Consider the following 72,089-nt stretch of genomic DNA (forward strand, 5'->3'; position numbering starts at 1 on the left):
CTACAGGCTGTAAAAGGTGCGTGCGGCTTTATTTCCTGATTGCCAGATGCTCGTTCATACTAATAGCATTTTCAGCAATCTATTTCCAAGCGCAAAAAAATATAGATGAGATACAGTCTTAGAGGAAAGGTTAAACCTCACACACACACACACACACACACACACACACACACACACACACACACACACACACACACACACACACTCACACACACACAATATGTATATACATACTTGCATGTTTTCTTTCCCGACTTTACAGTATCCTACTTTGGCAGTGCACGAGTACAAGTTAATGCATGCAACTGCACTTCAGAAATCTGTAAAATGAGTTGTGTTACCTGTTTTTTTGCATATACTAAACTTAATGAAAAAGCAATATGAAAGTGATTTCTAAATTTGCAAGCAAGATCACTTTGTTTATTTAAAGGTGGGTCTCCATACTATTCAGCTGTAAACTGAGTCTAAATAAGTAGAACTGAATAAAATAATGAATTCTCAATAAATGTATAACTGTAAATGATATCACTCATGGATTATCTCTTTATTGATAAGCTACCTATGAAAATCTGAGCATTTTTTTATCAGTGTACATTTAATAGGAATGGCTAAGGTCTGCCATTTTTCACATCATTAGCACTGATTTCAGCTTTAGCACTTTGACAAACCCCTTTCTTAAGAAAATAAGCAGATTAGAAGCCGGTCCGTATTAACATAAGCTTTTTGCATTTCAACTTTGTTCCTAATTAAAACCATTCGGCTGTGGCGACCTCATTTTCTTCCCCTTCCTTTTGGGCTGTGCTTCAGATAGCTTCTTGTCATTCTCTTTCTTTGCTTGAGTGTTTCAGAGCTTGAGGCCGCCACTGTAACTGAATGGTCCTACAGTGGTGTGTCCTTAATTCAATTACCTCTCACCTTTTTGTTTTAAAGTTATTTTATCCCCTTCACAGACAATATGGCGTTCTACTGACTTGATGCCGTCCCTTGGTGGCACCCCGTTCCACTCCCTCCTGTCAGATATGTGTGCTGCTTCAGTGTGCAAGCCAAGAATTGAGTAAGCTAACTTCATACTGCAGGGCTTATGAAAATGAAGTGTGAGCATTCAGTAATATTAAAAATGTCAGAGGAAATTATGAATGCCATTTCGGTTATTAAGGTAGAGTTTATACACTTGTCCTTAATTCCTACCCCTATGGCTTGATTTTTTAAGCTGCCTCAGAAGCAGTGCTTAGCAGTTCCAGAAAGCAGAGAATATCTGCATGCATTCTTTTTTCAGGAAATGAAAACTTCACTCAGTGCTGCTATTATAAGACTCTACCTTTATCTCCACAACATCAGAAACAGTGCATAGCTTCACATTCAAAGGAAAGAAATCCTGTGGATCAATGTCAGCCTTGATTTAAGCCTAGTACAGAATATAAGGTTTAAAGCAGTTCACGAAACAACCATTTTGTGCCTATTCAATGCAGTTCACGTCTACAGTGTAACAGTCATCAGACTGATTTTCAGAGCTGTGTCTTAATCCTACTCAGACAGGGATGTTACCATATTTGTAAATGGTGTACAGTCAATTTTCTTTTTTTCCCTATGGTAAAACAGATTCAGGTAAAGAAGATGTTGACAAGAGTGACAGACAGCATCTCACAATCTGTATATCACTTCCCTTAAAATACTATTTCTCATCTTAATTCTTCCTTTCATACATTGCCCCTTTATATTAGCTTTGTCCTTGCCAATACATTAATACATTTCACTCTGCCATCATGTCCTGTATCAAAGAAAACATGTCCCTGTCTAATTTTTTCTTCTCTTGTTCTGTTTCTCTTCATGTACCTTCTGGCTTTGTATATGGCACTATTTTTAGTTTTAGACATAAGCATAACATAATTTTACTAGGCCCTTAACAACATTTTGATGGGATTTTCAAAGCCAATTCTCAGCTCTGTCCCACTTCTAAACTCATGATCAAATGCCAAGATGTGTTCCAATCTCATATCCATATCTTGGACTCCTTCTCCAAGCCAGCAGAATCCTGGTCCTCACCTTTTATTGCTTAGAAAATCTGGTATAATTGCTTATGTTACCCGGCCCACCCCCATACTATACTCTATGATGTGGGACAGGGTTAATGAATGAGACAGATGGAGACCAAGAGAAGAGCTAAATGTGTACAGTAATTGGAGGAGGGACTTAGTTAATGTTGTACAAACGCGGTTGGTGATTTCAGCTTATTTATGCAAATATATCAATAGGCAATGCCGACCACAGCCATGGATAACTATTTTGTTAGTTCCAGTGTACTGGATAGTTTAAAAAATTATTAAACAACCAAGAGAGATTATTTATTGATGATACCGATATAGATAATATAAAGATGGATTAGAATGTAAATCCAGATGGCATAGACATTTGTGTATATATTTATCTTTAGTCTATAGGAGCATGTAATACATGCTTGCAGATAAGATTGATCAAATGTAAAAGCACCAAAGAACCACATCAGTGAAAACATTCATCAGCAGTAAAAATAATCTATAAGCAAGTGATCACAAATGTAAATAAATGCAAATAAGCTATGTCTACGATCACTAAAAAAATAACACATAGCATGCAGTGTGCTTTTACATGGGTGGTGGGGGGTTGCCCCACCAGACCTCCACCTACTGAAGTGGGATTAAAAATGAAAACTCCTGAATTATGTTATGGTCAATTTACTCAAGTTTGAATCTAACATAATTTGATAAACTAAACCAGAGACAGATCGAGCCACAATTGCAGCATTTGATAAATGCATGCAATGAAACAATATATAAGACTAATATATACAGCTAAATAGATAGAGATAAAGATCTATAGATGGAGACTCACAAAAGTTAAGGTACAGCAGCATAGGTCTTGCGCTATTTACTTCAGGTTACTAGTATTTCGGCTACATACCTGAGGTAAAGCCTATTTGTAGTTATTTGCCGATTCAAGCACGAGTTATTGAATCTCAAATTCCTTAACATGTTCAGGATTAAAAGTGAGTTCATTGCAGCAAACACTGGACATAAGGTAAGGAACTGGTCATTGACGAGAAACTCGCCCATCCTAGGATGCACACACATAACTGATGTGGCACACACTTACTGATGCAGCACACACACACACACACACACACACACACACACACACACACACACACACACACACACACACACACACACACACACACACACACACACACACACACACACACACACTCTGTCCTATGCAGAATAAAAAAAGTTTACCTTCCAGTATGTCTTTGGAATGTGGGTGAAAACTGAGTCCCCAGTGAAAACTCACTGAGATACAGTGAAGATTTTTTGAGTCCACACAGAAAGTATTGATCTGGGAAATCAAATTGAAGAACAGAGTGCTTGCGGCAGCAACACTAATTGCTATACCATGGTGCCAGCCTTGATGCAGCCAATATTGAATAAAAAGTAAAATACACACTCACAAGATTTTAGTTGATTTGTCAAAAGATCAGTCAGAAAGAGAGGGTGATGCTGGAGAACTCTGGACCTTGCCAGTGTGTCAGTATTGCCCTTCGAATACTAGGGCATGTAGTGTCTTTGCTTAGAATGCTAGGGCGTGTAGTGTCTTTTCTTAGAATACTGGGGCATGTAGTGTCTTTGCTTAGAATAATAGGGCGGATAGTGTCTTTGCTTAGTAAACAAGGGCATGTAGTGTCTTTGCTTAGAATACTGGGGCATGTAGTGTCTTTGCTTAGAATAATAAGGCATGTAGTGTCTTTGCTTAGTAAACTAGGGCGTGTAGTGTTAGAATATTAGGGCAGGTAGTGTCTTTGGTTAGAATACTAGGGCAGGTAGTATCTTTTCTTAGAATACTAGAGCCTGTAGTGTCTTTCATTAGAATACTAGGGCACTTAATGTCTTTGCTTAGAATACTAGGGCTTGTAGTGTCTTTGCTTAGCGTACTAGGATGTGTAGCGTCTTTGCTTAGAATACTAGTGTGTGTAGTGTCTTTGTTTAGAATACTAGTGTGTGTAGTGTCTTTGTTTAGAATACTAGGCCAGGTAGTATCTTTGCTTAGAATACTGGGGAGTGTAGTGTCTTTGCTTAGAATGCTAGGGCTTATAGTGTCTTTGCTTAGAAAACTAGCGCATGTAGTGTTTTTGCTTAGAAAACTAGGGCAGGTAGTATATTTGCTTAGAATACTAGGGTGGGTAGTGTCTTTGCTTAGAATACTAGGGCATGTAGTGTCTTTGTTTCAAATACTGGGGTGGTATTGTCTTTGACAGCAGCAGCTGCTGTAATGTTTTGACTGCTGACACCTGTTTGGCTAACCGGTAAAAGAGATTCATTTCAAATAATTCACTAGCAGCACTAATAAGAAAAATGTTATTAAAAATTCTTTATAACGTCAAGTTGCAGCACAAGTGCTCTTATTCCTAGGCAAAGAAATCCCTCAGCAACATTCCCATTACCATAGAGCAACTGTGGGATGCACACATAGACTGCAGAAGACATGCCCCTGTATCTTCAAGACAGTCCACAATTAATGTCTGTGGACACATCCAGAACTACTTCTCTATTGAGGATAATGTTCACTGAATGTCTTGGTGTTAGCATAGAAAACAAGAAAAAGAGTATTTATGGTGTGCTTATTAAATTTTTTATTAAAAATTATGATATATACATATATATATATATATATATATATGCATATATATTTAGATTTAGATTTGTGTTGGAGGTGTATCATGGTGCTGTAGGCAATACATCTTGTGCTGTAATAGTTAAACGTGAAACTACTTGGGAACAACTTAAAATATTATCCACCTCTATTTTACCTGATATGTGCTCTAGCTGTTGTCACATAAAACACCAGGTATAGTAAGCCGCCTTATTAAACATTGCACTCTAGAATGTCAGACTCCATGGAAGTATAATATGCTGGCAGGATTAGAGCTGTCATTCCCTCCTGGCCAGAGAAGGAATGCTGTTAGCTGAAATCAGGGATGGAACTAGAAAGCTACAAAATATGGGGCTATATAAAGCCAGCTAAATCAATTTTCTGTTGCTCAGGGAAGATTCAGCACTCAAAGCATTAAGCCTTGAAGCTTAAAAGGGGTGGATACATGTTCCTGTACTTGGGAGATGAGAATAAATTGGGTAGGAGAGGGTGATTTCATGTGTTGTTCTATACTCCTGTGAGTACTGTTTGTGTAGTTAGCTTTTTATCATGCTTGCTTGATCATTGTTCATCAAACTCCAGTGAACATGCATTGCACAGGACCATGATGTACTGTAATAAGTATTTTCGCTTTTCTCCACTGCTGTTCAATTCATATTTTCTTATGACTTCATCAGTACAGCATAAGTGGACTGCTTGGCTAACCTTTAGAAACACAGGGTTCATAGGTTCATAGGCTGGTACTAGGCTATCGGCCCTAAGGCCTATGCAAGCCTAGCCATAACAATTCCCTGGAAATTTTTCCCACAATATTTACTTCTCTGGGCCCCTGTCTAGCAGGGCAACTGACATGATCTCCCGGGTGAATTTCCTATCTCCCATCCAATCATCAAGGTTCCTTTTGAAGAGGGCCAATGAGGTGCTCTGCTTGACATGTATGGGCAGTCTATTCCAGAGTATGGGGAGTCTCTGGGTCAGGAACCTATCCCTCCAGCATGTTTTGTTCATTGTGATGATAAGGTTTAGATCTCTGGAGCGTGTGGCACTGAGGGATTGGGATTTCTTTAAGTGGAGCATGTCCAACAGCTCAGGGTTTAACATGGCCTTGTATGTTAAGCAGAGATCGCCTCTGAGTAGACGATATGCCACAGAGTATAGCTGGAGTTTTTTTTAGATGGTCAGCATATTTCATCTGCTTTAGGCCTGTGATTTTTTTAGTGAGGTATTTCTGTGGCCTTTCCAGCTGTTGGAGATGTCTTGTGAGGTACATACCAACTGGGGCATTATACTCTATAATGGGTTTAATGAGGGATGAGTACAGTGGGACAATGACCTCCTTTTTTCTGGATGAAAATCCCTTAGTGATGAGGTGTGCCACATAGAAGGATTTCCTGACTGTTGTGGTGATGTGGTTATCGAAAGTGAGACCACTGTCCACTTGTGTCCCTAAGTCTCTCATCACACTTTCAATGTTTAGTGTCCTGCCACCTATGTGGTAGTTCATGGGTACATGTTTTTTTTCAAAGGGGATGACTATACATTTCTTGGCATTAAGCTTGAGCCCATGGCTCTGGCACCAGGCATCTGTTTCTGTAAGGCCCTTTTGTAGAATATCCACATCATTTGGGGATTCAATAATGGTTCCCAGTTTGCAGTCATCTGCAAACTTTGTTAGCCAGAGTCCCTTAGTGTTGACCTGTACTTCAGAGAAGTAGATGCCAAACTAGAGTGGTGCCAGGACTGAACCCTGAGGTACTCCACTTGTCACTTGTCTGGAGCTGGATTTGGAGTCAGCTACTTTTACAGTCTGGGTTCTGTCAGTAAGCCAGTTGGCAACCCATCGAGTGACATAGGGATTTATGCCCAGCTTAGTAAGTTTATCTATGATTCCAGAGTGGGGGATGGTGTCGAAGGCCTTGGTGAGGTCCAGGTAGGCTGTGTGGACCTCCTTACCCTTGTCCACAGCTCTGGAGACTGACTCGAAGAAGTCAATCAGATTCAGGAGACAAGATTGGCCCTTCACAAACCCAAACTGAGTGGGGTCCAGTGTCTGGAGGTTGCCAATGTCTTTATTTATAAGTTCCATGTTAATGCATTCCATGCCCTTGCAGATCAGACTTGTCAGACTGATGGGACGGTAGTTCCTGGGATCCAAGGTGGATCCTCCCTTGTGGAGTGGGATAACTGTAGCTGTGCGCCACTCAGTGGGCATGAAGCCTGAGGTGAGGCTATGATTAAACATGACACTTAGGTGGGGTGCCAGTTCATTTTGTAGTTCCTGTAGTACACAGCCTGGGATGTCATCTGGTCCCATGGATGCTGTATTCTTAGCTTTGGAGAGTGCTGTTTCTACCTGTGTGGCTGTGATTATCGGAATTTGGCAATCTTTTGGTATTGAGATGGGCCCTTTAGGGGGTGAGAGGGGAGTGAAGTTTGCACTAAATCGATCTGCCAGGATATTGGCAATATCCTTGGGATCAGTATATTTAATGCCATTCTGTTGTAGTTCAGAGCAGATCTGAGCATTGCCATTTAGATTCTTGATATAACTATAGAATGCCTTGTGGTTGTCTTTGGAATCTTTGGCAATTTTATTTTCGCAACTAGCTTTTGAGGATTTTATGAGGCATCTCAGCTTCTTACTGAGGCTGGTGAGGGAGTTTTTTGCATCCTGGGATTTTCCTCTTTTCTGCAACAGTTTCTTCCTTCTGTTGTATAGTTTGTTTATAGCAGGGGACCACCAGATTGGCTTCCTTTTTTTGGAGAAGAGCATCTTGGTTTTATTTGGGATGGCACGATTCATGCACGAGTGAATTTGCTCGTACAGTGCCTTAGTGTAGGATTCTGCAGTTGAACTTTCAGATCCCGTCTGTGTGGGTGTTGTGAAGTTTGTCACTTCTGACTTCAGTAGCATGAAGTTGGCTTTGGAGAAGTTTTTTAAGGAAGTTTCCTTACTGGGGGGGGATGTGGATGTCAAGGGTGATTTGTTTATGGTCAGACCTGACCAATGAGGGGGTGACCACTGGTGTGCAGCATCTATCTCCCATGTTGGTAATGACCAGGTCTGGGATATTGGAGTCCCTGGTGGGACAAAGGATTAGTTGATCCAGGGCATTGGAATTTATGAATTCCAAGAACCGTTGGGAAAAGGAGTTGGTACCCGAGTAGTTTTCCCAATTAATGGCAGGGTAGTTGAAATCACCTAGTATTAGGATGTTTGCTTGTATCTTAATATTTTCCAGTATGTTTAGGAAGGTGTAGTGAGAATCTTGGGGTATGGTGGGGGATCTGTAGCAAGCTACAATTTGGATTGCAGTCTTACCTAGTGTTAGTTGCACCTGGAGAATTTCATTTATCGTACTCATTAAGGTGTCTTCAAAATTTCCCATCTAACAACTAAATAAGAGAGTGAACAGGACATACAGCCATACCAGTTAGTAAAAAAATACAAGAAAATCCTAGCCAAGCTAGAGTTTTTACTGTATGATTCCTTAAAACCTCTTGTAAAATAGAATAACAGGATATATGCAAATGACTCCTTAAGGACATCAGGTTGTTTGTCTTTTGGCTTTTCCCAGTTAGGGGTCACCACAGCGGAACTCCGTTCCACTAATGATTGGCAGTAGATTTTCACGAACGCCGAGGTGCCAGCTCGATGTTCAACCTTCAACGAAGGCACGCTCATTTACGCATGTCTTTCGAATGCCACCCAATCATGGGGAGGACATGTAGACTCCACACAGAAGGCACTCCCCATACTCCAACCGAGAATCAAACGAGAGAACCTCTTGCTGTGAGGCAGCAACGCTACCGCTGCACCATGATTCAGCTATATAGCAAATTGCTTAGGACTTTTTTTCTCCTTTTTAAGTCAGTTAATCAACAAATTCAGGCCTGTAAAGCCAAACCCAACTAGATGTGGACATACATGTTTCATTCTTTTTATGACCTTATCAGCATAGCATAAGTGGACTCTTAGGCTAAGCTTTAGAATCACATGGTTGTCGTACCCAGCTGATGTCCATAACCATTAAGGTGTTTGGAAAATATCAAATCTAGCAACTAAATAAGTGAGGGAATAGGACACACAGCTAAACTAATTAGTAAAAAAATTACAAGAAAATCCTAGCCAAGCTAGAGTTTTCACAGTGTGATTCCCTAAAACCTCTTGTAAAAGAGGATATGGGATATATACAAATGACCTATTAAGGACATTAGCTATATGGCTGTACAGGATAATTTGCATATATCCCATTATCCTCTTTTACAAGAGGTTTTAAGGGATCACACAGTGAAAACTCTAGCTTGGCTAGGATTTTCTTGTAGTGTTCCATATAATGGAACAATGAGCTTCACACCTCTCAACTTCAGCGTCATTCTGGCGTTTAGTTGACCCTTGTCACTATCACTTCACACTGCAATGAACGATTCAGCATAGACATGATTATAACAATGAATCTGATACTTATTCAGTACTGCTTTCCTTTTGCTTAAACCCTCCAGATGTGTCACTCTTCTGCCATTCACCAAAAAAACTACACCATACTGCATTTCTGTAGACTACATTACAGCTGACATGCAACCATGCCCCCTGTGTGGAGTACCACGTGTCATTAATAACAACTCCCTGCATTACTGACAACTGTTCCAGTCTTGGTATAATTAGAAAATAGAGTTATCTTGTTGCCCCCCCCCCCACCTCTTGTTATTATTTACGGCACAATTGCACTAAAAATATTTTCCAAGCATTAAACCTTGAGGTACTCTACTGGTTATGTTTTTTTCTCCAGCGAGAATACTACATGTATTACTCTGTGTTTCATTCCCTCACTTACAACTCAACATCTCCACAATATTTCCCCTAGATATGTTTTATTTTATCCTTGTTGGTTTTCAGTTAATTAGTGAAGATGAATCCAACTCCCAATTTTTTAGCATATATGCTCAAAGTTATTTCCCTTGTCTGTGTTTCCACAATGGTTATTGTACAATTTGTGTATAATTCTTAAAATTGTTATATTGCTTACTTGTGCCACTCTGAGGTACTGTTGGAAAACACAGCACACTGTAAACAGTGATAGATGTCCATGTGATCAGGCCTTAAAAGAACAAGTCACTATCCATAATGACAATAAAGAATGTTTTGATGCCAATTAGCAGAAGTCTGGGTGCTGGAGTTTGATGAATTTGTTGTTTGTGTCAACAGAGACTGTCTTTTAAAAGTACTATGCATTCTTATCTGTAGTGAATCTATGCTTTGCACATCTTGTGTATATTTTGTGTGTGTGTGTGTGTGTGTGCATGTGTGCGTGTGTGCGTGCGTGTGTGTGTGTGTGTGTGTGTGTGTGTGTGTGTGTGTGTGTGTGTGTGTGTGTGTGTGTGTGTGTGTGTGTGTGTGTGTTTGTGTGTTTGTGGGCACGCGCATAACAATACCTCTCAGAAATTCACAGTTATAAAACAGCATTGTAGATATATACAAGCTAATGTTTAAGTTCCTTCTTTTATTTTCGGTCTTGAGTCAGGTACAAATATATTGCTTGAGTTGGTTCATGTTGACTATAGGACTGCATAACAATGGAAGAATCTGATAGCATGTATGTGAACAGCTAGTTAAATTGCTGTGACTTTCAAAAGGCAGTGTACTTACATACATGTTGAGTTTCTCGCTGCCTTTTTCCCTCTTGCTAAGGAAGAACTGGAATAGATTAAAACTGACATTTTTGCAGTAAAGCTTTATGTGCTTAATTTTCTTAACTCAGACAGGCAATTTCTTGTTTATTTTTCTCAGAGTCTAATGGGTTTTTTATTGATTGATTGAAATTGTGAATTAATATCTCTGAACAGAAGCTCTTTAAATGGGTTTCATGTCAGAAGATTACACAGCCAGAGTAACAATTACAACTGACAGGTTACATTGCAAATGTTTCCAGTGTAGCCATTACATTTTTTCAGATACGGTTAAGTCTTACAAAGAAATAATTAGCATGCAGCATGCAGAAGAGCTGGCACGCAGTGTAGCTGGGAGCACGCAATAACCTCAAAGGGTAAAGAAAGACAATTTAGAAACAATCAAAAAGGTGTTTACTCCATACATTACTATAGACTAAGTGGAGATTGGAAGATTATTGAAGAGGAAGGGAACAATCCAAAAGCTAAGTCAATAGGAGAGAAGACAAGCCATGTAAACAGAATGGGTGCACATGAAAACTAGAACAGAAAGGGAAGAAAATTATTCTAAGTAGGGGAAACTAAGTGAAATAATAATAACTGATAGAGTGGGTAGTATTGTGGAGTACTAAATTCCATCAGAGTTCTGAGACCTAACATCAGAATCTTAAGGTCTATTACCTGTATATGGTTAGGTAGTAGTAAGTACAGCCTAGCCAGGAGGGCACTATTCTACTTAGAAAATAGGCTTTATAGGCAGTTATTGTGAAATTTTATTATTAAAATATTTTCTATAGTATTTCAAACTCCTCCTCCACTATAAATACTATCATGTATTGTGATTAAACACTAAGGGAAATGAGAGACTGAGAGAAAGAGAGAGAGAGAGTGTATGTGTATAACTATGTGTATTTGTGTGTGTGTCTGTGTAACTGTGTGTGTCTGTGTGTCTATTTTTATGAGGATTAGCAAAACACGCTGATCTAACACAGCTTCCATTTGAATGTGTTTGTTGTTGAGATGCTGATAGGTGAATAGATATTGGTATAGTTAAAGGTACAGATATAGATATTGGGGAGTACAGTAAAGCCTGGACCACAAGCTTACACTAAGCTACAGTCACACATCTTGTTTATAAAATACAGTATGTTTGTCTGTAACAAAGTTTTTGTTAAGCAGAATTCCAAACATCTTACTATGAGCTGAAAGATGTTACTGAGCTAGGCTTCTTTAGCATTGTACTCAATTCTTTGCAGTGCTTTCTTGCCATAGGACTCATGATAAGTAAGGGACTTACAGTTGCTTCCCTGTCTTGCATGTGATTAAGTGAACATGGTATCCCTATTAAACATAATTCCATTGATGGCATAGTTTACAGCCTTCCTTCTGGAGCCTGTTTATCGTGGACCTATAAATTTATGGTTGTCTTAGGAGAGCCATAGCCTCCTGTCACAATAGTAATCTAGAAAAAGAGGTTCACTCTAATACTGTCTGTCCACTAGCACTCAGACATACAACACAACACTGTTTCCCAGTGTAAAGTAGATTTTATTTATTTATTTGCAGTTCTTGAAAATGGAGCTGGCAAACTTAGTAAAACGTGGGGTCTACTGTGTCGTTTGTTCTGTGGATTAGCATTGTATTGTAACACTAGATATAGTGCATGCATATTAAATACAGCCAGAGTATAACTTATTAGAAGGTGAGCTAGAATAAGTAGGCATTAGGAGAGTTATTAATTTTTGACATATGTGCATTTGTTTTTTAGTTGGTGAATAAAAAATGGTAGCATTTTGAATTACTTTTTTTCCTGTTCACCCAATGGTCATGGGTCATAAGTTGGCACTTTTATTTTTATTATTTTTTTTTAAATCTGGCGCACTCTTTGAATTAATAGACTCATTTATAATCTTCAGTGTCCAGCATGGTTAAAAACCTCTGTGACGATTCTGGACTATGGAGGCATCCTATGAAGGCTGATTTTTTTTTGATCAGGTAGTACGTTTCCCTGCTTCTGATGGAAGCCATTAAATAAATATGATTTGCTTAATCATGATAGATAAGAACAAAGTAAGCATGAAACGGAAAAGCGGATAAACATAGAAGCCAAATGTTAACGATATAGGATGTAATGTTCAGGAGTGAAATGTAAAGGCATTGCATTATGGATAGAGTGCCGGATCCACTAAATGATAACAGATGATCATAGACTATGCAGTAGCTAAAACGTTCAGAAGGAGATAAAATAAATCTAGTTGGAAAGGCAGATTAGATTGACTAATGTAGCACTGCACTTTATTTGCAAACAGTAAGATTTTGCATGCTTTCACTGACATCCTCGTGTGTTTATTATATGTCTGTTATATATAAGCTTGTTGTTGATTTAGAATCAGCTAGTCAGGTGTTATACAGTTTGTGTCTAATGCCCAGCCTCTGAGCACAGAAGCCATTTTTTTTTATGACGATATTTAGTAAGTAAAAAGTGGCATAGATTGGAAGTTATGGTTATACTTCAGTTGAGAATAAGGCAAAAACCCTACAAAAGTATTATGCAATATTCCACAGTGCAATACTATGCAGTTAAATAGGATCATAGGATCACAGGAAGTTACTAAGCTATTGGCCCTGAGGTCCGTATAAGCCTAGCCAAGAGTTTAGCCCATATTTAGAAAAATCAGCACCCAAAACCCCTGTCCAGCAGGGACACAGATGGAATTCCAGTGGTTTATTTTCTGTTTCCCATCCAGTTATCCAGGTTGCGCTTGAAAAGGGATAATGAGGTACTCTGCTTGACATGGAAAGGGAGTCTATTCCACAGATGGGGGGAGTCTCTGGGACATAAATCTGTCCCACCAACAAGTCATATCGATGTCACAGACCACACTGAGGTTGCACATGCTGATTACTCGAGTGGAGCGTGACTTGCGGATATGCAGCAGTCCCATCAAGGTGGGGTCTGAGATTGCTTTGTATGCCAGACAGAGGTCACCTCTAAGGAGTGTATGAAGCAGAGTAGAAGGACAGGGCTTTTAGCCTATCCATGTGGGGTAGATGTTTAAGGCCCTGGATTCTTTTGATGAGGAACCTCTATGGTCTCTCTAGCTGTGCATGCTCTTTGCGAGGTACATGCTGAAGGGGGCATTGTACTCAATAATTGGCATTATAAGGGAAGAATACAGTGATGTTATGAACTCCTTGTCTGTGGATACCCTTGCTCATGAGGTGGGCCATGTAGAAAGCTTTTCATACAACGGAAGCAACATGGTGGTCAAAAGTCAGGTTGAAATCAACCTAGGTGCCCAAATCCCTCACAACTGATTGGATGCTTAGGACATTGTTATTAATGTGATAATATGTGGGGATGTTACTCTCCCCAAAGGGGATGATGATGCATTTTTTGGCATTCAGCTTGAGGCCATGTTTCTGGCACCAGTCATTTGTTTGGGTGAGAGCTTCTTGGAGGACGTCCACATCACTTGGGGAAACGATGACTGTGCCCAGCTTGCAGTCATCTGCAAACTTGGTCAGCCATAGCCCACTGGATTTGGCCTGCACCTCAGAGAAGTATATCCAGAATAACAGAGGCCCCAAGACCAATCCCTGGGGTATGCCACTCATTACAGGTCTATTGCTTGAGTTGGCTTAGTCTATTTTGACTAGGTGGGTCTATCAGTGAGCCAGTTTGCTACCCATCTGATAACATATGGATTGATGGCTAGCTGAGAGAATTTATCTATTATGCCTGAGTGGGGAATAGTGTCAAAGGCTTTGGCCAGGTCAAGGTAGAGGGTGTGCACTGTCTTCCCCTCGTCCATGGCTTTGGTGACTGTCTCAGTTTAAAAAGTTGAGCAGATTTAACAGACATGACCTCCTCTTGACAAACTGTGTGGGGTCAAGTGTTTGGAGATTGCCAATGTCCCTGTTAATGAGGTCCATGATAATCCATTCTAAGGTCTTGCAGATCAGGGTTAGGCTGATGGGTCTATAATTTCCCAGAACGGTGGACGCTCCACCTTTCTGTAAATGGATGATAGTGGCTGTCCTCCACTCAGCTGGGACAAAACCAGCACTCAGGCTTTGGTTGAATGGGGTGCCTAATAGTGCTGCATGTTCATGTAGGATGCAGCCAGGGATGTTATCGGGTCCCATGGAGGCTGTAGTTTATGCCTTTGAGAGGGCAGTGATGACCTATTCCCTAGAGATAAGGGGAGGGGGGCAGGTACTGGTACATTAAAGTGTAGCTATCATTCTAAGTCTTTTGGATTAAGCACTTGGGCTTCAGACCAGTTGTTTTACATTAGGAAGGTTTGTGGCCTGCACTGTGGTGGCAGGACAGGTAGCTTACATCCTTCTAAGTTGGGAACTGCTGATTGAGGGCTCAGTGTCTGTTATTCAAAAAGTGTATTAGTTCTGGTTTAAGCACTTGGGCTTCAGGCCAGTTATTTTACATTAAGAAGGTTTGTGGTCTGTACTCTTGTGGGAGGAGAGGCTGGACTCTCCCCTTCTGAGCTGGGAATTTCTGGTTAAAGGCTTATAGTGCCTGCATATTTGAACTGTTTCTTACTGAAATTGGTATACCTTGTTTGCTGTAGCATAGACTAGATCCAGGCCTGCTGAATCTAGCTTTGTTTATATGCTTGTTGTTTGTTTGCTTGTTATTTCCCTGAAAAGCTAATTCCACCTAAAACGCAGCTTTTCAGTGCTTCTGTGGATCCCTAGTGATATCTGCATTGCTTACTGTACTTATTTCCTTGTTTCACTTGAAAGAAAGTTACTGTTTGTCATTTTTGCATTTAAGTTACCTGTAACACATTGCATTTAAGTTACCTGGCACTTGCTCACTAAAGCAATTATATAAGTCAGCACTAAAAAATTAAAAGCAATACACCCTCACAAACTCCCCTTGAATACCTTGTTCCCATTTGGCCCTTTTTTTCAATTATAAAGGAATTCCCAATACTATTCTAGCATGTCCAAAGGTCAGTTGTCAATCTCCTCTCCAGTCCAGCTGGTGAATCTGGGAATCTTGAGGCAATGTTACAACTGCCTCATGTACACAGACAATCCTCTCCTCCTCCCAACAAATTCCAACACATGTGAGAGATGCAACCATATAGCCAAACTGGAGGCTAAGCTCTCTCAACTCAGTACTGGGGTAACCAGTCAGGAGGAGAAGGAAACCACACTCACTACAATTCCAGTCTCACATAGACCTACCACAACAGCAAACCAAACACATAAACACACAAAAACATACTTGGAGGCTCTAAATAAAAATCTGCCTAAGCAGCAGAGACCTCCAAAGCAGACACCCAAGCAACCGCTAACCCAAAACAAAACACGTGCAACACATAGCTCACAAAGCCAGTGTGCCGAACAGTCACAGCCCTTAAGGCTAAACAACACACCTGATACACTTGTAATAGGTGACTCTATCATCAGGCACACTGACGTGCCGCTCACCAGGCTGAACAAGGAGAAGGTCACGGTGAGCTGCCTGTCGGGTGCTAGGATTCGCCACATAACACAAGCACTCAGGTCACTCCAAGGCAAGTACAAATATGACTCAGTCATTGTCCATGCTGGTGTGAATGACCTGAGACGTACCTCCCTGGACTACATGAAAAGAGACATAGAGGAGCTCTTTGAGCATGTAGCCCAGGCCGGTATGACCCTGACCTTGAGTAGCATCTTACCCTCACCAAGAATGATGCCACAATATGAAGACAAGATGATCAATTTCAACAATTGGCTTAAGTATTGGTGTCATTCAAAGGGGATCCAATGCCTGTCAGCCTGGGATGACATGCTCGACAAGCCACGATGCTTCACTAAGGATGGCTTGCACCTGTCACCCCTGGGCTTTCGGATATTGGCAAAGGCTCTTGCTACCCCCATAGTGCCTTTTTTAGGCAAGGCTCAAAAGACAAACCCACCTCCATAGGTATCACAAGGGATAAGAAACTAAGAGTAATGCTACTCAACGCCAGAAGTCTAAACCTCAAGATGCACACACTCAAAACTCTCCTTAGCATGGAGAACATCAATATCTGTGCAGTAACAGAAACCTGCTTCAAGGCTCCTGAGAGCACCCCAGCACTACCAGGTTATACCTCATACCATGCTTTTCAGCCCCAAAGCTTGGACCAAACCACAAAAGGAGGGGGAGTATCAATATTCGTCAAAGATACCCACACCTACAGGTTGGTGGCACAGCACGAAGCATCAGAGACTATCAATGTGCAACTAACAGTGGGTAAAACTGCCTTCCAGTTTATAGCCTGCTACAGACCACCCTCCCAAACCCAGGAACCCCACTCGGCCTTCCTGAGAACACTGGAAAATATGAAGGTCTCTCCAAACACCATTATATTGGGCGACTTCAACTACCCAAACATAGACTGGGAGCATTACTCTAGTTCCAACACCCTAGCCCAAAGGTTCCTAGAATTTATAAACTCAAATGCTATGGAAAAACTTGTTACCACTCCCACACGAGGGGAAAACATACTGGACCTGATCATCACCAACATGGGAACTTTATGCTGCAGATCAAAAGTGTATCCCTCAATGGTAAGATCAGACCATAAACTAATCTCACTGGATATTCACATCCCGACCCCACCCCCTGCCCAGAAAACCACAGTGAAAAACTTCTCTAAAGCAAATTTCACACTCCTCAAAACTGAGGTGGAATCCTTCAAAGCCCCCGGGCCTGTGGAAAATATGGCCCAGACTGCAGAATCCTGTATAAACGCATTCTATGAACACCTTCAGGAATGCATGGATCATGCAATCCCAAATAAAACCAAGACCCAATCCTCCAAAGTCAGACGTCCTGTCTGGTAGACCCCAGCCATAAACAAATTATATAATAGAAGGAGGAAGCTACTACATGATAGAGTAAAATCCCAAAAAGGGAAGGCATCTCTGATCAGTATTAGCAAAAAACTACAGGCACTCATAAAATCATCTAAGGTCAGCTTCGAGAGAAAAATTGCACAGGACACTAAGGATAATCACAAGGCTTTCTTTAGTTATGTTAGGAACCTGGGTGGGAATTCCCAGATATGCTCAGAATTAGTCCAAAATGACAAAAAATACACCGAACCCACAGACATTGCCAACATCCTAGCTGACAGGTTCAGTGCAAACCCCCCCCCCCACCAAAAGGGCAAATATCTATCCCAGCAGAGCGCTGCCCCCCTGACATCTCAGATGCTCAGGTAAGAGCCACCCTCTCCAAAGCAAAAAACACAGAATCAATGGGACCAGATGGTGTCCCAGGCTGCCTCCTACATGAACTCCAAGAAGAGCTAAACCCAAACATAAAACTACTGTTCAATCTCAGCCTTACTACAGGATATGTACCCAAAGAGTGGCATACAGCAACAGTGGTCCCTCTCCACAAAGGTGGTGCCTCAACGGATCCTGGAAACTATCACCCCATAAGCCTGACTAGCTTGGTCTGCAAAGCTATGGAAAGGATCATCATGGACCTCATAAATAAAGATATTGGGGACCTACAGACACTGGATCCTACCCAGTTCGGCTTTGTTAAGGGCAGATCCTGCCTCTTAAACCTGGTCGATTTCTTTGAAACAGTCACCAAGGTCATTGACGAGGGAAGGTGGTTCACACAGCTTTACCTGGACCTCGCAAAAGCCTTCGATACAATACCCCACTTGGGCATTATAAATAAGCTCACCAGCTTAAATATAAACCCCTATGTCACTAGATGGGTTGCAAACTGGCTCAAGGACAGAACCCACATGGTTAGAATTGCTGGAGCCATGTCAGACTCCAAACCAGTTACAAGTGGCATCCCACAAGGCTCAGTCCTGGGACCTCTCTTGTTCGGTATATATTTCTCGGAGGTACAGGCCAACACGGAAGGACTGTGGCTGACCAAGTTCGCAGATGACTGCAAACTGGGTGCCATAATCGACTCTCCAGCCGACACAAGCATCCTCCAAAAGGGCCTCATAGAAACAGACAACTGGTGCCAGAGCCATGGCCTCAAGCTAAATGCCAAAAAGTGTATAGTCATCCCCTTTGGCAAAACAAAGTGCCCACAAATTACCACATAGGTGGTAATCCATTAAGTACAGAAGAAGTAATTAGTGACCTGGGGACCCAAGTTGATAGCAATCTCTCATTTGACAACCACGTGGCCAAAGTGGTTAGAAAAACATTTTATATAGCCCACCTAATCATGAAGGGATTCACATCTAGATCAGGGGAGGTCATCGTGCCACTTTACTCATCCCTCATCAGGCCCATAATTGAGTACAATGCCCCTTTTGGGATGTACCTTAGCAGACACCTGCAGCAACTGGAAAGACCCCAAAAGTGCCTCACCAAGAGAATCAAAGGGCTCAAACAGATGCCATATGCTGCCCGGTTAAAGAAACTCCAGCTCTACTCAGTGGCATACCGCCTGCTCAGAGGCGATCTGTGCCTGACGTATAAAGCCATGTCCAACCCGGAATTAATGGACATGCTGCACCTCAGAAAATCCAAATCCCATCGAGCTATGCGCTCGAAAGACTTGAACCTCAGCACTGAAATAAATAGGACATGCTGGAGGGACAGATTCATAACCCATAGGCTCCCTTCACTCTGGAATAAAATCCCAGTCCAGGTTAGGCAGAGTCCCTCTTTGACTCTCTTCAAGAGGAATCTTGATGAGTGGATGGGAGATCGTAGGTTTACCCCAGGTATCACTTCTGTGTCACTGTTAGACAGAGGCACAGTATACTAACCTTGAAAAAGGGCATAGCAAAATTAATTTAAAATGGGTGGCGAAAGCCAAATACACTCTGGCTATGCTTATAAATGCCCTAGGGCAGATAGCCTACTATGAACCTATGAACCTATGAACCTATGACATAGCTACAGAATTCTTTGTAGTTGTCCTTGGATTTAGTGGTGATTTTGTTTTCGTAGCTAGCTTTGGAGGATCTTATAAGGGATCTCAGATTCTTACTGAGACTGACCAGGGAGCTCCTCCACTCATGGGATTTTACTCTTTTGCAACAGTTTCTTCCTTCTGTTGTACAGTTTGTTTATTGCAGGGGACCACCAGATTGGCTTCCTCTTTTTGGAGGATAGCATCTTGATTCTGTTTGGGATAGCATGACCCATGCACTCGTTTAAGTGCTTATAGAGTGCATTTGTGTAGGATTCAACAGTTGTAACTGTATTGTCCATCTGCATGGGTGTCATGAAGTTCACCACTTCTGTCTTAAGAAGCATGAAGTTGGCTTTGGAGAAGTTTTTTACTGTGGTTTCCTTAATGGGGGAGGGTGGGGGCCGGATGTGGATGTTGGCATTTGATTATAAAAAGAAACCATAATAATATGTATCTGTCTTTTCAGTTATTTTTATGGTAATATATTTATTCATAACACAAATCCCAATGGTATATTTACATAGTGTAGGGAAAAGGAAGTCAGAAATGGTTAAGCCATACACTGATAGGCTAAAAGCCCCATCCCTCTACTTAGTTTCATACAGACTCATCAGAGGTGACCTCTGTCTGGCATACAAGGCAATCACGGACCCCAACTTGATGGGACTGCTGCATATCCGCAAGTCAAGCTCCACTCGAGTAACTCCTATCTGTGGCCTCAATCTGATCTGTGACATCAACAGGATTTGTTGGCAGGACAGATTTGTGTCCCAGAGACTTTCCCATTCATGGAATAGACACCCTCTCCATGTCAAGCAGAGTACCTCTTTACCCCTTTTTAAGTGCAACCTGGATAACTGGATAGGAAACAGAAAATATACCCCTGGGATTCTACCCGTGTCCCTGCTGGGCATCAGGTGTTGAGTTGTCTAAACATTGGTTAAACTCTTGGCTAGGTCTATAAGAGCCTCAGAGCCAATAGATTAGTAACCTCCTATGATTCTATGATCCTATAAGGAAAATAGGACAAGATATATCTCATCATTTATAACTGCCTGTTTTCTAACAACTTTAAATTTGACTGTGAATTAAGATATCCTATATTACGTAAAAATATTGGAAATAGTAAAGTATTTATGTGTCAGAAAGTAGATCACCAAGTAAAGAGACAGACATTCTGATGATTATTAATGACAGGTAGTGTGGGCAAAGCTATTACCAGTCTCAGACAATGAATACCAGAAGTTAGAGCTCAAAGTTGCTCTTTGTAAGTTTTGAAGATAATTTTTAATGTACATTGAAATATGATACCTATTTATTCACACATATTCCAACCAACATTAAATAAGAACTGTAACCTACTCTGGAATACTTACTGAACTGAAAGGGAACCATAAGTTTGAAGGCCTGAGTCACATCCTTCGTTTGTGTGTGTGTGTGTGTGTGTGTGTGTGTGTGTGTGTGTGTGTGTGTGTGTGTGTGTGTGTGTGTAATGTGCTCTGGCATGTACCCCAATATTCAGAGTCAGTCACATTTAGGAGGTGATTCCTGCTCCCTTGAAATCTACCATAGGAGTGAAATTCTGAGGAGGACAAAGGCTCCTTTTTCTGACTTCATAAGGATAATGAGACAGCACTTCCCTATATATCCTCATGGTGACTGTCTTATTTCATTCAAGCTAGTAAAACCTTCATGGTGAAATTGTTGTCTTTTCTTTACCCTCATCCCAAAATTGGCTTAATTATTGCTTAAGAAAGAAAGATGAATTACCTTTTCTTATCAGAAAACACCTGAAATGTTGTGACCCAGAAATAGTGAGTCTCGAAACACAGAGACTGAATGGCTTTAAAAATGGACTTGCACTAAATATAAGATAGTAATTTCTTGGAATATTCCCTTTTCTCCAAGGTCTGGCAGTCTCAGAGTTTGGTGTATATAAATTTGGGGATTCAAGCCCCTGCAAAAAAAGAAGTTTTCAACGAAAGGCACAATCAGCAAGATTCACCTTTTCCATGGTCTTTGGTCTTTTGTTCAGCTTGTTAAAGATGAACAGTTGGTGAAATGTACTCTTTTCCTGTGTTTGCCTTGCTTAGACTCAGCTTTTTGATTGCCAACATTTCAGTAGAGAGCCTAGCTTAACCACAATAAGGAAACTATGAAAAGGGATGACGTCATTTCAATGTAGAAGAATCCAGATTCTAGTCCTTAATTTTCTAAACAGAATGATACCCCCTTCATATTCCATAGGAGTATGATATTGATGCCAAGCATCCTACAATGTGATCTCTTTTACCAAGAAAAGGTCTCAGACGCACTAGTTTTATAGGCTTATAGTTTCATAGGTGTGTACTAAGCTAATGGCCCTGGAGCCTATATAAGCCTAGCCCAAGAAGATTCCCTAGCATCATGCCACCCAAAGTTAGTTCCCAATGTCCCTGTCAAGCAAGGCCACTGAAGTGATTCCTGGGGTGAACTTCCTATTACCCATGATTTTTCATGATAAAGAGTTCAGTGCTTTGGAAAAGTATAAGCAAGAGACTAGTTCCCTTTTCTCATGTAGGCTTCAGCCACCTGAATTATCTGTATCACCCCTTCCCCTCTAGTATACCCTTGTAGATCGGGCTCTGGGATAAAAATTGAATAATTCATTATTCTGAAATCAGTAAGGCCCTAGAAAAGTCCATTTTGACAACTTTCTGATTTTTTTATACTGCCTACTGTCTATGTAACTTTGGCTGTGCTGATGTTGGGGTTACAGCACACGAGATGTGCTTCAGTTAAATAGTTTGAATCAACCTCTTCATTTTAAGAATGAGCTGAGACAAGCTACTCTGAATACTCACTTATGAGGTAATCCTGTTTCATCATTCTTTGCAGAACACTGTAAAATTCATGCAAAATAAAAAAAAAATAGACACTGACCAATCTGGATATGAAACCCTGAAGGGACAGGTTACAAATAAATCTGTTTGAACTAGAGTGATAGTTCCTGCCTTCCAAGCACTAGACACAAGACAATCCTCTTTCATTAAAACATCCCAGCTGTTGTATGGTACAAGAACAAACCAGTTTACTGTGCAGAGGTGATGTTGCTCTGGCAGAGGTCCATCATCTGAGATATCATCCTCACAGCTACTTACATCCCATGGTAAATGACTGCATTGATACTATCCATCAGCCACAGGTCTAATGCTTTTGTGGACCTGAGTATAAGGCAAGCCAGTTTTTAGGATGCACTGGGACTAAGGATCCCTGGAAAGTGAACTATTAAGCATAGAAGATAATGAAATACTACCCACCTTTGCTTGACTCAGTATGGTGTGGCATCACTTGCAGTAGAAACATCTTTTCAATGACTTAGAAGATTTTTATATACATTTTCACCATTTCTCAAATTCTGTACTATCTAGAAAAATTCAGAGAAGAAAGTCCAAAATTCATCTTCATCACCACTATTTGGCAGAGATGGGTAAAACTTTAGGTTCCTGTGCCCCTGTCAGTGCAGAAGTTCATCCCTGTAGAGACTGAAATAGTCCAACCACCTCATCTGGGTGACAATCATCCGGGTGACAATCAATAACAGCCTGGCTACTTCTATCAGTTCGCTAATTCTATTATGCCTTTTAGCCAAGGTCTTAGAGGTCACAAGCTGGTAGTATGCCTTTACTAATTAGAGACATTCACCTAGCCTGTTAAGGGTTCTACTTTTGAACAAAGAAGTACCTTTTTTGGATCGATTTCTGAATTTCCAGGTGATTGTTTTCCATCTTATCATATGCATGATGGAGGTCTTAGCTATTCCTTGGTCTTGGCACATAATTCTATGTCAGTGCATTACAACCCTGTGGATGGGTTTACTTCATTGGACCTGTGAGATGAGAAAAGTAAGTAGATGGCCAACTTCCCAATCTCTCACACAGCAGTATTTCAAATCCCTTTATCCGACTGTTGTGTTGTATTGGAGTTTGTATATATATAGTCAGGAGGTGTGGTGGGTGAAGGCCCCACGTTGGGGTGTGTGGGTTTGAAATACTGCTGTGTGTGAGATGGGAAGTCTTGGCCAAGTAGTTACTCTCTCCGTCTCACTGGTTAGATGAAGTGAACATTCGATGAATGAACATTTGGAGGTTTGCGTTTGATGACTAGCCATTAAATGTTTAATCTATATGATGACTAAACATAGACACCCCCCATGGACATAGCTTTTGTTGTCTAGCAGAGACTTATAAATCATCTTTGTCAATTATGAAAAATCCTTCTCCTTGTGACTTGTTGCTCAAGATTGACAGATGTGTCGATCATCTTTTGAATGTGAAGTTTATCTCACAAAATATGCTGTTCTTGGCTTCCACTACCTCTGTCCAAATCCTTTTATATAGTGAAATTGTTTACTTCTAAGTGACTTAGTTTCACTTAGAAGGAATCCACATTTTATGCAAAAATATGACATTGTCAAGCTGCGAGTTTGCCCATTATGGTCTGGATGTGTGTCATTAGTTTAAACATTTGATAAAGTCTGACAAGAGTGCAGACAAAAGCACTTACTTTTACTGTTTGGATTACTGTTGCATTGTCATACCATTGTGGTTGAGAAAGAACTTTGTTCGTATATTTTTGGAATAAACTTTTATTTAGTGGACTCGTAGTTTGGAGCTGTCTATTTTACACCAAGGTTTGTTTTTTTCTTTGAATTTTTGGGTTTCTTATCCAGTCCTATTGCTTGTGTGGTGTTTAATTTGTTTAAACATTACTTGAAGAGGTTGTATGAATTCAGAAAGATGGATTAACCACTCATATGCTTTTCACATAGTAATGAGTGTTTGATTGTAGCTAACCCTAAACTAGTTGCTTACTGTATCATATTTTTGTGCCTGGGTGACTTCTACATTGACTAATTCCAAAATGGGTGTGGTCTCTTTTTGTTCCAACTTCAAGAGTGTTAACTAGAAATATTTGTGTTATATCCACTTCATCTTTGATTAATAGCTTCCCTGTACACATCCTGTTGGACCAGAATTCTTTTTGTTTAAGACATTAGATTTGCTTATGCCTGAATTTTGTTTCATTTTCTGGGTGTCAAAATGGGTAGCATGGAGTTGAGCAAGTCCTCCTAAATGTGTGCCTGATATCATTTTATGTGCAGGCAAGAGATATATGCTCTCTGAGTATAGGAGTTAGCAAGATAGTGCAAAAAAAAAAAAAGAAAATAATAAAAACAATTCAAAACAAAAAATAAAAATGCATTGCTGAGTACAGGAACTAAGGAATAAAATAATACACCCTTGTACTCAGGAGCTGGAGAATTCATCAAAATGTACCCTTGAGCAGCAGAGCTAGAGAATGCAAGAATGAATGCATCAGCTCAGGGGCTCAGAATGCAAAAATGTGTCCAGACATAATCCATATGAGAATAAATTCCAATTACTGCTCATTATAGAGGGTCATCTTAAAGATAATCTGATATGGTGGGCACTCACATATCAGCTGTACATCAATGCATCACCTTCAGACATAAACCTTGAAAATGAGGGAAATATTTATTTTTTCTAGACATCACTGTTTGTATGTATCAGTTGGAGAAGCAAAGCATGACAGTGATTCATCTAGTCTATTTTAAAATCAAGTAATGTAAATTTTTTTTTATAACTTTTTATGTTGTTGTTAAGTATTGCTTCTGATTGAAGCAAATATTTAATTTGCAAGTTTTAGCATTTGTCTTTTCAATATTTAAAATTTTCAGGACAGCAACACTATGGAATATACACTAGACGAGCAATTTAGAAGCACCAAAAAGTAATTGCATTAATCTGTCATATATCATTCAATACTTTCCATTCTACAAAATCCATAACCACAGTTTATCATACTAATGAGAAGTCCAACTTCAGATAAACAGTTCTTATAGTTATAATTTAAAGAAACAAAATTCAAGAGAGTGCGTGTTGGAAGAAAAGAGAGCTAGCATGTAATGCAAATTGGGGAAATAAAATTTGGAAAATATGGCGATGCAGGTCATACAGAAATGTTTAATGACCATGTTCTATTAGTGTTAAGTGTGGTCCAGGATATAATCCTAGCCATATTTTTTAAATTTGTAGGAAAGACTAAAACCAAATGTCATTTCTATGGCCACTCCTACTAGCAGGACTGTAGCACCGTTTCTTGATGTTATGAGTGCTGTCTCACTAACCCAGTTCTGATGTCTGGCCATTGTCCATGTGGGGAATTGCATGTTCTTACCATGTTCTTCATGGGTTTTCTCTGGGTGAAAGTCCACTTCCCCAAACGTGTTTTTTTAATTGGTTTCACTTGGTTCATGTTTACCTCATTCTTGTAAACCATACTGTCACTGAAAAAGGGCCGGAGACAGTAATAATGATGCTACCTACAATTTGCATCAGAGAAGTAAAAAAAATGTAATAAAATGAAAACTGAAGACAGAAAAGTAGAAAAGGATGGCAGACTTCATGAAATGCCAGAACTGCAAGCACTGTATAAGCAGTTTGTTTAATTGTCAAAAATCGAAGGGAATCAGTCGTATTACAATTACCATGATTACATTTGTTTTAAAATAAACAGAAAATAAATATGTGATAAAATGCCTGGTGTTACATGGAAAATGAATGGAATTTTATCTTGCATTACTTACTTACTTAATTAATTAAGTAATTTTATTTAGTATTTACTAATTGTGTGGGTGGTCTAGGCCCTTCCAGTCACAATTTACTCCAAGTGATATGTACACAGTGTAGAAAGTTCTGCTTAATATTACTGACAAGCACTGTTATTTTTGAGTAAATCAGGTGTATACACTGGTGTGTGTGTGTGTGTGTGTGTGTGTGTGTGTGTGTGTGTGTGTGTGTGTGTGTGTGTGTGTGTGTGTGTGTGTGTGTGTGTGTGTGTGTATGTCTGTGTGTGTCTCTATGTGTGCACATTATACAATTGGTTGAATGCTCATTTTGTTTAATGACATTTAGTCAAAATGTTTGAAAACCATTTCCACTGAAACACTATTTGATCATATTACAAATAACCAATACCCAATGGAATATGATTCAAAAATTCCTCCTGCACCCCAATGGGTGTCTTTGTCCCAATACCTCCTTACTTAAATATATTAACTCTGTATTCATACAGATGCAGGAAAGGGTGAAAATACCACATACAATGAATATTTTACAAGCGCGCAAATTGAAACAATACCAGCAATGATTATGTACAGGTACCACCAACACCGGGTAAAGCTTCTTGGAATGATTATGTATAGGTACCACCGACACCGGGTAAAACTTCTTGCAATGATGATGTACAGGCACCACCAACACTGGGTAAAGCTTCTTGCAATGATTATGTATAGATACCACTGACACCAAGCAAAGCCTCTTAAAATGATTATGTATAGGTACCACCAACACCAGGTAAAGCTTCTTGCAATGATTATGTACAGGTGCCACCAACACCGGGTAAAGCTTCTTGCAATGATTATGTATAGGTACCACCGATACCAGATAAAGCTTCTTGCAGTAATTTTGTACAGGTACCACCGACACCGGGTAAAGCTTCTTGCAATGATCATGTATAGGTACCAGTGACACTGGGTAAAGCTTCTTGCAATGATTATGTACAGGTACCACTGACACCAGGTAAAGCTTCTTGCAGTGATTATTTACAGGTACCACTGACACTGGGTAAAGCTTCTTGCAATGATTATGTATAGGTACCACCGACACCGGGTAAAGCTTCTTGCAATGATTTTGTATAGGTACCACCGACTGTGGATAAAGCTTCTTGCAATGATTATTTAAAGGTACCACCGATACTGGGTAAAGCTTCTTGCAATGATTATGTACAGGTACCACCAATACCAGTTAAAGCTTCTTGCAATGATTATGTATAGGTACCACCGACACTGGGTAAAGCTTTTTTCACTGATTATGTATAGGTACCACCGACACCGGGTAAAACTTCTTGCAATAATTATATATAGGTACCACCGACACTGGGTAAATCTTCTTGCAGTGATTATGTAAAGGTACCACTGACACCGGGTAAAGCTTCTTGCAGTGATTATGTATAGGTACCACCAACACCAGGTGAAGCTTCTTGCAATGATTATGTATAGGTACCACCAACTCCAGGTAAAGCTTCTTGCAATGATTATAAATAGGTACCACTGACTCCGGGTAAAGCTTCTTGCAATGATTATGTATAGGTACCACCAATACCAGGTAAAGCTTCTTGCAATGATTATGTATAGGTACCACCAACTCCAGGTAAAGCTTCTTGCAGTGATTATGTATAAGTTACCACCGACACCGGGTAAAACTTCTTGCAATGATTATGTACAGGTACCACCAACACCAGGTAAATCTTCTTGCAATGATTATGTATAGGTACCACCAACACCGGGCAAAGCTTCTTCATAGACTTCTGCATATTCTGCTTCTGTAGTAAAGAAGTATAGGCAACCATGCTACATTCAACATACCACCAACACCGGGCAAAGCTTCTTCATAGACTTCTGCATATTCTGCTTCTATAGTAAAGAGTATAGGCAACCATGCTACATTCAACAAAATGGACTTTCAACCAAAGGATCATCCGACCAGATTTATTTACTGAGTTATTTATTATTTTTATTTATTTGGTTTTGATTATAACGAAAGTCCAAATGGGTAAAGTTCTTTTTCAATGGAGACCAGGGTGAAAAGCTTCATATTACTTGCATTCTCACTGAGAGGTAATGTGAGTAAAAATATACAATGCAACACTAAGCTATAGACAATTTAACAGGTAAGCATGATGTCCCATTCATACGTTCTGCATACATAACACTGAGCAACTTGCATCTGTAAGGCAATCGGCATTATTTTACAGTGAAGGTATACAGGCCTATTTCAATTTTAGTACATACATATCAAATGAAGCATTTGCATATTTTCTTCTCCACATTAAAATTCACTTGAGACCTGTAACTAGAAGGTTATTTTAGTAAAGTCCGAACATTTTTATAGTATTTGTTTGGCTGTTTAGGAAAGTTGAATAATAATATGGTCAGTAAAACGGTAGTATAGTTTTGTTGATTGCCATGTTATCAGTGAGATTTTAAAATGCGAATGAAATGAATGTTTGAATAAGAAGGAATTTCTGTAAATGACATTATTGAAAGTACAAAACCATTTTGCTGATAGGCATGTTTTTAGTTATTTTAAACTGTATATGGGATGAGATGTTCTAATATCTGTAAGAAAAGAGTTCCACAGTTTAACAATAAAAATAGAGTATAGACACTCGATGTCAGAATTTTTAGACTTATGCATTGGTTCAGTAAGATCAGTTTTTGTGGGGTTTGTACAACATCAGTAATTGAGAGGTAGCAGGGTATCTGTAAGGGGTACAGGAAATGCTGAGGGCAGCTTTAAAGTGAGTTTAGACTAGTAGTAGTATATCTGCAACCAGTAAAGAGGGGTGAAGTACTATCAGGGATATGCTCAGTTAATCCTGATATTTCCAGACTTTGCAGTTTTGTTATAAGATAGCACCAGTTTGCCTAATGGAGAGGATTGTAGGTGAATGAAAATCGATAAGGCATATGTGAGACTAGGGGGTAGATAGATCTGAACTATGATCCTGTTCACATGCTGTCTTAGGAATGGATTCACTTTATAAAGAAGCCATAGTTTACGATTCATTTTTTGAAGTGTATGTTGAATGCGCAGATCAAATCTCACAATATGGTGACTTGTTATTCCTAGTAGCTTTGTATTTTGTACTAGATCAATTCTAGTTGCACTAACTGATAATATTGTTAAGTTGTAATAGATTGTTTGGTGGAGTGGAGATAAAAATACTATTAGTTTTGTTTTTTTGGAATTAGGAGTACAATACATTGTTCAATCTATTTTTTAATTTTTCAAAAGTAATGGTGAAAGTTAGCTTGGAGATGTCTAATTGAAGAGGTAGCAAATGTTATTGATGAGTTATTTGCTTATGGAATTTGATTTGCTGGGTGGCTGCACTCATTTTAAGAGTAAAGAATCTAATACTGAGCCTTGTGCCACACCTCCTGTAATTTGCTGAGGAGATGACAATGTATCAGCCCAGTGTATGGTTTGTGTTCAGTGGCTGAGGTAACTTTTAAACCAATTAATTATACTGTCAGTGACACCAAGTTCTTTGAATATAAGTAGTGGTAAAAGATGTGACAATTAATTGAATACTATCGGTAAGTCTAAAAGCAGGAAACATCCATTTCACCTTGATTTTGTGTATCATGAATACCTTTTGTAAACGTAATGATATTCTGACTGATGGGCTAGCCTAAATCCATGCTTAATTGTGTTAGATGGTTGGTCAACTATAAGTAAATGTATTTTTCAAGTATAATAGGGGAGACAAGGCGGCTATAGGTATGACTTGCTAGTTGAAGATATTCGCTGCCTTTATGTAAGGGAAATTGTAGGATTGTTTCCAGAGATTGAAGACTATATATTTTTGAAAAATAATTTATAAGTTTAGATAAGGGATATGCAATGGGTTTTGCAGCTGTTTAGAGATATTTTACTTGTAGGTCGAGCTGTTTGAAGTTTTTCATTAAGTTTTGTTATTTTTCTATCGCAGTGATGGAGATTGTTGTAAGTTAGAAGATATTATTAACACTGTTAATATCATTTGCTGAAATATTGCTATTTCAGGTCTATTCAGTGAGTTTGCAATATTTATAGGGTTCATAGGTTAGTATTAGGCTAACTGTTCTTGTGAACCATTTTAAACCTAGCCAATTACCCCGCATAAAAATCAAACACTGTACTTTGTGTCGGCAAGGTAGCCATCTTAACCATTATGCCAAGCTACCACCCATTATATGCTATGAATTAAATTTGCATACTGTATTATTTTACCAGGCTGTACAGGTGGATTGATTGTTGATCAGAACTGTTTTTGGAGTTTTTCTCTAGTTTTTCTGTAGCCTGATATAACAGTATTTAGCAAGCCTTAGAATGGAATTCTTAGTTAGTCTTTGCAAGTACCAATATTGTTATATACTGCTTTATTTTGTTTCTATCACTTTTTTCTAAATGCTTGTTTTTCTCTTGATTATCTCTGATGGACATTAGATTTTGTGTTATTTATTTCTGGCATAATGTAAGGTTTAGGTTTCAGTTTGACTCTTTTCCTACACTGCAGTACCATTTAGTTTAATATAGAGAGGGAAGTATCACTGAAGTGAATTACTGCATCATCAAAAGAAAGTGATGTTAATGGATGCAAGGTGCAATACTTTATAGCAGACAAGGTTTCCTTTGTGAATTTGATTGTATTTCTTACTGTTTTATATTGGATATTTCTATGAATTTTGGTATGTTTCTATATTGCATAAACTGGATTATAATAGCTAATGGTGCTTGACATAACTCCTACATGGATATATTTGCTGTTAGTATCCAGTCCACAATGCTTTGTTTTCCACTCACTGTGTTTTTCCTTGTGTCTGTATAAGGAAGCTATGTTTATCCATATAGATTGATAGAGCAGTGAACATTCTTATGAAGACTCTTGGACAAATGAAAAGTAAGGTCGCTTTTAGGATTGTTGCTCCAAGAGATATTTTAGCAACTATGTAGGATAGGATATCCTCAGAGACTGACTTCTTTGCACTAGAAGGTATTTTATTTATTTTAGTTGTTCTCAGAGGTAAAGCACTGATCTCAATGGACCTTTTTCAGACTCAGCCCTGGAACCATCTCTGGGTAAATTACATTCTCAGAGTCAGACGGTTAAGTAATAGAGGTTGAGAGAATCAAACCTTGCACCACTGGACCACATAAAACAACTAATTTACAGCTACTTAATCCTCTAAGCCAACCACCAGACTACCACATAGACACATTGTTGCTATACACATAGGTTTACATTATCTTTAGATCATCTTTTGTGGATCATACTGAGAGGGTATAACAAAGACATATTTTCAAGAATTGACTTGATTACCGAATGATCTCCTTAAAGCAAAAGTTTAATTATTTAAAATTTTATAGGCTTAGGGAAATGAAGAAGGAAGATGGTAGATAGGCTAGCCAGGTTTTGAATCACACACCATTTTTTAAAGACTAAGAGACAAAAGGCAGGATCCAATTTAGCAATACAATAACAATGTCGCAATGTAAGTAGTACATGAATGCCACGATTTTGTAAATAGTTGTATTAGTATTTGTACTTTACCTTAATACTGCGGGCGTGGCTGATAAGGGTCCTTGCATGAGATCACTTACTCTGTTAACAAACATTAAATACATAAGTAACAGAAACAGCCTAGATCCCATTCTCATACAGAAATGCATGCGTGTGTGTGTGTGTGTGTGTGTGTGTGTGTGTGTGTGTGTGTGTGTGTGTGTGTGTGTGTGTGTGTCCTGGGGGAATTCTGACAGGCTTCTTGCAGGGTTTTTTTGTATGTGTTTTCCTTGTTTTTCTTCACATGAGTATTCAGCCATGAGAATGAAAAGCCTTTTCATTACGAAAAAGGAAGCAACATCTGACAAGGAAAAATACAATATATTATATGTGAATTCTTACAGAATGTTAAATAAAAATCTGATTGCAATGCTTGAAAATGTTACATTTTCCTTCAATTACAGTACATGAGGAGAAATGGCAAATCCTTTACCATCTGAAATCTAATATTTTATACCACTGGAAGTCCAAAAGAAATGAAGTACTCAGAATTAGTAAATGACTGCAGTAATCTATGTGAGTCGCCCTATTCCAAGCACATATTCAGATTATTTTCACAGTGACACTAATTACATAATTACCTTTATGCAATCTTGAAACACCAGAAAATGTGTGCTTGACATTTTTGAATGTCACTTTAATTTTCTAATGAAATACCTGAATAAAATGTGTAAAATATGCAGAGACTAGTCAGATTGTGTCAACAAAGTAATTTCAGAGATGTGTGTGTGTGTGTGTGTGTGTGTGTGTGTGTGTGTGTGTGTGTGTGTGTGTGTGTGTGTGTGTGTGTGTGTGTGTGTGTGTAAATATGTATATGTACGTGTGTATATATATATATATATATATATATATATATATATATATATATATATATATACATACATACATACATATATACGCACATATGCATGAGTCTCCATAAGGCAGAGAAGATGCTTATGGTAAGTCAAATAGTAGTGTACTAGAATCAGAAAACATATAAGATACTAACTGAGAAGTTTTATTAGTTGAGTTGCTAGTTTGCAGACAGTGCTATGGATATTTTCATTTATGCAGTGAACTGAAGGAACTGAAGCTCAAGAAATATCTTCAAATATATGTGTGTGTGTGTATATATATATATATATATATATATATATATATATATATATATATATATATATATATCTACTGTATGTATGGGCCCCCATCAGTTGATCGACTTTTCAGAAACTTGAAATTCATATAGTTTAGTTTTAGAAAACCCCAAATTTTTGAATGGAGATCGCGGTTCAGCAAGGATTGGGAAATTTATCCCTTTCCTCACTGTAGTGCTATCTCGGAGTTGGTATATATAATTTGCAGGGGTGGGTGGAGGGGTGCAGGGGGGGGTTTGACCCCTTCCAAAAACATAAAATTTTTGTCTTGTGTTGTGTTTTTTTTTTATGTTTTGGTTTGCAGAAACTCAATCACGTAGTCTATATATATACAGTGGATATAAAAGGTGTATACACCCCTGTTATAATGCCAGGTTTTTGTGATATAAAAAAACTAGACCACAATAAATCATTTCAAAACATTTCCCACCATTAATGTGACCTATAACCTGTACAAACAAATCTGTTACTGGAAAAAATATAAAAAATAAAAAAATGTACAATGAGCTGGTTGCATAAGTGTGCACACCCTTAAACTAATACTTTATTGAAGCACCTTTTGATTCAATTACAACATTTAGTCTTCTTGGGTAGGAGTCTGTCAACACGGCACATCTTGATTTGGCAATATTTGCCACTCTTCCTTGCAAAAGCACTCCAAATCTGTCAGATTGCGAGGGCATCTCTTTTGCACAGCCCTCTTTAGGTCACCCGCAGATTTTCTATTGGTTTTAGGTTTGAGCTCTGGCTGGGCCATTCCAAAACTTTAATTTTCTTCTGATGAAGCCATTCTTTTGTTGATTTGGATGTATGCTTGGGGTCATTGTCATGTTGAAAGGTGAAATTCCTCTTCATCTTCAGCTTTCTAGCAGATGCCTGAAGGTTTTGGGCCAAACGTGACTGGTTTTTAGAACTGTAAATAATTCCCTCCACCTTGACTAAAACCCCAGTTCTTGCTGAAGAAAAGCAACCCCAATGCATGATACTGCTGCCACCATGCTTCACTGTGGGGATGGTATTATTTTGGTGATGGGAAGTGTTGTTTTTGCGCCAAACGTACCTTTTGGAATTGTGGCCAAAAAGCTCAACTTTGGTTTCATTAGACCATAACACATTTTTCCACATGCTTTTAGGAGACTTGATGTATTGTTTTGCAAATTTTAGCTGGGCATGGATGTTTTTCTGTGTAAGAAAAGGCTTCTGTCTTGCAACCTTACCCCATAGTCCAGACACATGGAGAAAATGGGAGATTGTTGTCACATGTAGTACACAACCAGTATTTGCCAGAAATTCCTGCAGCTCCTACAGTGTTTCTGTAGGTCTCTTGGCAGCCCCCCCTGACCAGTTTTCATCTTGTCATTTCATCAGTTTTGAAGGGATGTCCAGTTCTTTGCAATGTCACTGTTGTCCCATATTTTTGTCACTTTCCGATGACTGTCTTCACTGTGTTCCATGGTATATCCAATTCTGTGGAAATTATTTTGTACCCTTCTCCTGACTGATACCTTTCAACAATTAAATCCCTTTGATGCTTTGTAAGCTCTCTGTGAGCCATGGCTTTTGCTGTAGCAGGCAACTGAGTAAATCTCAGGAAAATCCTACAAGGACAGCTGAACTTTATTTGGGGTTAATCAGAGTCTCTTTAATTGATGACAGGTGTGTACCCAAGAAGACTGAATGCTGTAATTAAATCAAAAGGTGCTTCAACAAAGTATTAGTTTAAGGGTGTGCACACTTAGACAACCAGCTTATTGCACATTTTTTATATTTTTATATTTTTTCCCCTAACAGATTTGTTTGTTTTCAATTGAGATGTGCAGGTTATAGGTCATAGTAAAGGTAGGAACAGTTTTGAAATGATTTATTGTGGTCTCATTTTTTTATATCACAAAAACCTGGCATTTTAATAGGGGTCTGTACACTTTTTATATCCACTGTATATGGATTCACTTTACAATGCCGAATTTCTGAAAGATTTAATTTCATATGGCCGAGACCATGTGATCGAACTTTCAGAACAGCGACATCATAAAATAAATCCAAAAAAAAAGAAAAAGCTTTCTCACCATTATTGGAGGTATGCAAGCCCCTCTGCACCCCCCACCCCCTCTACTGAAATATTCCAACTCCGAGATCATACTGCAGCGAGGAAAAGGGAAATCTCCCATTCTGTGCTGTATGCAGATCTCTGTTCACAACGTCAAGATTCCGACAATTCTGTCATATGGTCTCAGCCATATGAAATTCGACCTTTTCGAAAGTCGGCATTGTGAAGTGTTACCACACACACACATATATATATATATATATATATATATATATATATATATATATATATATATATATGTACTCGGTCAACTGTTCACATGGTCTACCGAGATTGTACAAAATTCACAATGTTGAATTGCCGAAATACATGTCGACTGCTACCTAGGGATGGGTTTTAACATGGGTCGAGATAGGGCCAGATGTGTATTTCGGCAATATCAGTGTTCAACATTGCCTATGGTCGACATTCCAATTTTCAAACGAATTGTCGTTGAACGACTTCACTTCGAATAAATTATAGTAAACCTATACATATATATATATATATATATATATATATATATATATATATATATATATATATATATATATATATATATATATATATATATATATATATATATAGGTCTACTTCTCTTTATCGAAGAAACACTTCTTCGAAAAAGAGAAGTAGACTCACACTTCCACAAAGAATGGTTCAATGAACCATTAAGGAAAACTGAGGGCCGAAGCACACTACAGTGGGGAAAAGGGAATTTACCTGTTTCCCCACTGTAGTGCGATCTCAAAGTTAGTATATTTAAGTAGGGGGTGTGTAGGGGGCACATCTATATCTATATATTTATAGCGAATATTAATATGGGTGTACTGCCATTTGTCACTTGATCGGCAGTAGTGCAAGATCGACATTTCCTGAGGTTTGGGAATAATTGCTTTCCATGCGTTGTATGATCTTGTAATTAGTGTGTCTTAAGGATATCTGTTACTGTGCCCACTGACCCTCATTGCTTTGCTGGCCCATGCAACATCTGTGGACACAGGTACAGAAAAGTTGAAGCCAGGACTCATTGCTTCCACTGTGCAAGGATTATAAGCCTTCGGCTGATTCCTAACTTTCTCACCCTGCATGACCTGGCCTGTTATGCAATCAAAGCAGGACTTGTAGCATCAGTGCAATGATCACGACATACGTATATTTATAGAGAGAGAAGTCAGAGAGATAGATGTCCAGCTACATCACTGAATGGTTCTTTTCCTGCTGTACTTTAATTCAGAGAATTAGGCTACCTTTCTTCCTCTGGGATGTGCCAGGTAATGTTGAATACCTGCTCCCTCCCATCTAAGTTGACTGCCATACATTTTAAATCAGTTGCTGTGTCTGGTTTTCTAGGGTTGCAGTTATGACTTTATTCATGCATGGTGCTTTCCTTTAATTAATGGTTTTGTCTAGGACAAGTACTGGAATGTTTCTTTACAAAAGATAATCAAGACTGTATATTTTGTGAGGAAGCAGATTATATGAGAGAAATGCAATCTACTGAAAATTGTAGTTTCAGCTGCAACAAGTAAATCCATATTACTGTGTAACAAATATTAGGTAGCATTTATATAATGTAGGGACTCTTGAGAATCAATCCTTTGTATTTGTAAAATGACATCTAAGTGTAGAAACACTAATAACAGACATCTGGTAAAGATTATCAGAGGAAAGGAAAAGGTAGCAGGGTTCAGATGGAAAGAGATAGTACAAATACTGAGAAGCTGCCTAGCACACAGAAAGTAGGAGAAACAAAGTAGTTGTGATGATTAAAATGAAGGACAAGCTAGGAGGCCCATGTACTATATTGCTGAATGCTGACAATGGGAAAAGGACAAAGAAATGATGACTTTTGGGTACTGAGATGCTAGAAGCAAAATCAAATGTAAGAAACCTATATCACTAAATTGTGCACTAAGTTTATCTCAACCTATGAGAGAAGCTCTAGAAGTAAAAGAATGAGAGCATAAAGATGAAGTGGACTGAATACTCAGAACTTCACCAGCCAAAGTTGCACTGGTAGTCAGTATGCCATTTGTCATGAAATGCTGAACTCTGTTGGTAGTCGGTATGTGTCATTTATCATTAAATGTGCTACCACTATTCTAAATATCACAATTTTTACATTTTTACACCCCAGAATTATCCATGTACATACTACAGACACTCTTTTGTGCACAGACACACACACACACACACACACACACACACACACACACACACACACACACACACACACACACACACACACACTCATTTTTACCAGGACTTGCTCATGTTTCCATTTTGCTATAGTTACCTTAGTTTTTATTTGAATATTGTCAGTTTAGAATTTCATATGTTATTTACAGTTGTTCTACTTTTTTAAAGTTTTTAAGATTGTTGCATAACTTAGTTTAGTTAGTTTGTTAGTTAGTTAGTTTGCATTAGATAACTGGGTAAGTGCAGAGGTCTAGTCCCTTTTCAGGCACGACCCTGACCAAAAATAACATATATACTACAATGTATTTGTTACTTTCCAATACTGCGGTGGTGGTGCTGCGGTAGCGTTGTCGCCTCACAGTAAGACATTGTCCTGTTTGATTCTCAGCTAAAGCGTCTTCTGTGTGGAGACATGTGTGAATGGGCGTACCTTTGTTGAAGGTTGTGCGTCAGAGCTGGCAACTCGGCACGTAAAAATCTACTGCCAATCATTAGCGGACTGGAGTTCCGCTGTGGCAACCCCTAACCGGGAAAAGCCAAAAGATGCAACAACAACAACAACATTTGTTACTTTCCAGTGACAGCACTGAGCCTTCATTACTTGTAAGGATTGTTTATGCCATCTTTTCAACAAAACAGAACCTACACTATAAAAGTAGCAAACTCCAAATCTGACTTCAGACCACTGCCAAGTGGAGTACCACAGGGTTTAGTCCTGGGTCGTCTCCTGTTTGGTATCTACTTCTCAGAAGTACAGGCTAACACAGAAGGTCTTTGGCTGATGACGTTCACGGATGACTGCAAACTAGGAGTCATAATCAAAACTCAATGATGTGGACATCCTACAAAAAGGCCTCACTGAGACAGATGCCTGGGGTCAAAGCCATGGCCTCAAGCTCAATGCCAAAAAGTGCATTATCATCCCTTTTAGTAAAAACTCTATACCATTGAACTACCACATAGGCGGTAGTCTACTTAACACCAAAAGTGTGATAAGGGACCTTGGGACACAGGTGGACAGTAGTCTCTCCTTTGATAATCACATCACCACAGTAGTCAGGAAATCCTTCTACATGGCACACCTCATCACAAAAGGATTCTCATCCAGGTCATTGTTCCCTTCTACTTATCACTCATTAGACCCTTTATAGAGTACAATGCCCCTTTTGGTATGTGAAAAAAAATAATTTTATGGTGCTACAGCACTGTGCTGTTACTCTGATGCTTACTGTGATGGATTTGAAGTCTTCTTAAGACACTCAGTCTTGCTGGCTGGATTCTGCTGAAATCAAATTCTTGTTATAGTTGCATTCACAGCTGTTGCATACAGAAACTTGCAGAATATACACTGATGAGAGAATATACTTTGCAGCACCTGTCTTTAAGAGCAGTAGCCAATAACTTTTATAATAAACCACACATACTTCTGTTACAGCTTCAGAAAATGTTCTACTTTACTTCTCATGTAGTACAGATGATGTGAGAGATATAACATTTACCTCACGACAAAATGTGTCCCTACCATACCCTAACATAACTGGATTTAATACAGACTTTATATATATTTTTAGTTACACACACACCCTCTTGGTTTTAGGAAGATATTGCCTTGATGACGCAAATGCTGACACATCTGTTCTTGTGCAAATGCTGATAAGTAAACCATCTTCAAGGAAACGCCTTGTGGATTAGAAAAGCATATTTTTAAACTTTCTTAGAAAAACATGTCCTGTTGTCAGTTCTTTAAAGAAAGCAAATTACATGCTTGTCATGTCTGTAAGAAGTCAGCTTTCTTGATGCTTGTGTAATACACTCATAAGTAAGTTCCTTATTTTTTTAAGCCACAGTCATTTAGCATGGAAGCTAATCACATATCACTAAACTCTGTTTCTGCATTTAAGCAAGCATTATTTATATTACATGGTTGTAGCAGAATTACTTTCAACCTTAGTATCTTGTTGAGCATAATCTTACAGTATGTACCTCACAAAACATCTACAACAACTAGAAAGGTCACAGAAATACCTCAAAAGAGAATTACCGGCCTCAAACAGATGCCCTACGCAGACCGTCTCAAAAAACTCCAGCTTTACTCCATTGCATATTGCTTACTCAGAGGTGATCTCTGCCTAACATATAAAGCTAGGTAAAAAACTTTCTTACACTGTGAAGGGCACCGATGAGGAAGAGAAAAGGCAAACACTACTAAAAACTCCTGATGTCCACCACGGCAGTAAAACTTCATAGTAAAATCAAAACTTTAATAACAAGAATATAACATAAAATAAGCAGTCCTCAGTCTTCCGATAAGCGCTTTCAGCAAATAAGCCTTCCTCAGATCATATAAAAAGGACTGTTCAGCTTTTGTATTTATAAGGCATCACAGCCATTCCTCATTTAGTTCTCTGACACGCCCTTGTTGCAAACCAAAAGGAGGCCAGCTAGCAGAGAGGTATAATTTCCTTCAAGTAAAAAAGCGCTTATTGGAAGACTGAGGACTGCTTATTTTATGTTATATTCTTTTTATTAAAGTTTTGATTTTACTATGAAGTTTTACTGCCGTGGTGGATATCAGGAGTTTTTAGTAACATAAAAAGCTATGTCAAACCCAGAGCTGTTGGACATGCTTCACTTAAAGAAATCCCAATCCCTCCGAGCTACACCCTCTAGGGACCTAAACCTTGTCACCACAATAAACAGAACATGCTGGAGGGATAGAGTCCTGTTCCAGAAACTTCCCATACTCTGGAACAAATGACCTACCTATATCAAGCAAAGTTCCTCATTAGAACTCTTCAAGAGAAATCTTGATGACTGGACGTGAGATAGGAAATTCACCCCGGGGATCACTCCTGTGGCTCTCCTCGACAGGGGCACAGGAAAATAATTTTCTTTGGTGGCGAAAGCCAGGGTACCTTTTTGGCTAGGGTTATATAGGCCCTAGGGCCAATAGCCTAGTACCTACCTATGAACCTATGAACATAACATCTTTTATACTATAGATATATATATTTTCTTTGTGCAAATCCATATTTATGATTTTTAAAGGTACGTGCCCTCCAAAGATATCAGTGAAAAGAGAATGGAAAAATAAAGTTACGAAAAATGTGATAATACAGCAGTGATGTTTTTTCCACAAAGAGAAAAATAAGGGGATGGGAGATGCAACAATGATGTTAATTGGTTATAATTTAGGTTTTACAACAAGGTTGAAGCTGGGCGGCGCAGTGGTGCAGCAGTTAATGCTGTTGCCTCACAGCAAGAGGTTCTCCGGTTCGATTCTCGGCTGGGGTGCCTTCTGTGTGGAGTTTGCATGTTCTCCCTGTGTTTGCATGGGTTTCCTCCTGGTACTCCGGTTTCCTCCCACATTCTAAAGACATGCTTCTGGAGCATTTCTCCCCAGACCTCCGCTGAAAACAGGATCTGTGAAACCTAGTCAGACATTCCCGGTCAACAAATGTAAAATAAAATAAATAAATGTGGAGTGTTTATTTATTTCTGTTTTTTTTGCAGAGCAGTTAAGTGGTTATACATTTGTTATTCTTCCTACAGAAATATGTCAGTGTGTGCAGCTTTCTGGTTAAGGTGTGCATCCTGCTTTGCTATATTTCCCTTCATGCTTGAGGTTGCAAATATGTAACAGATGTCTTTTTTCCGAATGATATTCGCAACTCAGTCACCCCTTCTTTTGTACATTTTCTACATGTTTATGTCTCATGTTTATGGCATTAAGTATTTTAGTTTTGAAACTTGGCTGCTGCAAATAAATCAGTTTTCCATTTTAATCAACCACCTCTTCTTTTCCCTTATCTGTATTTTACATGATCTACACTGTAGCACAGTTTTAACCGAGGGAGTCATTAAAGAGATGGAGAAATTACCTCTTATTCTTTGAAATGACTCTAATCTGAAGTGATTGATACAGCGTTTGGAGAAAGTTGCCTTCATTTAGCATCAGGTCTAGCACAGACAGCAATTCATTAAAATGCACTTTCAAAGGAAATGCACCTGCATTCAAACTTAGCATCCACCCCCTGCCCAACAAACAGTCCCATGCTGGAAGTCTGCAGACCCTGCATCCCCCTGCTTAATCTAATTAACTCAAAAGCTACTCTGCATTAAAAACAAAGCAGATTCCTTGAGTAACAGTTCTCAGTAATCAAAAATATTATTAGCCCATAGTTCACCCTCAAACCGTTGACAAAGTTTCCATACTATTAAGTGAATGAACATTATAGTAAGACAGATTCAGATACTGAGTGTAGCCCACAAACAGCTTAAAAACTTTTGTTTTATTATGTGTGTGTGTGTGTGTGTGTGTGTGTGTGTGTGTGTGTGTGTGTGTGTGTGTGTGTGTGTGTGTGTGTGTGCATGTGTGTGTGTCCATCTTTTTCTATGTTTGTATAAAATGGATGTTACCAATATTGGTAAATCCCCCATGCCCAGAAACACATACACCTTGCCTTGAACCAAGACTAAGGAAAGAAAGTACATGTTAAATTATTACACCACCATGGAAAGAATAAACAGTTGTAAACAAATGATTGCAGTAATTATATTTAAGGAAACGTTTGCAATGCAGCAAATCACCCTGCAACCTCATAACAGAGTCTTCATCTTCCATTTTACTCTTCTGTTTTTGATGTCACTGTACCTGTGAGAAACAGTAGTAGCAACAGCACATTTCTAAGCAACACAACAATCTCTGAGACAGAAGGGAATATTGGTCAAAAAAGTGACACAAATATGTAGGGAATAAATAAACCATTGAAGTATATCCCTGAGCATCCATGCTCAGACAACTAAAAAATTGCGCAATGTATACATATCTTTATGTATATCTATCTATCTATATATATATATATATATATATATATATATATATATATATATATGTATATATACGTGTAAACCTTGGCTCTAGATGATTGCTGAAGTGACACCCTGATGCCATATGCCAAAATGGGAAAGAGGGTTTATGGATGAATGGATGAATATAATACAGTTATATATCTCTCTCGTTTCTCTCTCTCTCTCTCTCTATATATATATATATATATATATATACATATACATATAAATATACACCAAACTTTGTGTTTGCCTCTGTAAAGGGAAATAGGTATTACAACAAGTTGAGATCCCTCGTCAAAACCTGTAAAGCCAGCTGCGAAGGCATAATTGTGGCAGACACTAAAAACAACCACAAAGCCTTCTATAGTTATATCAAAAAATCTCCATGGCAATACCCAGGTTTTCTCTGAGTTACTGCACAAATGTTACCTACTGTACTGAGCCAACAGATATTCTTAACATACTGGCCATCAGATTCCGTGCCAACTTTACCCCTCTCTCCTCCTAATGGACCAATCACAATACCAGAGGAGTGCCAGGCACCCAGCATTACTGCAGCACAGGTTAAAGCTGCATTGTCCAAGGCCAAGAATACAGCTTCCATGGGGCGTGACAATATCCCTGGATGTGTTCTAAATGAACTACAAAGTGAACTGGCACCACATCTGTGTGCCCTGTTCAATCACAGCCTCAACTCAGGCTTTGTCCCTACTGAATGGCTCACTACTACAGTCATCCCTCTCCATAAAGGGGGAAGCAACTACAGACCCTGGGAATTATCACCCCATTAGCCCGATGAGTCTGATATGTAAGACTATGGAGCGCATCATCATGGACCTAATTAACAAGGATATAGGGTATCTCAAAACTCTAGATCCCATGAAATTTAGGTTTGTGAAAGGTAGATCATGCCTGCTCAACCTGGTTGACTTCTTTGGGTCAGTCACCAGAGCTGTGGATGAGGGGAAGGCAGTTCATACAGCCTACCCTGATCTAACCAAGGCCTTTGATACCATTCCCCACTCAGGAATTATTGATAAACTCACCAAACTAGGCATCAACCCCTATATCACTAGGTGGGATGCAAATTGGCTCACAGATAGAACCCACAGTGTGAAAGTAGCGAACTCCAAGTCAGACTGCCGGCCAGTCATGAGTGGAGTCCCACAGGATTGGTCCTGGGTCCTCTCCTGTTTGGCATTTACTTCTCAGATGTCCAGGCCAACACAGAGGAACTCTGGCTGACCAAGTTCACAGAAGACTGCAAGCTGGTAGCCATTATTAACTCCCCAAGTGATGTAGACATTCTACAGAAAGGCCTCACTGAGACCATTGACTGGTGTTGAAACCATGGCCTTAGGGTTAATGCTAGAAAAAGCATTATCATCCCCTGTGGGAAAAACTCAGTTCCCATTAATTACCACATTTATGAAAGTCCAATGAACTCTGAAGGCATTATAATAGATCTGGGGACACAAGTTGATGGCATCCTCTCCTTCAACCACCACATTGCCACTGTGGTCAGAAAGTCCTTCTATGTGGCCATCTCATTACCAAGAAGAAAGAGGTCATCATCTCTCCCCACTCTTCCCTCATTAGGCCAATCATCAACTATAATGCCCCATTTGGCATGTACCTTACTAGACACATGCAACAGCTGGAAAGGCCACAAAAGTACCTCATGAAGAGGATCCTAGGCCTTAAACACATGTCCTACATGGACAGACTCAAAAAACTCCAGCTATTCTCTGTCTCATATCATCTACTAAGAGGCGATCTATACTTGACTTACAAATCCATGTCTGATCCAGCTCTGTTAGAAATGCTACATCTAAAGAAATCCCAATCCCGCCACACCACATGCTCCAGAGACCTCAACCTCATTACCACAGTCAACAGAACATGCTGGAGGGACAGGTTCACAACCCAGAAACTGCCCATGCTCTGGAATAGACTTCTCATCCATGTCAAGCAGAGCACTTCACTGGCCCTCTTCAAGAAAAATCTTGATGAGTGGATGGGAAATAGAAAGATCACTCCATTGTCTCTACTTGATAGAGGTACTGGGAACTAAGGTCGGGTGGCACGATGCCAGGGCACTTGTATGGGCTAGGCTTGTAAAGGCTCCAGGGCCATTAGCCTATTACACACCTATGAACCTATGAACTACCAGTTTTCTGCAACTTCCTTTTACCCAATAGGAACTGGTAATTAGACAGTCTGCATCTGCAGCAGAACTTACCTTCCTTTCCTTAGTAGAGCACTTTTACCAGTATTGCAGATGGCTATAAATGCAATGAAAAGTTAAGTCTTAGATAAAAGTGGGTGTATTGTCTGTGCATAATGTTAAATATGCTCTTTATATACATAAGAATAGAAGTTTTCTAACCAAAGGCTACCTTCGACCTGTTTCAATTTCATGTCTGACTTTACTTTATTAGGCCCTAAACAGTTGACAACAATGCTAAAGCCAAACCTTGATGATCAGCTGATGTTTTTGTCAGCCCTAGCAGTCTGCGGTTCATAAGAATATTTCATTTAGAATATTAATAATGACTATCAGTAGTCAGACGTTATTGTTTTGGCTTGGAAAAAGTAAAGAACACTATATTCCTGATGTCGTCCAGGTTCTAGAGACATATGCTTTCTTTGCCATCTTATCAGTTCAGGACAGAGAGGTAAAAACAGAGTGCATAGGAAATTCTCAGCTTCTCATGAATGAAGATCTGTGGCATATCAAAACTTGGTTCAATATATATGCTGTGCAAGCAAATTTTACATGAAATCTGATACAAGGTTCAGTGTAACTCTAAAGGAATAGGTTGTCAGTACGTTTGTTTTCTTATGATGTAGATAAATACAAAATACAATGTTTTCACCCAAATGAAGCTCAAGAAAATGTTTATTACCTAAACACTTTAAGTAGCAATTATAATAACGGTAAGCAGATTAAAACCATGAAATAATTAAAGTCTCAACAATATTTAAAAATGAATACATAAAGCAGTCTCCATCACCTCTTGCTTCCTCATATGCTCTGCCTTCACTGGCCAGGTTTCTGTACCATATAGTACTACTGCTCGCACCACTGGTTTGTACACCTTACTTTTCAGATTCTTTGGCATTCCTCTTTTACACAGTAGCCTGCCAGTTATCTGCGACCTCTCTGATTCTAGCTTTGATGTTGAGTTCCTTTTGCCTCAATCACATCTCCCAGATACCTGAAGCTGTTAACCTTTTCCACTATTTTCACTCCTGTCTCAATTCTCAGCTTTGTTTGATTTCCCCATTTCGTGCCATTGCACCTGTCGTACCTACACTCAGTTTCATACAGTCTTCAGATTGACATTCCATTCCCTTCCATCTACTGAAGTTATTATGCACAGTCTTTATGCAATGCCCTACTGTCTGCATACAGCACCTTTGTTGATCTGCCATTTGCTAATGTAGTCCTAATCAGTGGGCTCAGACATTAACCTTGATGCACATCTACTCCTACTGGAAAGCCATCTGTGAGGCTGAATATTGTTCTTACTTATGCCATTGGGTCCTTACACATATCTTGCACTAATTCTACCAGTGTGACTGGGACTTCAAACTGTCTCTGCTCAAATCAGCTTTCTTGGGACCTTGTCATGCATCTGAAGATGAAGAGCCTGAGACATGTGGTAGGATTCATACTTTGGGACAGTTGAAGAAATGAGGACATCTGAGCAAAACCCAAGTATCGGCAATTGCAGAAAATGACAAAGAGAACAGATTATGCTGGTGCAGGCACATGTGCAGGAAAGCAGATGATAATATCGTGAAGAAGATTTAGGATAGGCAGGAAGAAGGCAAGAGGAAACATGAACATCTGGCAAAGAGATGGATGCACTGTGTGAGAGAAAACCTGCAACCGTCAGGCATGACTGTGTAAGAAGGTAGGTAAGTAGCACTCAATTGAGAGAGATAGAGACAGCCAATGAAACACCCTGAACCTATGTAGAAAATAGGAAAAAAAAGGGGTGGATGATGATGCTGAGATCAAACAAATGACAATATAGACAAGAAAATACATGTAAGTTAGCTTTATAGTGCAGTGCAAGTTAAAATCTATATTACATGTATGTATAAGACTGTGTTATGTCTATTTGAGTAAATGCGTCTGTGCTTTGTGCATGCACGTGTGTATGTTAACCTTTCATAAGTAGCATAAATTGTAGGTGACTAAGATGAAATGAGTAATATTTTGTTTACTTAGAAAATGCTTTTCTTCGCTTAGCAAGCTATTTCTTACCAGACATTACCTTTTTAGTATTCTTTTAGACAGATTATAATAATAGTGCAGCATTATTCTGCATATACTAATAATATATAATAATAATAATATATATTATTCTGCATATACTCATAACCAGCCAGTCTCATTATCAGGACCACCATTAGAATAAAGCAGCTGTAGTTCATTTGACTGTGCATATCTTATCAAACAGCTTTTATAAAATCTGAGATGAGCATCAGAAGTACTTTCTGTGCTACTAGAAATGTCACTAGCCCTTTCCTAGCCCATGTATGACATTTAAAGTGATGACCACCTGGTGATGGCAGGCCTTGAGACAGCTCCCTGATGGGTACCCTTGTCTACAGATTCAAGGAGAAAAAAAGGGTTGTCATGCATGAAGAGATCCCTAGAGCACTCTTCAGAGGGGGAGGGGTATGAAGGAGAGTGATAAGAAATGTTTTTGCAGCTCTGTTACCTCCATTCCCAGGAGGGATCAGAATCAAACAAAAAATCAATCAGTGTTTGTGTACATAGCTGTGCCCTTTACATAAAGCCTTCTCAAGTTTATTACAAGACAAGAAAAAAATTAACAATGAGCCAGCTGTGTAACATTAACAAGAACACGTTATAAGGCACAATTCTCTTCAACTAACTCTAGAATTTCTTTTCATTTTTTGTTGGTTAGAACGGATTGCTCTGAAGATCATTTTCAGATTAGTCCACATTTCGTGGAAGGATGACTTGCTGAGAGTTATACAATATGCAATTTTTTTTATTTATTCCGATACAATATGCAAATGGAATTTTATTATTTTTGTAATGGTGTTACATGCGTTAATCTTCAAGCCACATGCTTTCATATGTTCAAGTTGAATATAAATATGTGACCCTAAAAAAAAAATCCACATGCACTTTTGCACATACTTAAAACAACAGTACAAACAGGTGGACTGACATAGAGACAGCACTTAATTTCAGTTGCTTGAAAGGGATGCAAACACATTTAGAAAAGTTCTAGTAATGTGAAAAAAGTGAAATTAGGGGAAGAATAAGTGTTTAATTTACAGTTTACAAGTAAGAGAATACAGAATATACATAAAATAAAAATATTACTGAAGATTACAGAACATGTGACACATAAGATACACATGAAGATTAATACATTATTTGGACAGGTGGCAAGAATTTAGGACACTTGGATGTAATGAGAATTGAATTATATGAAATGTCACAGAACTCTTAATGAACATAGATCATGAGGTGACTCAAGGAGACGTCTGAAAAATGACAGTAAAACTATCAAAAATGAGGAACTGCTGCAATGGTGAAAAAAGAGAGGAGTCAGCAAAAATGCTAGTACATAGGCCAGCAAGAGAGTGCTTTGCTTCTGTCAATAATGCATGTGATAAGAAGTCCCTGCTATATGAGATCTAAGCTTCTGCTTGGGGCTGACCAGTGTTACATTCCCACTTATGTCACAGGATGACATTGTAGCTACGACAAAGTAAGTGTCGGTGTCACAGCATGTACAAGTACCTTTACATCTCCTGCATACACATAATGTCATAGTTGTTGAATACGAGATAACCAGAAACCTTAAACTACAGGCAATCTTCTGAAGTCTGTTTCCTAGATGCATAATGGAGCAGGGTGTAGAGCGTTGTTAGTCTCAACTGCCAGGCACTGGAACTACATATAACCTGGTATTTTGTTGTCCTCACTAAAAACATGTATAACTGATGTAAGAAAATCTGTAAGCAAAAAAAAAAAACAAACAAAAAGAAAAAGTGTCAGAATAGGTCCCTGCTCCCCAGTGACCATGGATTTGATAAAGCTGGCAGTACAACAAGAAAGGTAATAGATAAAAAGTGATTATTTTAAATTAAAAATTGATCTTACTTTAATCCTAGAACTGAGCATGAAGGTGAAAGACTACAACCCAACATAACTTAGCGACATTACATGTATTGTTTGTGGTAAGGTTAATGCACTGATATTTTCTAACTAATATGTTTCTGCTCATTGCGTTGTGCATTACTGTGGTCAGTTCTGTAACTGTTTCAAGGCTGCTGTCCTGGCTTGTGAGATCTACCCATTTAAGAAAGTGGCAATATGCTTCTCTATGCAAATAATTAATCTGAAAATCTGCACTCTTTAGGTAACTTTCCTTCATCACCTTAGCAGACATTCACAATGCACCTTTAGACACCAATGACCTTAATTTATGTACAGTCTCCCCACCACTGCCCTCTGTAACTCTTTATAGTAACACCGCACAGTTGTGTTGTTATCTCTTTACTGCTGTATACTTCTGCCTCCAGCTATCTCACCACTAAATAGCTATCTTTCTTATTCTGCAGGATTGGCTCTAGTAACCAGGCTGTGCATTAGTTCTTCCCAACATGGTTGCAAATGACGTATGAGCAGTACTATAGTTCTGCTACCAACTAGTTATGCTCTCACGTCCTTGTGCAGCCTTTTTAGCACCACATTTATCTAGCTTCTGATTTTCTGTTGCTCTAGTTTACTTCAGTTTGCCCACAGTAGATTCATTATGCATATGCAAACAATAGCATTCTATATAGAGAGACTAACTGCACCTTGCACTATCTCCTTTTTTGGAATTATGGCAGTATATTTATCTGTCCAGGGAGCATTTTTATTACTGAATTGTGTGTATGTGTATTGGTATGTATAAACAGTGAATATAAATCTTTTCTTTACATCATATGCTGTCATGTTCTTTCACTTGAATGTATTGGAAAATGTATTCGGGATGCACCTACTTGATTAAAAAGCAATAAATAAATAAATAAATGTGGACAGTGGTGACACATACATGATTAATGCATAGCAATTAGACTGCACAGGACATTGAAATGAAGTTATGGATTAAAAGATGTAGAAGTTAATTCTGCACCTAAAGGGCAAAGAAGGCAAAGTTGAATAAAGCTAGTTGCAGCAAAATCTAAAACCAGCTTTGAAATTAAAGATGTGGATCAACAACAGCCACTTTAAAGGTATGTGGGACTTAAGTAGTTTGCCAAGAAATAGCAGTTTACAAATACTAATACCAGATGAATACAGGCATATATTAGGGGTGGTATAATGGTTAAGGTGTTTACCTCACAAATGCACAATATGGGGTGTGAGTCTTATCTTTGGCAGGGAAATTGCCTAGGCTTAAAATGGCTCACACAAAGACAGCAGGTCTAGTACTTACCTATAAAAAAAAATCCTATAAATCCATACATAGAAAAAGGTCATGTCACAAAAAAGCAAAGTAGAAACCAGGACCCTTCCTCTGGCCCTGGGTTAACTTAGTGTCGTCGCTAGCTACCCATTTTATACTACTACCACATTATCCTCAACTAATGATTTTTTACTTATGTATATTATAATAAATTCTACCAATTAATTATTTTTTTCCATTCCTCCTACCCCCCATGTCTATATAGTCATAAACATACTATAGCCACTTTGCCCTTGTGTTAATTGTCATGTTCTCTATTATTTCTTAGCTTACCTTTCTACTAACTGTAGTTTTTCTCTTTCTCCTCCTTCTTCACTAATTTCTCTGCTCTAGACTGCCTTTTTGCTTTCATTTAGGCTTATATATTAGATATCATTGGTATGCCATGTAATGTGATATTTCCATGATCCACTGTGTGTATAAATGTCCTTCCCAATTTGATTTGGTGAATTACACTATGTATTGAGGTATGTATTATATAAAACTCATTGCACACTTCAGTTTACAATGTCGATTGCTTGCTAATATTTATCGTGGAGCTTTTCTCCCTGGCCCTCCCCTGAAAATGGACTAAAACCCAGTCAGACTTTCCCTGTAAACAAATGTAAAATAAATAAATAAATACAATGGTTAACAAGTAGCATGCCATGGTGACAGCCTAATTTCCAAGGCTTCATAAACACTAATGTGCTGTAGAATATTTACAGCGGTAAGTGATGCAAACTGGGTAAGACAAAAACATTGCCGTAAGCTGCATCCATACATTTACATAGTTTGTTAATATTTATGAGTCATAACGCAATTTTATTCTTTTTTTTTTACTGTGGGTTTCATACAAATGTAAATAATCTGCCTTCCAGAAAATGTACTTTATATGCAAGAAAACAAACAAAACTGCATGAAATAATTAAACACTGGCACAGAGGAACATTAAAAGTTAAGGTAGTTGGAATACAGAGAGAAAAAGAGACAATCAGTGTGAGAGAGACTTAGGGACTGTTGTTTGCAGCACTTTGCCCTATTGTAGGCAGGATTCTTAGATAGAGGGTGTTGATAAGCAAATGTGGATTCAGAGTTAATTGGTTTGCTGTAGAAATAGAGAGCAAACAGTAAGATACTTGATTTGGATACACATGCCACTTTAGAATGCAGGGATCTGATGAGAGTAGAATTTTAGGAGACTTTCATTTAAACTGGATTCAGTCAGTTTCCTGGGGCAGTTCCTGAATGTTGGTGCTAACCTGAGTAGAGGTCATGTCATTTTCTGATTGCATTGAGTTCCATTTTTGTTATTTACAGTCCCCACTCCATGTGCTGTCACAGTTTATTCATTAGTGTCATTAAATGAATCATCATCATTTGGCCACATGACTAATTAATACACCGGAGTAAACATTGCTAAAGAGCGTATGCTATGACAATTAGAAGTCTCTCTTAGCTAGCTAACCAATGATATTAATATCATTACAGACATTTAAAAAGTGTCTGAAATAGTACACCATCATAAAAGACATCTCATAAATTAGGTCACAGCAATAGCCCTTGTAGCTGTAAGACATTAAGAATTCACATCTGTCTTTTAAAGCATTACAGGTCTCACTTATTCCAACATTATAACGCTGGTGTAATGTATCATATCTTGGCATATCACATGTTGGCATGGATACCAACACTCATTATTTCTCTGTAGCTTCATGCACCCATATGTGTATATGTATATGTATGTGTATATATATATATATATATATATATATATATATATATATATATATATATCACGGCTGTGGTGGTGCTGCGGTAGCGTTGTCGCCTCACAGTAAGACGTTGTCCTGTTCGATTCTCAGCTAAATCGTCTTCCGTGTGGAGACATGTGTAAATGGGCACACCTTCATTGAAGGTTGTGCGTCAGGGCTGGCAACTCGGCACATAAAAATCTACTGCCAATCATTAGCGGACCGGAGTTCCACTGTGGCGACCACTTACCGGGAAAAAGCCAAAAGACAAACAACAACATATATGTGTGTGTGTGTGTGTGTGTGTGTGTGTGTGTGTGTGTGTGTGTATATATATATATATATATATATATATATATATATATATATATATATATATATATATATATATATAGACACACACACACACACACACACACACACACACATATCCACATGCATATTTATATTATATATGTATATATTATTTATTTATTATTGTTTACATTAAACCTAAAATAATATTTTCATTCAATGTCATTGCACAAATCCTTGTTCACAGCAACAGTGAGTGCAGTGTTCTGCTGTTCGAAATAAATGTAATTTACATTTAGGCTTACCACTCTTCACTACGAGAAATATCTTTTCTTATATAGTTGTATATTGTTCTGTTTGCTGTTTTGCTGAAGTTAATGTTTTTATTGTTCTTATTTTTAAAAAAAAAACTTTTTTATGACATCAGTTGACAACACTACAGAAAAAAAACTTTTTTGACTTACCAGCTGCACAAAAGTTAGATTTATGGAGGCAATTAATGAGTCAGAAAATTTTATGAAAATGAAAAGAAAAAGGCTACCGTATTTTATGCATGTTCCATAACATTCCGACAGTCTTCAGAAATAAAGCATCTTGCAGTGGCTCTTCAGAATTAGGGCATCTCACAGTGGCTCTTCAGAATTAGGGCATCCCGCAGTGGCTCTTTAGAATTAGGGCATCTCGCAGTGGCTCTTCAGAATTAGGACATCTTGCAGTGGCTCTTCAGAATTAGGGCATCTCGCAGTGGCTCTTCAGAATTAGGACATCTTGCAGTGGCTCTTCAGAATTAGGGTGTCTCACAGTGGCTGCCTTCAGAATTAGGGCATCTCGCAGTGGCTCTTTAGAATTAGGGCATCTCGCAGTGGCTCTTCAGAATTAGGGCATCTCGCAGTGGCTCTTCAGAATTAGAACATCTTACAGTGGCTCTTCAGAATTAGGGTGTCTCGCAGTGGCTGCCTTCAGAATTAGGGTATCTCGCAGTGGCTCATCAAAATTAGGGCATCTCGTAGTGGCTCTTGCACATTAGGTGCTGGCTTGGGTTTCAGCTTTCACACTTTCACATATCACTGTGTTCATTTTTTTTTTTCTATTTCTGATACTTTGTGCTGTTCTCTGTTACAGCTCTGCAAAACTAGATGCCTATTATAGATCATCCATTGCTTCATCATAACTGGCATAGTGATATAAATTCGGTCCAATTACTCCCTCTATTCCTGCTATAGTAGAACCAGTAGTCATCTCAAAGTACTGTTCTTCGTGGCAGCTGCAAACATTACCCCTCAGCCTGCTGTCATCATTATATACTGCTGACTTTCTTTTACCATGCATGTTGTGAAGCGCAATGTACATGCAAATGTGTTCTTTCTGACAGCACTTTCTGCTGTGGCTTTGCCTGGGAGATCCTAGGAAGAAGACCTCAATTGTAATATCCTAGGTCAAGCCATGGCTCCTGTCTGAGGGTCGCATCATTCCTGAAGATGAAATGGTCAAGCTCATCCAGATAGAGACTGTGAGGAGGAGAAAGAAGAATGCTGAACATTCATGATGAGGAGGGCATTATTTGTCAGACCTGGATCACTGGTATGTAGTAACCCAGAGTCATACTTTGTTTCCTTCTTTCACATTTGATGATTATTTCAGCAACTCTGTTTCACTAGATATTAACCAGAAGAGAGAGCCCACACAACTCTAAGTCTTCTCCAGGGATGATAATTTTTGCTTCCTCCTGTTGTTCTTAAATGAAAGCATGGAGTTGGCAATGGAAGAAAATTGCAATCTATTTAACTATTTGTTTGCTAAGTAGGTAAGTGGACTTGTACTACCTGGACCATTCACAGCTTTAATCTGGTCATAACAGCAAGGGTAAATGTATGCATCAGCCATGACCCTGGTCATAAAGGCATGGATAAATGTATGTATGTGTGTGTGTGTGTGTGTGTGTGTGTGTGTGTGTGTGTGTGTGTGTGTGTGTGTGTGTGTGTGTGTGTGTGTGTATGTGTGTGTGTGTGTGTGTGTGTGTGTGTGTGTGTGTGTGTGTGTGTGTGTGTGTGTGTGTGTGTACATATATATATTTATATATATATATATATATATATATATATATAGAGAGAGAGAGAAACAGAGAGAGAGATACATACACACAGTATATATATATATATATATATATATATATATATATATATATATATATATATATGTGTGTGTGTGTGTGTGTGTGTGTGTGTCTGCGTGTAATTAAAAAGTTTTATAGTGTCATCATTCAACCAGCATGTTTGGAGAGATGAGAAGTAAACCATAGTACCCGGAGAAAATCACAAACACACACAAACAACAAGCAAACAGTGTAAAGACAATGACCGAATGTCAGGATTACCTTCCAGATAATCCAGCTGTAGGGCAGAGATTTATTAAGTAGCTAGTATGCTCTTAACACAACTTGACTGACAGATGAGTCTTAGCAGAATGAATATGCAAGTATACATGTATAGTATATATGCTATGTCTCTAAGGAAGGTGGGAGAAAGAGCCATTAAAGCAAGCTTTGTGATGCCAGCTTAAAGACAGTCCCACTTGGTCAATGTGATAGCGCTAGTTACTGGCTGTGCTGTCTTTTTGAAGAAGAAGGTGAAAAGATAAAGATAATGCAGATAGATCCATGATATTCATCTCTGTGGGAAGGAGACCTTTAGGTGATCTAGCATTTGTAATAACGTGTCTTTTTACTAAATGATTTGTCTCACCTCCTCGAGTTTTCATGTGCTTGTTGCTTATAGACCCTCCAGTCATAAACTAAACATTGTCTCTGATTAGACTATGTTTTTTTTAACCAGAAGGTGATTTGTGAGGGTAGACAACATCATGTCCTTTAAGTAATCCACCTTCTTCTTCTTCTTTTTAGTATGGTAGTTGCAGACACAAAATTTCAAAGTCAGGAAGACATCTCACATTTGATCATGTTGTTATGCCCATGGAATTCATTTGTTTATTGGTACACAGGATCCTAAATTTTGCTGTAAGTATACTTTAGCATGCATCATACTTGGTGGCAACTAAGCCCAAAAAAGTGGCACCTTATGTCACACACCAGTCGACAAGCCATGCTACTACTGTTTATATCAGTTTTACTATTTAATGGTATTTTTCTTTGCTTCTGCAAGATAAACATGCTTCCAGTCCCTTTCATTTGTGAAAATACTAGAAAAGTCATACAAGTAATAAATCTATTACCACAATATTAGAATACCGTAGCCTTTCATTAACTTCTGACGTGGAATATTACTTACCTTAAAACATCTTCTCCTCTACCTTCCTTACTGAATTTGTAATCAGGTCAATCTTTGTGATAAAGTATTCAGATTTTTAAGCCATGAGGAAAGAATGGTCCTAGGCAAGGCCATATATTTCTCAGAACTTGAGTAGACCTCTGAGAATAATCGGTTTCTTTGTCAAGGACGACCACAGAAGTAGTAACATGTAGATGTACATCCCCTTGTGCGGCTCACCAGTCATAGACAGCTGACCTGCTGTTCATTTTTTTTGCTTTTGTTTCAGAGTGCAACATGAAAAGTGCTCAGAAGATGGCTTGATCTTAACTTGTGAAAAGACCTTGGCAAATCAAAACTGCACTTGTAATGCATGGGGGGGGGGGTTATTAGTGACCACACAACCGGCGTTTACACATCATAGTTCTTTAGGACCAGTGACTCATTAAAAGGATTTTATGCTCATTAACATCTTTGCATGGGTGACCACATGAGAGATCTCTTCTGCATGCTTTAAAAATGCACTTTACCTGAAAGTTTATTTTCCTTCATTTTTTTATTTCCTGATTCCACCATAACAACATGTTACATATGATGCATAGATGCATTTTTTGCAAATAGAAACACATAGTGATATCAGACATGGAGAAAAGCACATGCCTTCTGCAGTTGACATACATTACCATGAAATACTATTAATCCTCTCCATATACGGCACCTTTTAAATACCTTTTCACACTGTCACTGCAGACCATCAAGCCTCCTCTATCAGCCATGCCCATTTGCCCCACCCTACACTCATGGGTATTCTGCAGTGAGGTTGAGAGAGAAAGACCATCATAAACACACCTCATTGGTAGTTTGCATCCTCACCAGCATCCCAGCAATGAGGCCATATTTATCGGGCTTATCCCTTCACCTCCCCTTGGTCTCAAGACAAATGACCTACAGTGATCTGGGGCCACAATGCTTTTCCCAATGTAGCTGCACACTCTAGTGCTCTTATGGTGGGAGTTAAAGTGGCTTGGTAGCCAAATGCCATCCCATAGACTGCCTCTTGGACTACCCATGATCCTTTGAGGAGTTGTGGTATTGATACCCCTGTGGAAAATCCATTTGTCTCAAAATAACCATATGCCCTTTCTCTGTTGTTAGCTCTGTCATGTGACAGAGCTATTAACCTATCTTGAGTTGTCCACACTACAGTAACAACTTTATGCCAAGGGCTGACTGTGCATGTTTTTTTTTTTTTTTGCTATACAATAGTCATTTTTAATTTATTCAGGAAAGAAAAGAATTGTTAGATATTTGGACCCTACTGCTTTTGCTGTTATTCCATTCGTGTAGGATGGAATAAGTTGTAAGTTATGTATAAATTGTAACACTGGATGTCCCCAAGGAAGATATCTGTATCTTGGTGGGATTTCCTGATTTCCACAATTAGTGAAGAAAGAAAGGAAAGGGAAAATAGAAAGTAAATTATCATTCGTATTCTACATTTTTTCTTTCTGTAAATTAACTACTAATCCCTGGATGCCATGCTAGGACTTTGGCTATTCCTAAGTTGTTTTAGGATTATGTTGTTTACACCCAGCATATACAGCACATATAATGGCCATCTCTTTCTTTCTTCCTCGCTGTATCCAGAAAGATATTACCTAAGTGCTTTTTATAAACCTACTTATGCTTCCCAGTAAAGTCTACTCATGACTAATCCACTGAACCTCAGCAACAAGAGAGAAAGAGAGAGAGAAAAAGGGAGAAAGAGAGTTCAATGCAACTGTAGAAAATACCCTGCAAATAATATTTGTAGAATAAAATTGCACAGGCATTTCATAATAAATCTTTTGCAGTTCCTTCAGCTTATATTTTAACACAGACTTGTAAATTAATTTGCTGTCACTGATAAACATGAGGAGAGACATATTCCATCCGGAAAGGAGTATTAAATTGCCTATTGTGTTACATACTTTCTAAACTGTTAAGATACTTTTCTTAAATGCTAGAAAGCGTTGTTTTCATAAACACGTTGCAAACCAGCATGGCATTAATGCAGCATCTACAGATTTGGCCTATTTCTGGAAGTGAAGGTAAGAAGGCTAGGTTACCATCATTTATAACATTACTCCAACTAATCACTGTATGGTACAAATCAACTGAGTGGTAAACATTATATTTAAAATTCTCATCTTTATTTATAATTTTCTGACATGAGAGTACCACTGAAGTAACATTTTTCTCATAAATTGCACGAGGTTAATTAGAAAGAACTGGCACCACCTTCTTAATTAAATAAACCTAACCATCAATGTCACATAAAATTATTGTAGCTAAGACCTTGTTCAGCTTCTTTGTCCTCTTATTGCCAGTGTTGTTGTTTATTTTGTTTTAATTTGTTACCTCAACATGCATAATCATAAGACAATTTCCTTCCTTAACAAAGAGGCACATAGGGAACTTTTCTGTGGGAAGGTTGCTGTACCAGTAAGTCATAATGTGAGGGTTTACACATTTTTACAGTGTGTCTCATCTTGCCAGAATTTGAAAAAGTTGTAGCTGCCATCCTCTGAGGAACCAGTACTGGTCTCTTGTTGGCTACAATCTGGTATATGTAGAAATCAGGGTCACAAATATCCTCCTTCCTTGTCTATTTTCTTTATTTTCATATTACACCACACTGGCCATTTTACTAGAAATATCAGCAAGGTAGCACCTACTTTTCTGATTTTTACTTTATTTTTGAAGAAGCTATTTTTTTTTTTAATTATTTACTTTTTTTTTTACTTCACCTACGTTGCAGTTTTATATTCACATAGTATTTCCGAGTGTTTATTAAATCATATAACAAATGTGAGTTGTATGTAAATATCCCAGAAAGATTTCTAGTCTCCACTTGTCTTTTGTTTAGATTCTGAACATAACATAGAAAACTGTGTGCATTACTTAAATTTAGTAGACAAAAAACTTTAGCTTGATTGCTGATGGAAAAATGATAATCATTACAGATTAATTGAAGAAAATTATTTTTTCCACTTTTATTACCACGAAGACTAAAATTCACTGTCCTGTTGTTCTTTTCACTCAAAATATTAATTTCAGTGAAACCACAACACACTGTAATAGAAAAGTCACTGCACCCTAACATGCAGGCACCTGTGATAAATGTGTGCATATTTTAGACAAACCTGATAAGGGGATTCCCGTTTTTAATGCAATCTGACCCTCTCAATTTAGCTCTTCCTGCCTTGGATGGTCTTCCTTAGACACACACACACACACACACACACACACACACACACACACACACACACACACACACACACACACAATGCAATGTGAAATCTGACCTTCTCAATTTATCTTTTCCTGCCTTGGTTGGTCATATAGATATATATATATATATATATATATATATATATATATATATATATATATATATATATATATATTTATATATATATATATATATATATATATATATATATATATATATATATATATATATATATATATATCTATATATATATATTATTTGGACTGGAGGTTACAAAGAAATGGCAAGTTTAACAGTACTTTGGCCCTGTGGGACAATAGTTATCTGATATTTCAGAAATATGTCAGGTTATAAGTAAAGGTAAGAGTTAATTACAGTGATGAGAAAGGCAGAGATTTGCAGGCCTGTCATTCAGGGGTGAAGTAATGAAGGCAGTTATGACAGTCTTTGCAGTGTGCAGGCATGTTTGGCTTTTATCAGAAAGTTTGCAGTAAGATATTAAGTCCCAATTATAAATACTTATTTTAGACACATTTTTATTTGGCAGTCTAACTTTCTAAATTCTGAAGTCTTTCTTGGAAAAGGAACATTTGTATTTTTAATCCTTTGTTAACTGGGTTAGTCCCGCCAGGCTAGTAGCCTTATCCCAAGGGTGTCCTAAGGTGATATTTATACTACAAGGAAAAATGTGTCCATGGCAACACAACAGGGATCTTCCTCTTCTCAATAGGTGCTATGTGATCTTTTAGCTCCACATGAGCTACATAGGTGCTATGGGATATCTTGCATCCAAATGAGCTACTGCTAACTCAGGCAGATGACGCTTCAGTTTGGGTCCATGTTAAATATTCGAACATCCAAAATGTCGAATGTTACATGGTCGAGACCAAATGTTTGACATTTGGATGTTCGAATAGTAAATAAAAAAAAAAATTAAACAAGAAAAACACACCATAACACTGTACCCCCCACACCCCCCTACTTAAATATACCAACTCCGAGACTGCACTTCAGTGCAGAAAAGGAAAATTCTCCCTATCTGCACCATACGGTGTTGTTGAAAATCAATCTTCGAACACTTGAAATTTTGAATGTTTGGTCTTGACCATGTAACGTTTGAAATTTTAAGCATTCAAAGAACTGACATAGACTCGCTTCAGTTTAGTGTCTCATCCAAAGGATGACACATTCAGGACTGCAGCACCCCCCTTATGCTGTATTGGTGTATCAGCAATCCATCTAGCTGGTGTGGGAATAGAACCCTCAGCCTTCTGAACCAAAGGTGTGTGTACTACTTCTTCTGTCACTGACACTATGAAATATCAGAGGAAGTAGAAGAAAAATGTTTTAGCCATTCCATTATTTCAAATAAATTACCCATCTTATGGCTACAAAGAATGTCAAAGCCTGTCCAGCATCCTCATTTCTCTAAACACATAAAACGTATGGCTTACAAACCATCACACAAAAATATAAAATAGTAGTTATTTAGGCAGCATTATCAAGGGTTTCTTTCTACATTTATATGTATTTGAAAATCGTCATGTTTAGACTGTTAAAATGGAAGTTATTTACTGTTATGCTGCCTCTCTCTGAAGAAGATGGTGCAGTACATCTGAGTGACAGAACATGTAAATCTATGTCGTATTACTTTGAGAATAGTTACACAGTGTTTTTCTTTGCAGTGATATGTCATGTAGACACACTGATTTTCATTGCATTGAATATGACTGCATGTATCTGTCCTGACTAGGATAGGGCTATTTTGCCTACCATGTGACCACAGTTTCCATTAGGCAATACTGGCTCAAGGTTCTGAAGATGGCATTAACATGTGGGATACATAACAGACCCTGTGTCTTCACGTCCAGACAGGAGACAGTCATTTCCAAATGATCACTTTTCCATTTAGCATCATCTCAGACCATGGATGTTCCACCAGTATAAGTGTTCAGTTGAAATGATCCATAATTTGCAAGGATTGGAGACATTTCTCTACTTAGGGCGGCCACAGTGGTGCAGTGGTTAGCATTGCCACCTCACAGCAAGAGGTTCTCCAGTTCGATCCTCGGCTGGGGTGCCTTCTGTGCGGAGTCTGCATGTCCTCCCTGTGGTCGTGTGGGTTTCCTCCGGTTTCCTCCCACATCCCAAAGACATGCTGCAGGTGGATTGGACACACTAAATTGGCCCTAGGTGTGAGTGTGTGTGTGCCTTCTGTGAAAGGTTGGGCGCTGGGCTGGCAACTCGACACTGTAAAACTCCACTGCCAATCATGAGCAGACAGTGATCTGCTGTGGCGACCCCTAACTGGAAAAAAGAAGAAGGAGACATTTCCCTACTTAGACAGCTGGATCCTTGCCACTCCTTCTTTGATCGGGCGGACAGTTGCTTGGGAATCCCTTCTCATACTTTTCCAGTCCTTAGGAATAATGGTGAGCACCACAAAGTGCTGCTGGAACATTTAATAATGGTGAGCACCACAAAGTGCTGCTGGAACATTTAATAATGGTGAGCACTGCAAAGTGCTGCTGGAACCATTATAGCTGTTCATATTCACTGCATTCATTCTAGACACTATAGAAAGCAAGACCATTTACTTCTGCAGAGGACCCTTTGTCCTCAATCACTGGGTCAACAGTTGAACTGGACAATCACAGCTCTTCTTTTCCATAGGTACTTGGGATGAAAATAGTGCTTATTTGCCCTTACCCGTGGTATGCTTCCCAAGGTTTTATATGAGCAAGCTATAGTAGACCTTAAAAACTTTAATGGTCTCAAGCTCAGAACTCTTGACTGTTCATATCAGAATTTCAAAGCCATTGGTTGCAAATTCTGAATCCAGCTCTACATAACTCCTTTCTGATGCTTATACCTTTAGTGGCTGTCACTACAGACACCTCTACTCTTATGATGTGGGAGGTATTGTCAATGCCAGACTATTCAAGATCCGTGTTCATAGTGAGAGGTCAGATGCTTATAAATGTAATGGAGGTGACGACCGTTTTTCATACCCTTCAGGCTTTTCAGCACAAAATACCAAGGGTGTAACAGCCATCCACACTAACAGTGGTTTTGTGTATCGACAAGCAAGGGGATTCCCGATCCTACTCACTTTGTCAAGGGGCAGACAGATTAACAGAATGAGCTATGTTGGCCAGTTCATTTTTAACTGAAGATCTTCTGATACTACATGAGTGGACCATTAATTGATCAGGTGCACAGAAGCTGTTTATTCATTAGGGGAGACCTTTCTGTGACCTTTGCTTCCCAGGACAAAGCTAAGTGTAGCAAATTATAACTGTTGTTTCCTCTGGGTAAATTTCCAGGGATATTATTCAGAAGTGGCCTGAGACTCCTTTATCCATTTCCCCTCATTTTCTATGATTCCAAAGTTTATAGGTAAAGCAAATATAAAGTTATTTGTCTCATAGACACAAGATACTGGGTTTGATACTCACCTTTGAGGGGAAACTGGAAAGCTTAAAATGGGCTGCTTGGGCAGCTAGCCCAGTACATACCTATGAACCTAAAAAATTGCTATCCTATGGGTAGTTGTGGATTGGCATAATGGTTATGGTGCTTACCTCACAGACAAAACATACAGGGTTTGATTCACATCAAAGCAAATTGAGTAGGCTTAAAGTGGCCCACAAAAGCAACCGGCTTCACACTTGCCTAAAAGTCCAAACACATTCTCTTAACCCATTTCCTGTGGTCCAGAGTTTACTTCTCTCGGCCTCTGTTGCCTAACTTAACTAGATAGTTCTTGCAAGCTGAGCTTGAAAGAGGTCCATGGAGATGAATGCAGTACCCTAGTTAAAAATTTAAATAAAATAACCCATTTTGTCCATGACAAGCCTGGTCACCCTCTTCAGGAATTATCTGCCAGAAAACACTCTCCTGTCAGTAAACACTCTCCATATTTGGCCTTTCAGAACCACACTGTCCCGTCCCCTCAAGCAAGTCCTATCTGGATCTCCATTTCCTCCATCTGACTGCTCAGTTTCTACAGTAACTCTAATGGTTAGAAACCCTGCTGACCCCTCGGAAAGTTAAACCACACCTACCATCTCAATAGCCTGATGTTGCTTAGCTCCTCACATGTTCTAGATTCTCTCTTATACAAAAAAATCCAACCATTAGAAAAACGTACAAATGAAATAGACTTAATTTTGAATTTGGCAAATGACCTGGATTTTTCTACTTCTCCAGTACCTGTAAACTTCAGTTATTTATACCAACTTTTTGAAACAGACCTTAGTGTTTGTTCCACTAAAGTGAACCTTGCAACTATTTCCAATTTTATGTTTGTAGCTTCTCTCAAAGTAGGCAGAGCTTTTCTGTAGGGTGCCTTTCCTACTTACTAGATCATTACTCGAGTATCCTGTTTCTCCCTCAGACCTATGTTTTGTCCTAGAAAGACACTTGTCCACCATTTGAAACAGCGTCTGCAAGATAATTAAAATATTTATCCAGAAAACTTTTTTTTCTGGGTGCACTTACATTAGCCAGAAGAACTACTCATTTAAAAGCCTTAATAGCAACATTTTCTTGCTTAATCTTCTTCAAAGAATGAGTCACCATTCAAGCAAACCCATCAATCGTAAGCAAGATTGCACTGAATCTAACCTCAACCAGATGTTTCATCTTCCTGTATTCCTCACTGATTTCTCAGACTGAGGTGAATATTCATTGCATTGCATTGTATGGACGTCCAGAGACAATTCAGGTTCATAGTGAGCACAGACAAATTTATTAAAAAAGACTTTCAATTGTTCATATTCTTTTCTAACAAAAATCTAACTTGGAAAAGTCCATAGGGTTACTCAAAGTGGCTAATAGATTTTATCAAATTCTGCTGTGAAATATATAATAAACTTTTGCCTTGTAATCCTTCAGTGCATTCGACTAAAACAATAACTACCTCTCATATTATTTTTTCTGCAATGCAAAACATTGTAAGCTAGATGTGATTCCTGTATCTAGGTCTTAATTTGAGGACAAATGAATCAGGGGTATTAAAGGAGATCATGCAGCTCAATAATATGAGCATGGGACTCTTTCCTACTTTTAGTAAATGTTGACCTCCTCATCCCAGTTATGAGAGTCATGTAAAAATTATAACAATAGATTTGGTTGACTAGTTCAAGCATCAGTTGTACCAACGGCCTCCTCTCCACTCATGCTGACTTGGTCTAGGGCTATTGAGTGCATATATCCTGATCTAAGTAGCATACCAGAAATCAAGAGAAGATAATGTTTCTGTAGGGCCATATGGGTGAATTATGTGTTTACTAGACTGGAAAGATTTAGATACCTGATTGCATTAGTTCTGCTTTTTCCACAGTCGGACTTCCTCATCCAGCTATTGTTATAGTAAGAATATAACATTTGTTTCTCCCTGTGTCTATTTGTGTTTTCTTGGGTTTCTGTGGTTTTCTTCTGCCTCCTCAAAATATGTAGGTTGATTGGGTTGTCCAATGTCCATATAAATTGTCGTTACCCTTGCCTGTGTGACCTGTATTCTGATTGAAAAGTGCACATTATTGACAGATCACTTACACAGTTACCAGACAAATAAATGCAATTTAAATTTTTAATTAAAATATTAAATAAAATACATAATAAGTAAGGAAAGGCTTGTGAGAGATGAGTCCCTAAAGGCAGTACCAGCAACTAAAGTTTGAATTACAGATACAGGGTTCAAAGTATTTGAAAGAGATCGGATGGTGTAAGTAGCTTATGATTTACCTGTATCTAGGGAAGAGATGCAAGCAGGCCATTGTACTGGAACTGAATTATGTGGTCAGGGGAGTAGCTTCTTACAACATAAGTTTCCAACAGCAGCATGGTGCAGTATTAGGTGGTTAAAAGTTAACATGGAATCAGTCATACTTCGCACCAGTAATGGTCAGCTTAGAACTACCCCATTGGCAGAGGAGTAGAGCATCTGCTGTGCCACTGATAACCTAGGCTTAGGTAGCATAGTATAATGGAAACACAGTGGTCAGCTGGGGTGAGGCATGTGGCCTGCTTATTTGTCATGAGAATGAAAGACAAGGAACATGAAGCTGTTATGCCATTCCATGGGAGAGTCCAAGGAGATTTTTAAAAATATGTTAAGAAGTGCAGGGATCAGCAGAAACCTTGTGCTGACATCCATGAAAATAAGGGCATACAAGTTCCACCTTCAGTGCATGCTGAGCTCCAGGCAACTGTACATAGCATAAAGCATGTAACCTTCCTTACCATTTGATAAGTCACCTGTTGCCAGATCCCTTGCCAGGTGTGTGGTGTCATCCAAACATAGATAGTCAAGATGGTTTCCTCCTTATAGAGGAAAGACCCATCTGACAAGTGGGTCCTTATGTGCTAGATGCCCTCCCTGCAAAAAAAAAAAAAAAAAAAAAAAAATACATGGAAATTAGAAGCATCACAATGTAATTAGAAGTGTGTTCAGGACTGTAAGGTCAGTAATGAAAGCTCTGTTTCAAAGAAATAGCTAGCTTGCTATGCATGAGGTGGGAGGCTAGCATAATGGTTAAGCTGTTTACCTTACAAACACATGGTACAGGGTTTGAGTCTCACAGGGGTAATTGGCTAGGCTTAAAATGGCCCACACGGGCAGTTAGTCTAGTACTATTCCATGAACCTATGAACCTATTACATGTTGGGACCCAACATTCCCAAGTGGTTGGGATATTAGGAACATACAAAATAATCCTTAACAGCCATATATATCAATCATCTGAAGGATGTTTACTTTCTACTGACACCATTTTATAGAGAAAAAAAAAACCTCCCAAAGGATGAAGTGGTATACTCCATCTGGTAGTGGTATACCCCATCTGGTAGAGTGGGTAACAAATAGACCATTAGAGATCAAGGAGGTCCCGATTGTTGGACTTTTGCAGTGCCTCCCAAAAAGTAAATATCACTAAGCTAATAAATAAACTGTCAGTTTTCAAACCAGAAAGCTATATAAATGAGGGTAAGTGAGGTAAAATGAGTACTGTCACTTACTAAAACAAAAAGACACTTTGCTGCTAGTGCTTCAGCTGTTTATAAAAATGAAAGGAAACATTGAAATTAGTGCTTCAGTTATGTTACAAGGATAAAGTATTGTGTTTCTCCATGGTTCCTCTTCCATTTGTATTAGGAAGTATGTGATAATGTTTCAAAACAGTGACACCAAATGACAAAAATAATCCCATACTGATTCTTTCTTAACAGAAAACTTTAGTTGTTAGATGGACATAGTACCGTTTAGTATGCCTCAGTTCCTATCTTGAAAGTTTCCATTTGCTGGATACTGAAACATCACTGACTTACAGAAGCACATTGGGATGAAGAAGGTCATCATTTAAGTTTTGATGTCTGCTGTTTTGCATAGTTACCGTCGAGCATGGATCCGGTAGTATGCTGCTACTGGCAAAGTACAAACATATATCACTATCTAGCAGGGTTACTCTCTTTTTTGCAGCAAGGCGCTACTAAGCTTCCTGAAACATTTCCCTCATTTTGTGTGCATTTATTTTAAGTTATTTATTTATTTACCTATTGACATTTGTTTACATTTACTAGGAAAGTCTGACTGGATAAATTTATCTATTTTCAGCAGAGTCCCGAGGAGAAAATCTCCACAAATAAAAGAACAGAAAATACATATACATAGATTAAAATTGATATCATATTACAATATACTATAAATGTATAGATTAATACAAATATTAACACACATATGACCTGTAGAATAATACACATATACCATCATTAAAATACAATAAATACAATATTACATAGCACTGAAATGTGGAAAATTCAAACAAAGGGTAAGAGAAGGAGGACAGGAAGAGGGGGAGAGTGAGAAAAAGTATCTGTAAGCGGTAATAAGTGGAGTAGACATGCAAGGCAGGAAAATAATGAGTAAAACCAAGGTTAGACGTAAGGGAGATAAGAGTACGAGAAATAAAAATATGGAAAAGGAGAGATAGGCTGTATCTAGTATTAGAGAAGGCGAAACTAAAATGATGAGTTATGCTATGTGTTTTAACTATATCTGATGCAATAGTTGAGAAGAAGTAGGGTGCCAGGAAATGATACTTAAGTAAACTTTTTAATGCAGTACATTTACTTTTAGTCTGCATGCTTTCTGTGCACTGTTGCATCTTGGGAAGCACAGAGATTAGTGGCAATAAATATACAACTACGTGTTTATGTGATATTGAAGTTAGTGGCCTATGAGGTTTCAGCAGTGCCACATAAAAGACTGACAGGGTAATCTCAGCTGAGTTTTACACATACAACAGGGAACTTGAATGTAGTCAGACTGACATTACAAAGGTAGGGCTATCTATCAGTGACCCAGGTATGGCTAGCATCCTGTGAGCCAGATATGTAATAAGGATATATGTTCAGTGCCATATGCCACTTCACCTAACATTCTGGAGAGTTGAAGGAGCCGCTCATTTCCTTTTGAGCACATGGTAAATGCATGACAGGCAAGGAACAGGCAAGCATAGGAATACAAGCAAGAATGTCATTGTTGTACAGGTTAACTGACTGCATTGCACCCATTACATCCCAGATGATTTAGAGTTAAAGAAATACAGTCCTGAAGACTCTGACAGAAATCATTAAAGCCTTTTCTTTCTACCTGCTTGTTATGATGGATAAATCTGTACATCGACCTTCTAGGAGATGGTTTGTGGCCCTGCTACAGAAAGCTAAACATATTGCTCTAGAAATCAAAGGAGCATATTAGGATCTTCTAGATGGGTAGGTGCCATAAGTAATAACATTGAAAAGTTTAGATTGACACAGCTGAAATAGTTATAGGTTTCTAATAATATCAATAGTAACCTTGTGAAATGTCAGGACCTGCTACGGTGAGTACTGAAACACAGACACTGAGTTTCCAAAAAGATGGACTTATGTATATTATGTCTGAAATAGCCATTTCCCAGAATATTACATTTTCTCTGAGGTGTGGCAATCTCAGATTTGGAATATATAACATCAGGAAGAGTATTGAAAATTGTAAGGCTTTTGTAAATAGGAAATGCAAAGCTCCTTTCAATGAAAATGGAATTAGGACCAACATTTTAATCTGCCCACACCTTGTCTTCATTGTTGTGAATAAAGATAGCTAGTGCAAAATAAAATCAAATTTTCACTTAGAACACTAGCATATAACCTGCATCCACAAAAGTTTCTTTCCGGGTTGTCTTGCAGGCATCTATTCCAGTCAAGGCTTTAGGTTTGAAGACATTGTAACTCTGTCCTGTCTGCCAAATGAGTCTTTATATACTTGTGGTAGCCACATATAACATATGAATGTTATCACTGGATATGTAGATTATCGTTAGGGCTGATTTATATTGGTGCTCTGTCTTTGCACCATAAAAATACCCATGAAAACACCCTCATTTTGATCCTGACTCCTTGAAGCGGTCTATGATTACAAATAATCTGGTCTGTTAAATTTGCTATTCCACCACCCAGTGCATAGACTGCAGTCTTTGACCAGAATCATTCTTTCCTCATTTAATAATTGTGCCCTCTACATTTATGATTTTCCCAGTATCTGACCCCCAAAACTTCCTCAATAAGAATGTTCTCTGTAACATTTCTGTGCAAAAACAAATATGTTGCACTGTTGTACACTTCCCCTGAGTCACTCCTTTGTATTTACCGTAAAACTTTCAGGGGTTCTTGTCTTATTATTATTGCTTTTTTTCTATTTGAGTTTTATTTATGTATGAGATTGTTAAGTTTATTAAACAAAAGTGATTCTTTTCAGAGGTATCCCAGATGAACTAATTGGATAAAATACAATTAAGTATTAACACATTTCTTTTTTCACCAGGGTGCATTTTGGTTTCTAAGAAATGATCCCTATTGTACCATACAAGATAAATAATGCAAATTAGCTATGTTTCCCTTTTCTGTTATTTCTATGCTGCTCAGATTCATCAGAGAACAGCACACTAGGTTTCGATAAAATCTGTATATTCATTCTTTAGGAATTTGCCTTTGTGATTCTTATATCACTTCCATTTCATTTTAAGGTTTCTAGCCCAGGAAATGACCATGCAGCAAAGTATTTGTAGTGGTTTATTGTTTTCTTCCCACCAAGGTTGTAGCATCTTTCTGGGGAGTCTTTTACAGTGGCCTTTGCTTCCAAGTCTTTAGAAAGTTACAGATCTGCTGCTGTGTGACATATGAGTTAAAAAAAATAATGCCAGTGAAAGAAACAGATGAAAAGTGCAGAAGTTTCTTCATGTAGCTGGTTTTAATATTAAAAAAAAAAATCTAATTTAACCTCTTTTTTGCAGCAGTAAAAGAAAAGGCTTATGCTTATAAAACATGACAAAGAACAAAATTCTCAGACCATCATTCATTTGGGACATTCTGTAGGAGAGTCCCTATATAAGCATTAGCTTTCTGTAGTCCCATTCTGACTATATACAGAGAAGATACGGTTTGAAAGGGTGGGGCATTATAATCTCATCTTTAGGGGACACAGTTTTAATTGGGGAAATCTTAACAAAAAAAAAAAGCTACAATCAGGTCACTGTGCTTGTGCTTGTGACATTATTTCATATTAGATAAAAAAAAAATCAATATAATTTATAAGGCTCATAAGTTTGGTGAACCATAAATTCTAAGTTAGAAATTATGGTTGCCCATTTAGTCATACAGTTTCGCCTTGAATGTATGAACTAATGGACTATGTTTAACTGAGGGGATGTTGTTTTACAGGGATGAGGCTTTGAGACACAAAGATGTCATGGTTAATAATGCATTTAATGTTATTTTTAATGAGAATGAATATCTTACTGTGATCAGACTATGGTATCATGAACTAAGCGTTTAAAATAATAAGGAACCCTTAAATGCTTTGTATTTCAGGCACTGGTATCCTCTACAGAACTTTTAACATACAAAACAGAAAGCTAGAGAGAGCTGACGTAGTCTTTGGCTATAAATAAAACCATGAATTCATTCTAATCTGTTTATGAGGAATTGTGCCTTCTCTAACTGCAGAGTGTAGCAATACCAGATCATCACCATGATCTGTGCAATCTGTGATTGACTGTTCATGCAGAAAAACAAGTACCTGCTCAGCTATGAAGCAGTGATACCACTTTATTCACAATAAAAACAAATAAAAGTAGATAAAAAAACAAGTGAACTAAGCGCTTTCACAAGGCTTCTTTAGAGTCAATGTGTTAAACATTCATCTTTTATTTCCCATGCAGCATGCCATCATATCCTGAAAAAACAACCCCTAAAGAAAATACATTCTTAAAAATATCACCTAACTGCAGTATATACATAAAATCTACTATCAAACTGATAATTAATGAAAAATGAAAAACCATCACATGCTCTGCACAACTCTCTTTTACCATAGTGTAATAAAAAACACTAGTAAAATATATGCATACAGAATAAACATTTTGAAAAGTTGTAACATCCAATTTGTATCACTAGGTGGCATACTTTTTAGTTATATCACTGTTGCCCTTTTCTTTAGAATGAGCTTAATTGATATGTAGTCATTGATCCCAGGACTTTTGTGGACATTTAATCTTATTTGCCATTCAACCTTTCTGATCTCTCTTTCTAGCTTAGGGCCACCCACCCTTCATCAACCTTCACTTTGTCTATAATGAAAAACAGGAACTTTTTAAAATTCCTGCATTGTGTACTATGCTGTGCATATACAAGGAACTGACAAACATTTTGTTCCTAATGTCCTGGACATATTCTGAGAGCCTTTCTTTTAATTTTCTAACAGTTTTGCCAACGTAAAATGCCAGACATACCGTGCAAGATGCAACATATACCATGCATTTTGTCTCACAGTTGCATCTTCCAGGGCATTCTAAATTCCTATAGAAGGCAGGGATAGAAATGTACGGTCCATCATTAATGTACTTGCAAAATTTGCAGAAACCACACTTACTCAATAGTGATCTAAAAGCAGTGGATCTCTCCTTACCATCTGATTCTAAAATTTCCTTCAAGTTTCTACCTCTACCAAAGGTAGTTGTGTGTCTACTACCCAGCTTCAATTAGAGTGAGTATCAAATGTTCCTCCCCAAAATCTATTCAATCCCGAGATTATCATCCAAGAACATTCATTGTATTCTACAACCATGACATCCTGTCCTGAGTGTGTTGACACATTAAAACTACTGTCACTCAGGCTACCTTGCATTCTCATTATAGGTTTGAATCTTGCATTTCTCTTGCTTGTTACTTCCCTTTTTATTTTTACCAAAAATGCCAAAGGATAACCTCTATCCATTAATATGTCTACTAATATATTCATTTCCTTTACAAAATTTTCATCCTCACTGATGATCCTACTTAATCTCACCATCTGGCCTTTCGCGACACCTTTTTATGCTGAATAGGATGGCAGCTGTCAAACCTCAATAGGGAGTTCGAATATGTTTTCTTTCTGAAGATGGTAGATGTAATTTTGCTACCTAACAGTTCTTTCCTGATCAAAATATCCAGAAAATGTATTTCAATTTCACTTGTTCTGGATGTAAGTATACTATTTAGATAATCCACAAACTGTAATGCTTCATCTACAGACCCTTTCCACAATATTAGGCCATTATCCAAAAAGCATAAATAACACTTTATTTTGTCCTTGTATGTTGAATCTAGTATGTGCTGTGCCCCCCAGCCTGCCATCACCAAGTTTGCAAAAACTGGTGCACACTTGGCACCCATGGCAACTCCTGTCTTCTGATGGAAGAATCCCCCCCTCAAAGAATACAAAATTGTTGGTTAGTACCATCTCCATTACGTCAACAAGAAAATTCACCTTAGTAGCTTCATATTTTCTGGATTGGGTTAACATTTTCTTATAGTATTCTAAATCTTCATGAAGAGGGATGACACCAAATAAATTTACTACATCCACTGCCAAGAAAGGTTCTGGTTTTGATTTCCTGGCTGAGACTATGGCTCTGGGGGGGGGGGTCATTCTGTGTTTGTGAATCTTGGGTATCCCGAACATGGCTCGAATTATAGGTGCCTGTACTTGTAAATAGTTCAATTCTGCCTTACTAATAATTCCTTGAAAAAGGAATCAGTTAAAAACAGGTAAACCTTTGCATAAGCCATGTAGATTTGGATAATGCTTTTTCCATTGCAAAAAAAAACAAGTTCCAAAGGGTTTGCACTTTTGGAAGTAATCAAATGATTCTTTTTTTCAAGGAATTATAACCAAGGCAGAATTGGACTATTTACATGTACAGGCACCTATAATTCCAGCCAAGTTCGGGATACCCAAGATTCACAAACAAAACAGAAAAAGAAAAAAAGGGAAGTGAGAAGGAAAAGAAATGCAAGATTCAAACATATACTGAGAATGCAAGGTAGCCTGAGTGACAGTAGTTTTAATGTGGCAACACACTCAAGACAGGATGTCATGGTTGTAGAATACAATGACTGTTCCCAGATGATAATCTCAGGATTGAATAGATTTTGGGGAGGAACATTTGATACTCAGCTCAAATTGAAACTGGGAAGTAGACCCGTAACTACCTTTGACAGAAGTAGAAACTTGAAGGAAATTTTAGAATCAGGTGGTAAGGATAGATCCACTGCTTTTAGATCACTAAGTGTGGTTTCTGCAAATTTTGCAAGTACATTAATGATGGACTGTACATTTCTATCCCTAGCTTCTATAGGAATTTGGAATGCCCTGGCAGATGCAACTGTGAGACAAAATGTGTGGTATATGTTATATCTTGCATGCCATGTCAGTCGTTTTACGTTGGCAAAACTGTTAGAAAATTAAAAGAAAGGATCTCAGAATATGTTCTGGACATTAGGAATAAAATGTTTGTCGGTTCCTTGTATATGCACAATACACAATGCAGGAATTTTAAAAAAGTTCCTGTTTTTCATTATAGACAAAGTGAAGGTTGTTGCGGGGAGGCTAAGCTAGAAATAGAGATCAGAGAGGTTGAATGGCAAATAAGATTAAATGCCCACAAAAGCCCAGGGATCAATGACTACATGTCAGTTAAGCCCATTTTAAAGAGAAGGGCAACAGTGATACAACTAACAAGTACGCCACCTAGTGATACAAATTGGATGTTACAACAAGATGTTCATTCTGTATGCATTTACTAGTGTTTTTATTAACTATGGTAAAAGAGAGTTGTGCAGAGTTTGCAGTGGTTTTTCATTTTTCATTAG

Source organism: Protopterus annectens, chromosome 5.part1 (genome assembly GCF_019279795.1).
Source record: "Protopterus annectens isolate FY-2018-M chromosome 5.part1, PAN1.0, whole genome shotgun sequence".
Lineage (NCBI taxonomy): Eukaryota > Metazoa > Chordata > Ceratodontiformes > Protopteridae > Protopterus > Protopterus annectens.